The 72,089-nt window shown below is 40.3% G+C and overlaps 1 protein-coding gene across 1 annotated transcript; it reads left to right on the forward strand.

Moving 5' to 3' along the window:
* Nucleotides 1-25,197: 25,197 nt before the first annotated feature.
* Nucleotides 25,198-30,758, forward strand: LOC108644699 (vomeronasal type-2 receptor 26-like). The gene is made up of 3 exons (XM_031902805.1): nucleotides 25,198-25,371; nucleotides 29,102-29,225; nucleotides 29,860-30,758. The coding sequence occupies exons 1-3, from the start codon at nucleotides 25,198-25,200 to the stop codon at nucleotides 30,756-30,758; spliced, it is 1,197 nt and encodes a 398-aa protein (XP_031758665.1).
* The last annotated feature ends 41,331 nt before the right edge of the window (nucleotides 30,759-72,089 follow it).

A 72,089-nucleotide genomic window follows, 5' to 3' on the forward strand; every position in this document is an offset into this window, starting at 1 on the left:
GCAAAGTTATGCACTTTGGTAGAAATAATATAAACGCAAACTATCTACTGAATGGTAGTGTGTTGGGGGTTTCCTTAATGGAGAAGGATCTAGGGGTTTTTGTTGATAACAAGTTGTCTAATTCCAGGCAGTGTCATTCTGTGGCTACTAAAGCAAATAAAGTGCTGTCTTGTATAAAAAAGGGCATTGACTCAAGGGATGAGAACATAATTTTGCCCCTTTATAGGTCCCTGGTAAGGCCTCACCTTGAGTATGGGGGGCAGTTTTGGGCTCCAGTCCTTAAGAAGGATATTAATGAGCTGGAGAGAGTGCAGAGACGTGCAACTAAACTGGTAAAGGGGATGGAAGATTTAAACTATGAGGTGAGACTGTCGAGGTTGGGGTTGTTTTCTCTGGAAAAGAGGCGCTTGCGAGGGGACATGATTACTCTGTACAAGTACATTAGAGGGGATTATAGGCAGTTGGGGGATGTTCTTTTTTCCCATAAAAACAATCAACGCACCAGAGGTCACCCCTTTAGATTAGAGGAAAGGAGCTTCCATTTGAAGCAGCGTAGGTGGTTTTTCACGGTGAGGGCAGTGAGGTTGGGGAATGCCCTTCCTAGTGATGTGGTAATGGCAGATTCTGTTAATGCCTTTAAGAGGGGCCTGGATGAGTTCTTGATCAATCAGAATATCAAAGGCTATTGTGATACTAATATCTACAGTTAGTACTAGTGGTTGTATATATAGTGTATGTATGTGAGTGTATAGATGGGTAGGTGTGGGTTAGGTGTGCTGGGTTTACTTGGATGGGTTGAACTTGATGGACACTGGTCTTTTTTCAACCCTATGTAACTATGTAACTAACTATGTAACTATATATCAGAGAGCAGCACAGCTTCATTGTAATCAGCTTGAAAAAGGAACTAAAATGCCCTGAAAGCTTGCTATGGTTATCTGAGTTAGCCAATAAAGGTATCACCTTTATACCACTTATTTTTTATTTCAAAAGGGTTACCCTGTAAACATTTTTGACTGGCTAACACGGTACATCACCTTTTCCTGCATCTACAAATCTTGTTAAACTCTGTAATTCTATTGGGCTAAAATGCAGCAGCCTAATCCAATTTTGTTTAAGGAAAAACAGCTTTAGTACAAATGCAATAGATATGTGGAAAATAGTCTTTTTAAAAATGATACATAACTCAAATAAATACAAATGGGATGTGGTGCCAGTCTATTAGTGATGAATGTTTGTATATTATTTAGATGCCTCGGTCCCTATGCAGCGAGCCCTGTTCCCCAGGATACAGGAAGTCTAAAATAGAAGGGGAGCCCCCTTGTTGTTACGACTGTGCCCAGTGTGGAGATGGGGAAATGTCTAACACTACAGGTAGGAACAGTGATAAACACAACATGTACAGATCATTTTGCCCTTTGCTCAGGCTGAGATGAGTGAGCTTTGTATGAACTAAGCAGGCAGCCATACTGTATATGCTGCACCAGTCTCGCTCACAGATGGGCTAACTTGTGACATGGCACATAACCCGGTTAGATTTGGTCCATAAAGTGTAACACTGCCACGTAAAATGTGTGATAATTTTGGGCTGAAATAATGGAACATGGGGGGGAGATACAATCCAATAATCTAGATAATGTTGGCTTTGTCTGTAGATTTTTCCACGTGGCCATGCACGTTGCAATCCACATGGTTGGCGATGTCACCAAATGAGCAGATCTTCTCCCAATATGCCCACCTAAGGCCCTAGGACAGCGGTTCTCAACCTGTGGGTCAGGACCCCTTTGGGGATCAAATGTTTCACAGGGGTTGCCTAAGACCATCGGAAAACACATATTTCCAATGGTCTTAGGAATAATTTTATGGTTGGGGGTCACCACAACATGAGAAACTGTAGTAAAGGGTTGCGGCATTAGTGGTTGAGAACCACTGCCCTAGGACCAAAAAATGTTATCAAAATGACAGGCATTGGCACCATCAGACTGAGGAACACATCAATGAGTGGTCCCCGATCCAAGGAGAACCTGCCTATATACGGCAGATAAGCTGCCCAATTGGTGCAAAAGGGTCCAAATTGAAAGCTGAAATCTGCCCGTGTATGGCCACCTTAATATGAAAATACAGAGCAAATGCAAGTAAAAAACAATTTGTATAAAAGTGAATGTTACTACCTATAATGTTTTGCATTTCAGATGCAGTGACCTGTGTAAAATGCCCTGAAGACCAGAAGTCTAATAGACAGAAGACTGACTGTGTCCCTAAAGCTCTAAATTACCTTTCTTATATGGATACCCTGGGGGCCAGTTTAGCTTCCACTGCTATAATTCTCTTCATCACAACTTCTGTAGTTATGGGAATATTTGTAAAATATTGGGACACTCCTATTGTGAGAGCCAGTAACCGATATCTCAGCTGTCTCCTCCTCATCTCTCTCATGTTGTGTTTCCTCTGCACTTTATTGTTCATTGGGCGCCCAACTAAAATATTTTGTCTTGTTCGACAAGCTGCATTTGGAATTATTTTTATTATTTCTGTTTCTACTGTGTTGGCTAAAACTCTCACAGTTATTATTGCCTTCAATGCCACAAAGCCTGGGAGCAAGCTGAAGAAGTATGTAGGAACCCAACTGGCCATCTTAGTAGTCTCTGCATGTTTTTCAGTTGTGACTCTGATCTGTATTGTATGGATGGCCTCCAGTCCCCCATTTCCAGAGACTGATACTTATTCTGAAACTGACACCATTATCCTACTGTGCAATGAAGGATCAGTCGCTTTCTTCTTCTGTATAATTGGATATATGGGAACGTTGGCCCTACTAAGTTTCATTGCTGCATTTCTAGCCAAGGATTTCCCTGACCGATTTAATGAGGCTAAAAACATCACTTTCAGTATGTTGGGGTTCTGTAGCGTGTGGGGGGCATTTGTCCCTGCATACCTGAGCAGTAAGGGCAGTAGAATGGTGGCAGTTGAGATATTTGCCATCTTATCCTCCAGTGCTGGGTTATTGGGCTGTATGTTTGCACCAAAATTGTACATTATTTTTCTTAGACCTGAGCTGAACACAAGAGAGATTGTTGTCAAAAGATCTTAGTTCCCCAAGCAATATTTCATTTTGACCTAAAAGCAGAGGGTCACTTAAGGTTCTTTAGCTTATACAATAAATTATACAATACCTAAAGCCAGATATGAGTAAAGAAATCCTTTATTTTTTAAAAATAAACCTCTGGATACCACTGTTCCTTATACAGGTATAGGACCCATTATCCAGAATGCTCGGGACCAAGGGTATTCCGGATAAGGGGTCTTTCCGTAATTTGGATCTCAATACCTTAAGTCTACTAAAAAATCAATAAAACATTAATTAAACACAATAGGATTGTTTTGCATCCAATAAGGATTAATTATATCTTAGTTGGAATCAGTTACAAGGTTCTGTTTTATTTCTACATAGGAAAAGGAAATCAGTTTCTGAATTATTTGATTAAAATGGAGTCTATGGGAGACGGGCATTCCGTAATTCGGAGCTTTCTGGATAACGGGTTTCCGGATAAGGGGTCCGATACCTGTACTACCCAACCTGCAAAGCTACAAATGCCGGCACAGCAATAGGTCAGCTACACAGACAAGGTCACACAGCACAAAATACTGCCTCTTACCGTTACTCAGGTGGACTGCTATTTGTGCTACAGCTAGCAAATGCCTTAGAGACTGAATGTTTATGTCACTTACATAGTAACACAGTAAGTTGGGTTGAAAAAAGACGTACGTCCATCACGTTCAACCATAATACCTATATATAACCTGCCTAACTGCTAGTTGATCCAGAGGAAGGCAAAAACCCCATCTGAAGCCTCTCTAATTTGCCCCAGAGGGGAAAAAATTCCTTCCTGACTCCAAAATGGCAATCGGACCAGTCCCTGGGGCAAATTGTACTGAGAGCTATCTCCCATAATCCTGTATTCTCTCACTTGTACTGAGAGCTATCTCCTCTACCCCTGTATTCCCTCACTTGTACTGAGAGCTATCCCCCCTACCCCTGTATTCCCTCACTTGTACTGAGAGCTATCTCCCATACCCCTCTATTCCCTCACTTGTACTGAGAGCTATCTCCCCTACCCCTGTATTCCCTCACTTGTACTGAGAGCTATCTCCCATACCCCTCTATTGCCTCACTTGTACTGAGAGCTATCTCCTCTACCCCTGTATTCCCTCACTTGTACTGAGAGCTATCCCCCCTACCCCTGTATTTCCTCACTTGTACTGAGAGCTATCTCCCCTACCCCTGTATTCCCTCACTTGTACTGAGAGCTATCCCCCCTACCCCTGTATTCCCTCACTTGTACTGAGAGCTATCCCCTCTACCCCTGTATTCCCTCACTTGTACTGAGAGCTATCTCCCCTACCCCTGTATTCCCTCACTTGTACCGAGAGCTATCCCCCCTACCCCTGTATTCCCTCACTTGTACTGAGAGCTATCCCCCATACCCCTGTATTCCCTCACTTGTACTGAGAGCTATCTCCCCTACCCCTGTATTCCCTCACTTGTACCGAGAGCTATCTCCCCTACCCCTGTATTCCCTCACTTGTACTGAGAGCTATCCCCCATACCCCTGTATTCCCTCACTTGTACTGAGAGCTATCCCCCTACCCCTGTATTCCCTCACTTGTACTGAGAGCTATCCCCCATACCCCTGTATTCCCTCACTTGTACTGAGAGCTATCCCCCTACCCCTGTATTCCCTCACTTGTACTGAGAGCTATCCCCCATACCCCTGTATTCCCTCACTTGTACTGAGAGCTATCCCCCCTACCCCTGTATTCCCTCACTTGTACTGAGAGCTATCTCCCCCTACCCCTGTATTCCCTCACTTGTACTGAGAGCTATCTCCCCTACCCCTGTATTCCCTCACTTGTACTGAGCGCTATCCCCCTACCCCTGTATTCCCTCACTTGTACTGAGAGCTATCTCCCTAACCCCTGTATTCCCTCACTTGTACTGAGAGCTATCCCTTCCCCTGGGCTCCCTACCCCTGTATTCCCTCACTTGTACTGAGAGCTATCTCCCCTACCCCTGTATTCCCTCACTTGTACTGAGAGCTATCTCCCCTACCCCTGTATTCCCTCACTTGTACTGAGAGCTATCTCCCATACCCCTGTATTCCCTCACTTGTACTGAGAGCTATCCCCTCTACCCCTGTATTCCCTCACTTGTACTGAGAGCTATCCCCCCTACCCCTGTATTCCCTCACTTGTACTGAGAGCTATCCCCCCTACCCCTGTATTCCCTCACTTGTACTGAGAGCTATCTCCCATACCCCTGTATTCCCTCACTTGTACTGAGAGCTATCCCCCCTACCCCTGTATTCCCTCACTTGTACTGAGAGCTATCTCCCCTACCCCTGTATTCCCTCACTTGTACTGAGAGCTATCTCCCCTACCCCTGTATTCCCTCACTTGTACTGAGAGCTATCTCCCCTACCCCTGTATTCCCTCACTTGTACTGAGAGCTATCTCCCATACCCCTGTATTCCCTCACTTGTACTGAGAGCTATCCCCTCTACCCCTGTATTCCCTCACTTGTACTGAGAGCTATCCCCCCTACCCCTGTATTCCCTCACTTGTACTGAGAGCTATCCCCCCTACCCCTGTATTCCCTCACTTGTACTGAGAGCTATCTCCCATACCCCTCTATTCCCTCACTTGTACTGAGAGCTATCTCCCCTACCCCTGTATTCCCTCACTTGTACTGAGAGCTATCTCCCATACCCCTCTATTGCCTCACTTGTACTGAGAGCTATCTCCTCTACCCCTGTATTCCCTCACTTGTACTGAGAGCTATCCCCCCTACCCCTGTATTCCCTCACTTGTACTGAGAGCTATCTCCCCTACCCCTGTATTCCCTCACTTGTACTGAGAGCTATCTCCCCTACCCCTGTATTCCCTCACTTGTACTGAGAGCTATCTCCCCTACCCCTGTATTCCCTCACTTGTACTGAGAGCTATCTCCCCTACCCCTGTATTCCCTCACTTGTACTGAGAGCTATCCCCCCTACCCCTGTATTCCCTCACTTGTACTGAGAGCTATCTCCCATACCCCTGTATTCCCTCACTTGTACTGAGAGCTATCCCCCCTACCCCTGTATTCCCTCACTTGTACTGAGAGCTATCCCCCCTACCCCTGTATTCCCTCACTTGTACTGAGAGATATCTCCCATAACCCTGTATTCCCTCACTTGTACTGAGAGCTATCTCCCCTACCCCTGTATTCCCTCACTTGTACTGAGAGCTATCTCCCCTACCCCTGTATTCCCTCACTTGTACTGAGAGATATCTCCCATAACCCTGTATTCCCTCACTTGTACTGAGAGCTATCTCCCATACCCCTGTATTCCCTCACTTGTACTGAGAGCTATCCCCCCTACCCCTGTATTCCCTCACTTGTACTGAGAGCTATCCCCCCTACCCCTGTATTCCCTCACTTGTACTGAGAGATATCTCCCATAACCCTGTATTCCCTCACTTGTACTGAGAGCTATCTCCCCTACCCCTGTATTCCCTCACTTGTACTGAGAGCTATCTCCCCTACCCCTGTATTCCCTCACTTGTACTGAGAGCTATCTCCCCTACCCCTGTATTCCCTCACTTGTACTGAGAGCTATCCCCCCTACCCCTGTATTCCCTCACTTGTACTGAGAGCTATCTCCCCTACCCCTGTATTCCCTCACTTGTACTGAGAGCTATCCCCCATACCCCTGTATTCCCTCACTTGTACTGAGAGCTATCTCCCCAACCCCTGTATTCCCTCACTTGTACTGAGAGCTATCCCCCATACCCCTGTATTCCCTCACTTGTACTGAGAGCTATCTCCCCTACCCCTGTATTCCCTCACTTGTACTGAGAGCTATCTCCCCTACCCCTGTATTCCCTCACTTGTACTGAGAGCTATCTCCCCCTACCCCTGTATTCCCTCACTTGTACTGAGAGCTATCTCCCATAACCCTGTATTCCCTCACTTGTACTGAGAGCTATCCCCCCTACCCCTGTATTCCCTCACTTGTACTGAGAGCTATCTCCCCTACCCCTGTATTCCCTCACTTGTACTGAGAGCTATCTCCCCTACCCCTGTATTCCCTCACTTGTACTGAGAGCTATCTCCCATACCCCTGTATTCCCTCACTTGCTAAGAATCCATCCAGCCCCTATATAAAGTTATATAATGTATCAGCCAGTACAACTGATTCGGGGAGGGAATCCCACACCCTCACAGCTCTCACTGTAAAAAATCCTTTCCGAATGTTTAAATGGAACCTCCCTTCTTCTAAACGGAGTGGGTGCCCTCGTGTCCGTTGGAAGGACCTACTGGTAAATAAAACATTAGCGAGGTTATTATATGATCCCCTTATATATTTATACATAGTTATGTCACCTTGGCTTGGTCCAGAGTCTGCCAATCATTCAATCCATCATCTCACCTTTATATGCCAGAAAGCTTATACAGCCCCAGGGTTCCACAAGTTACTCAGGCACCAAAGAGTGAGAGATCAGACCTATCTGACTTTGCCAGGTATATGTATGTATGTATAATTTTATTTATAAAGCGCTACTTATGTACGCAGCGCTGTACAGTAGAATACATTAATACAAACAGGAGGTTAATAAGATAAAAGATAAATACAAAGTATAACAATAAATACAAATAAATACAAGATACAGATACAGTTGCAATAAGTTAAGAGTCAAAGACACAAGAGGATGGAGGTCCCTGCCCCGTAGAGCTTACAGTCTATATGGGAGGGTAATTTACAGACACAAATAGGCAAATATAAGTGCTATAGGTCACAGTGGGTGACACTACAATATAAGTGTCAGTTCCCAGATCAGGGGCTGTGCGAGTGCTCCAAAAAGGAGTCTTTCAGTTTGGTTTTAAAAAGACTGGGGGAGGATTCTCTCCGGAGGAAATCAGGGAGGGCATTCCCAATGTAAATGTAATTTATGTATATCATATGTCATAAGCTCATAAACATCAGTCTCTCAAGGTTTGATGATTGTCCAGAGAGTTACAGAGCCTGGAGATCAACCTTTAAAGCTGCAATTGCCGACCTCAACCTCACAGCCAAGGAGGAACTTGATTTACTTATTAAGTGGCTTGGTCCAGAGTCTGAAGATCATGTAAAGAGACTTAAAGCTGTACATGTTGACTACCCAGATACAGGCCTTGCTGCTGCCTGAGGAAGGCTTGAGCAATCCTATGGGAGCTCTGAAGCCATAGAAAATGCCTTGTTTAAGAGACTTCAATCATCCCATTACTGAATCTTTACTGCTCTTACCTTTTGAGCACTGAACTTTTTATTTGCTTTGAATTTGCTTGAAGTAAGAGAGTCCCATTGATAGCCAAGGGAACCTGCTTTGGGACAAATGGTGTCATGTCTCCAGCATAAACTTCCATCATTTTGTTGTTTATTGTTGCTCATTAATAGTGAACTCCCTCTGCTGGCTGTTTACTGTAAATGCAGGTATTCATTTCTGTGTAGCTTATGAGCCTATGGAACCACCATACTTCCTGACATGTGACATTTTACAATGCATTGTGGGAGTCCAGACTCCATTTTGTAGCCCATGCTGTGGAAGAAGCACACTATATCCACCTTCTCCCCGATGGTAGCATCGCTGTGACCCTGTAGCATATAATCGGATCCAGCATTGATGTGTATGTTGCAGTTGTTTTCTGTGTTAGTATATCTGTTATATATTCATTGTGTTTATTTCATTTGTGTTACAGTTTCACCACTCATTTCCCTCAATCACGCAGTAAAGTTCTACAGATTTCCCCCTTGGTCTCTTTATTGGAGTGTGGGAAGGTTTAGCTGTATGTCGAGCTACTCACTACCCCAGGTGAACAAGTGGTGAGGGGAGAACATACGGTTTACAATGCTACATTTAATTTTTTTGTCTTTCAGGTCACAGAAAGGTTCTTCAAGCGAAATTACAGTAATGTTTATTTTGCACTTTCATAACTGCTGTTATGTTTATAATATAGTGATATCTAAAGATACCAGACAGGGAGTGTGCTGCCTCAGCAGTTAATAGTTGTATATTAGGTTTAAATATAATACCTAGGGGCACATTTACGAATCCACGAATGTCCGAATGCGTTTTTTTCATAATGATCGGTACTTTGCGACTTTTTCATGAATTGTCGCGACTTTTTCGAGCTCTCAATACGAAAATTGCGACAATTCGTGAAAGTCGTAATGGCTATGAAAAAGTCGCGACAATTCACGAATGTCGTAACGGTTACGAAAAAGTCGCGACAATTTACGGAAAAGTCGTAACACAGACGAAAAAATCGCAAAAAATACGTAAAATTCGCAAAAATCCGGATTCGGATTCATGGATTAGTAAATCAGCCCCATATTATCAAGGAAAAACAGTTGGACAGGCCAGTTTGATTGTAGCTACATTTTATTCATACAGAGGCAGTATCCAGGCATTCTTAACAGAACTGTCTCTAAGATGATACTACATCGAATGTCACAAAACATGTCATATTTAACTGTGAAACACTCTTATCAGTAGTAGCTCTGTTGTCTCTAAGAACAGAACAGGCAAAGAGACCCAGTTGACCAGCACACCCAACACACCCATGAGGCCTCTTTTCACAAGTTTGCGGACTCATCGAAAAGTATTTTTCAACACCAAGAAGAAACATTCTTATACAATGAATTTCAAAACCCCTCTAATATTAAATGATATGACCAAGATGGAGTAAAGAAACAAGATGGTTTCTTTTTTCTACCACAATATTCATTGTTACACTGCCACCTAGTGACCAAGGTCATATTGCAAGATATTTATTTCCAAGTCTGTAGACCCTCCCATTCCCCTCCCTTATATGTGAGGTCAGTTCCTCCCACCATCTTTTTCCTATTCCTGCTTTCCATGTGTGTGGGTGTAGTAATATGTGTGGTGACTATGCATACATACCTACACGTGTATGATGTTAATCTCATTTAATTGTATGAATGTACATAGTGCACAAGATATCTTTATAGATTTAAACAGTGAGTCAGTCAGATGGTAATTAAGTTGGGAACGTTTGTGGTGGTTACCTTGGTATTTATTATCCCTAACTGATATGGTGATAGATGGGTGATCAACACCAACATATCATAGAAAGCCGTCTGGAGGGTCTTTTGCATCTCAAAGTGGAACTCTCTGGAAAAGAGATGGTTGTTTCCTTTTACCTGGCTGTGGTAAATACTGGAATGTCCAGTATATTTGTAATATTATATGAGAGAAGTGTATACAAAACAGGGGTTAGGAAATCAATATTCTTTGACCTCCAGCATTTGTTTATCCACCTCAACATCTGTATACCCACTCCAGCATTTATACATCTGCTCCAAATAAAGAACCTTTGTGGATTCCAAGTGGCTGGGGAGTTCTGCTATCAGATTGCCCATGGTGGTTGTGCCCAGCTCCATACAGGAGTTTCAGGGGAAACTCAGCCATTATCACAGCAATTGGAGTCAGAATATCCATTATAAGCAAATAATTCTTATTTTTTTTTAAATGAATTACCCTTTATTAACATTATCTCTGTAATGATAAAACAGTACCTGTACTTGATCCCAACTAAGATATAATTACCCCTTATTGGGGGGCAGAACAGCCCTATTGGGTTTATTTAATGGTTAAATGATTCCCTTTTCTCTGTAATAATAAAACAGTACCTGTACTTGATCCCAACTAAGATATAATTACCCCTTATTGGGGGGCAGAACAGCCCTATTGGGTTTATTTAATGGTTAAATGATTCCCTTTTCTCTGTAATAATAAAGCAGTACCTGTACTTGATCCCAACTAAGATATAATTACCCCTTATTGGGGCAGAACAGTCCTATTAGGTTTATTTAGTGGTTAAATGATTCCCTTTTCTCTGTAATATTAAAACAGCACCTGTACTTGATCCCAACTAAGATATAATTACCCCTTATTGGGGGCAGAACAGATCTATTGGGTTTATTTAATGGTTAAATGATTCCCTTTTCTCTAATAATAAAACAGTACCTGTACTTGATCCCAACTAAGATATAATTACCCCTTATTGGGGGCAGAACAGTCCTATTGGGTTTATTTAATGGTTAAATGATTCCCTTTTCTCTAATAATAAAACAGTACCTGTACTTGATCCCAACTAAGATATAATTACCCCTTATTGGGGGCAGAACAGCCCTATTGGGTTTATTTAATGGTTAAATGATTCCCTTTTCTCTGTAATAATAAAACAGTACCTGTACTTGATCCCAACTAAGATATAATTACCCCTTATTGGGGGCAGAACAGCCCTATTGGGTTTATTTAATGGTTAAATTATTCCCTTTTCTCTGTAATAATAAAACAGTACCTGTACATGATCCCAACTAAGATATAATTATCCCTTATTGGGGGCAGAACAGCCCTATTGGGTTTATTTAATGGTTAAATGATTCCCTTTTCTCTGTAATAATAAAACAGTCCCTGTACTTGAACCCAACTAAGGTATAATGAATCCTTATTCGGGGCAGAACAATCCCTTATCTGGAAAACCCGAGGTCCCAAGCTTTTTTTTTCAAAGGAACTTACTAAGGAAAGTAATGGGGATTGTGGCCTTTCTGCTGATATAAAGAAGTCACTGTTTGTTTCTTTTGGATACTTTTAGATGGTCACCCCCTTAGGACTTAATTTGTTAGTCTTAAAATAAAAATAATATATCTGTATAAGAGTAACAGCTAAAGCCTTTTCTCCTGGTATTATAAAAATAAGATTTGCTGGATGGATAAATAGAGCCTGATTGTGATCTCCTCTTCAAAGACAGGTTGTATCTCCCCACGGCATGATCTGTGAGGGACATTTCCCCTTAGGAACCATGCTGGTACTGACTGTTCTACTGCAGATATTCCCAGCAGCCTCCGACATTACTCACTATTCTACACCCGGATGTGTTCTATGGAAAAACAATTACACCAACATTTTCCGAGATGGGGATTTCATTCTTGGTGCTGTTCTTCAGCTGAGCGATTTCTATTGTTATCCTCTTGAAATAACACAAAAAATTATATGTATGAGGTATGTTCTTCATTTGTTTGTACTATATTATGTATTAGAAATATATGTTAGCAATTCAACAGTAAACCATAGACTATGTGGGTCCACTAACCATTCACTTTTCTGTTTACCTCTTCTATTACTTAGTTTATTTTCTTTTCTTCCTTTTAAGATTAGACAGTCCTGCATTGCTTTATGGTTACAGGCATGATTTTTATAACAGAGCATTCTGTCAAAGTGGCACAGATCCTATCTGATCCCTCCCATTGTAAGAAGCAGTCCTGCCCTGCTTTATTTTTTTAAAATCTTTGTACTGTGTGTACTTTGCGACAATTTGTGCTACGATTTGAGTGACAAAATCGTATTTTTCACAACGAGTAGGAAAATTTCAGATTCATTTAAGCTTCAGTATGTTGACTTTCCTTGGGCCGGGTTGGAGCTGCAGAGTGCCATTGAGCCCTATGGGAGACTTTCCTTGGGCTGGGTTGAAGCTGCAGAGTGCCATTGAGCCCTATGGGAGACTTTCCTTGGGCCGGGTTGGAGCTGCAGAGTGCCATTGAGCCCTATGGGAGACTTTCCTTGGGCCGGGTTGGAGCTGCAGAGTGCCATTGAGCCCTATGGGAGACTTTCCTTGGGCCAGGTTGGAGCTGCAGAGTGCCATTGAGCCCTATGGGAGACTTTCCTTGGGCCAGGTTGGAGCTGCAGAGTGCCATTGAGCCCTATGGGAGACTTTCCTTGGGCCGGGTTGGAGCTGCAGAGTGCCATTGAGCCCTATGGGAGACTTTCCTTGGGCCGGGTTGGAGCTGCAGAGTGCCATTGAACCCTATGGGAGACTTTCCTTGGGCCGGGTTGGAGCTGCAGAGTACCATTGAGCCCTATGGGAGGCTTTCCTTGGGCCAGGTTGGAGCTTCAGAGTGCCATTGAGCCCTATGGAAGACTTTCCTTGGGCCGGGTTGGAGCTGCAGAGTGCCATTGAGCCCTATGGGAGACTTTCCTTGGGCCGGGTTGGAGCTGCAGAGTGCCATTGAGCCCTATGGGAGACTTTCCTTGGGCCGGGTTGGAGCTGCAGAGGGCCATTGAGCCCTATGGGAGACTTTCCTTGGGCCGGGTTGGAGCTGCAGAGTGCCATTGAGCCCTATGGGAGACTTTCTTTGGGCCAGGTTGGAGCTGCAGAGTGCCATTGAGCCCTATGGGAGACTTTCCTTGGGCCAGGTTGGAGCTCCCTATGGGAGGCTTCCAAAATCATGTACAGAAGGTTCAAAGTCAGAAAGGTTTCCCCGCCATTTACGATTGTTTGGATACAAACATTTTGTGACTTTCGGATCGCCAATATGATATTATTGTGACTATTACGATTTTTTCGTAAGCTTTTTTGTGACATTTTCGATCATCGGAAATTATTGTATCTAATCCAAATTTTACCCTTTTCAGGATTCGAACTTGTACTTTGATGAACCCCTTAGAGTCTGACCCTGAGGGAAGGTATTTGATTTTGATTTGTAAGCTGAATAATGAACTCTTTACTTTATGCAATCTTATGCCCCCAACTCATTACAAATTAATTTCTTAACCCCTCTTATTAATAAAATTGCCAAACAGAAAAGAGGGTTTACTGTAATAGATATTTTAATTTAATATTAGATCCTAATTTAGACACTACCTCTACGTCGAATAAATCCCAACCTCAAAACTCTACAAAGGGAAGAATAAATGAAAGATGCCCCTTTTTAATAAGCTTATACTACGGCATAATTTATATGATGTTTGGAGGATTTTTAATCCTAAAACTAAAGAAAGCGGCCATAGGTACTATAACATGGTCAGATCACACTCCGGTATCTATAAATATTAATGAACCCACAAAAAATATTCTAACAAATACATGGAGACTAAATGAGGCTTTATTGAGTCATTTAAATGACAGAGAGTTTTATTCTAAATGTCTACAAAAATACTTTGAACTTCTTCTAATGATACTTCTATGAATTCTCAATGGTGTGCCCCCCAAAGCAACAATAAGAGGGATTTTTATTCTAAATGCATTCTATTATAAGAAAAAAAATAAAATGGAAAGATTAGCATTGGAAAACAATCTGGCTCAATTAGAATCCCAAAATAAAATTAAACCTACTAAAACAAGATGCAAAGAAATTTAGTCCTTACGGGATAAACTTTATAAATTGGATTTATCTAATTTTGAATTTAATATGAAAAAAGTAAAACTACATATTACTACAAAGGAAATAAATCAACAGATTTAATGGCTAAATATTTAAAAGCTAGACAAATAAAATCTAAAATAAGAGGGATAAAACTTGATAATGGTAAAACATTTTCTAACCCCATAGATATTGCAGAAGCATTTGCTTAATATTACCTACAGCTCTATAATTTAAAAAGGATAATACAATAATTCAACCCAATCCTCAAAGCCTACTATGAAGAGGCCATTTTCCTGAAGAAATGCTACAGGCTACAATAATGATTATACCGAAAGAGGGGAATGACCCAACAAAGATACCAAATTATAGACCAATTTCTTTACTAAAACTGTGATTTAAAATGTTATTCAAATATTTTTTCAAATAGGTTCCAAGATATTCTAAGTGAGGTCTTGAATACTGACCAAGTAGGTTTAATTAAAGGCAGGCAATCCAGTGATAATACCAGAAGATTTATAGATTTAATACATACAATTCACAAGTCTAAACCTCCAGCATTAATAATCTCTTGGATGCAAAAAAAGCATTTGATAGAATACTCCATGAATCAATAAAAAAGGTTTTATTGAAATTAGGCTGTGATAACTCTAATACACATGCTATTTCTGTACTATATCACAATCCTACAGCTTTCCCATAAATGTTCTCGTTCTAATGGTACATGTCAAGGATGCCCCCTCTCCCCATTGATTTTTAACAAAGAAATCCTAGCTCAGAAAATAAGAGATACTGAGATACTGGCGAATTGTCTGATATTCAAATCAGTTCTAAAGATCATCATATAGGTTTATGCGCTGATGACATTATTATTATTATTAGTACTATGTAATCCTAAAGAGAAATTATCCAAACTTAAACAAATGAGAATTTGGAGACATTTCTTACTATAAAATAAATGAGAATAAATCACAAGCTATGATGTTTAACATACCACTTAAAGATCAATCTCCATTAAAATGTCAGTTTGAGTTTGACTGCCGGAAATATTGTATATCTTGCCTGGCTATAAAATTAACAAAACATCAAGAAAAATTTTCTCCAATTGATGCAAGCTTTTAAAGATGAAATAATTACATGCAAGGCCTTATTTATTACTTGGATCGGAAGAATTGCTGCCATATAAATGCTATTGATACCTAAACTACTATATTTGTTTTGTACTATCCCTTTTTCAATCCCCTCCAGTTTTCTTTGTAAGATTACTAATGTGTTTTACCAATTTATCTGGATTAAAAATGCTCCTAGAGTATCCAAATCTGGATGAGTTCTTGAACAATCAGAATACCCAAGGCTATTGTGATACTAATATCTACAGTTAGTTTTAGTGGTTGTATATATAGTTTATGTATGTGAGTGTATAGATTGGTAAGTGTAAGTTATGAGTGCTGGGTTTACTTGGATGGGTTGAACTTGATGGACTCTGGTCTTTTTTCAACCCTATGTAACTATGTATTCTTCAAAGAAATAAAGATGAAGCAGGTCTTGGAGCTCCAGATCTTCAGAAATACTTCAAAGCCAATATTTTAAATCAAACTATAGACTTATTATACATACAGTCACAAAAGAAATGGGTAGAAATTGAAATTACTCTTCTGAAGCCATTTTCATTGGATAAACTATGGTCAGATGGTGGAGGTGTTATGGATAATTACATAAAGTTGCCTCCTACGTTGAAAGTTGCAGTCAAAATTTGGAGAGAAAGCATAATTGATCCATTATACTCTCCTTCTCCGTTGGCACCAATTTCTATTTTGGAATCCATTCTGTTAACAGATCTAAAAGGTTGGAGTAAAGAAAGTTCTCCCAATTTAAAAGACTTCTGTAATATGGATCAACGTAAAACATTTACTTCTCTAATGGAAGAATACAATCTAGAGAAATCTGAATTTTGCAAATATTTACATGTACGTACTTACTTAACATCTCTTCCCCAAAGCAAGTTAAGATCACTATCAGATTTTGAGAAAATAATTCTTCTGGGAGAGAAAAGGAAAAAAAGGTCTGGCAAGGCTCTATAACCTTAAATAGACCCAAAGAATGGACAAAAATCCCTGCAATGGAGGAATTGGAAAAATGTCTAAATAAAAACTTTCCTATGAAAAATTGGCAATAAGCTATAACCAGAACTCAGAGATATAGGAAATGCATAACACACCAAGAGAACTTCTACAAAATGTTATACAATTGGCACCTAACCCCCTTAAAATTATCACAGATCTATCCAGTTACTGTTAATTCTTGTTGGAGATTTAACAAAGACATAGTAGAACGGTGGTCCTGTTCTACCATCCAATCCTTCTGGACTTCAGCATTTTCTCTGATATAGAGTTACATCTCATGAGATTTTTTTTTTTTTATCTCCAGAAGTGGTGTTATGAAACATTTATGACATAATTCCCAACAAAGCTCTGGAATTAGTAATTTTTTTAATCAAATACAGTCTTATAATTGCTAGAAAATGGAAAAAAAACAGGAGGTTCCAAACATTTCCCAGCTGATGAGAGAAATTAGCAGTAATATAGAATATGTAATGGCAATTCCAAGAAATATTTTGGAAAAAAGATTCATACAGGAAGTTTAAAAAATATGGAGGAACATTTCTAGTCTAAATACTTTTTTTTGTTTGGGAGCTACCGTTTGAAATGTATATTTATTAAGTTACAATGTTTTATTTTTCTCTCTGCAGATATTGATAAAGTAAGCTGTGTAATTATTATGGTTTACATGTATTGTAAAAACAAAAAAAGGGGCTCCTTTAATTTTTAAATTAATAACCAACTTGGATTCACAAGTTCTTTACACGTAGAGCAAGTGTCTCCCACCAGTTTTACAGGAAAGCAGCAGTAACAGGGGTAACATACAGATAATGCTGTGACAGTACATATAATCACCAGGGGTTGGGAACACACATTTTGCACAGTTTGATATCAGGTCCGTGTTACAGTTCAGTTAATAGCAGGAAACTGTAGCTCAAATTATCTTATTCCACAAGGGATTCTCTACAGCTACAACTGGTGAGATGAACAGACAACATTTTCCATAAACACTCCTTATAGACAAAGGGAAAAGTGATGGTGCCGGCTCAGATTCCAACTTATAGATATGGTTTCTGTAGACCTATTTCCTTACCAATGTCCCTAGTTTTGGTATGTAGAGCTGTATATATCCCTAATCATAGTTCTTCAGTTACATAGGACTCATCATCCTGGTCTTTTTTTGTAACTATCTATCCACTCCCATACAGAACCACACTGACCTATCTATCCACTCACATACAGACCCACACTGACCTATCTATCCACTGACATACAGACCCATACTGACCTATCTATCCACTGACATACAGACCCACACTGATCTATCTATCCAATCACATACAGACCCATACTGACCTATCTATACACCCATATACATAAACCCTATATACCAACATCAATACTAATTGTAGATGTTTGTATCACAATAGCCTTGGATATTTTGCTTGTTCAAGAACTCATCCAAGCCCCTCTTACAGGCAATAACAGAATCTGCCATTCCAACATCCCCAGCAGGACTTTCCCCAACCTCACTTCCCTCACTGCGAGAAGCTATCTACCCATCATCCCATGGCAGGGCATTCTCCAACCTCACTGTGCTCACTGTGAGGAACCACACCCTATTTGTTATTATTGTGATAGTTGATTTTATCTTAACTTTGATCCCACTCTACAGCACATCCTTACGGTATTACCGCCATCTTCTGGTCTTCAAGTTTGCTATTGAAGAGATTAATAGAAGTTCATGGATTTTACCTAATGTTACCCTGGGCTACCAGATATTTGATTCTTGTGCAGCCCCACCTAAGGCTCTCTCTGGCACACTGGATATAATCTCAGGAGCAAACTATAAAATTCCAAATTTTGTATGTTTAAACAATATGAAACTAATTGGTGTTTTGGGAGACTTGTCCCCTACTTCGAGCTATCCCATAGCCCAGCTTGCAGGGCTTTTCAGGTTCCCACAGGCAAGTATTTATTTGTATGGCTTAAATTCAGTTTATGGCATTTTATGTGACAGAAAAGTCAGGGTGATCCAACAAATGAGTTACATCTGAGGCTAAGGGGATATGAACTCAGTTTGCACAACCGCACCTCTTAGTTGCCAATCAGAGCATACATCAGCATATTATCAAGGGTTAAAGCATGGTGGGACTGTAATGTAGTAAAACCCAGGATGAATTCTTAAAACAAAATTGTTTGATAAATATAACTAGCAGCTACATAAAAATGCAAAATAATTTTTTACTGAGAATCCCACCCTATTAAGCACAAATCTGACTCCATGTTATTTGTTCCTGCAACCGGAGCCAGAAGTATTAAACACAGCTTTGGTATCACAAGTCTATCCTCCTTCCTAGTTTAATTACAGTGTAATATACTGAAGCCAAAATAACACAATGATGTAAGAAGTTATAATCACTGGAGGGTACATAACATTTTAAAAACACCACAGTGATTATAACTTTCCTTCTCCTTTAATCCTATGTTGCCTTTAATCTAGTTCATACTAAATTCATACAAAATTTTGTGGAAAAAATTGTATTTAAAACAAAGTGTATAAATTACAAATATAAAAAGATACATTTATTTGTCCAAGTAAGGGGCATATTTATCAAAGTACGATTGAGTCCGAATACAAAGAATTAGTATTTTTTTACAATTTATAGAACTGTGTGTATTTTCTGCGATTCTAAATATGAATTAAATGCCATGCATTGCTCTCCTGCCTGGCTCGCCAAATCTGTAAGATTTATTTTTATATATAATAATTTAACAGTATTAATATAATAATCACCCTTATTAATAGGGTTCCGGTTCTTTTGAGAAGCATACAAATAATACACACCAATAAGTGTATATTAAAATGAATATATTGAATAGCAAATCAGTTGATTGTTACAATTAAGGGATTATTTAAAACAAAACAATATATTTACTGTATATACTCGAGTATAAGCCTAGTTTTTCAGCACCCAAAATGTGCTGAAAAAGTCACCCTCGGCTTATACTCGAGTCGGGTGCCATGGGTCCCTCCAGACTAGCACCCTCTCTCCTTTGTTTACAAATTAGGCCCCCCGCAACCAGACCCTCCAGTGCCCTGGCCTAGGCTCCCACTAGTAATACTTATTCCCCCTTATATCTCCTCCGGGACTGGGTCTGCTGCTAGTTTGCCAATGGGCAATGAGCGTGGGGTAGTACTCATATTGTTTTTGTTGAACCTCTTCTCCGCTTACAGAGCTAGTTTACTGTTTTTCTTTGAAATAAATATTGAAAAACATATACCCCACTGATGCCTCAATTAATGTAATTTTATTGGTATTTATTTTGATTATTTAAACTTAACAGTAGCTGCTGCATTTCCCACCCTAGGCTTATACTCGAGTCAATATGTTTTTCCAGTTTTCTTGGGTATCTCGGCTTATATTCGGATTCGACTAATACTAGAGTATATACGGTACATTTACAGATTAATAACAAAGTCTACATCATTATAGCTACCGACAAACACAGAACATGGTGTTCTGGTTCCTTTTTTCTAGCCAGTTGATCATGGCTTCCCTCAGGTCTGTAGCCCTCACATCCTACCCCGGTCACTTCTGATGCAGTTCCCAGATGCTCTTCCCGGGTGCTCTTCCTTAACTACTGTCCAGTCCACATTTTCACCTTTTCAGACACTGCCCCCACATACCAACTGATCAGTTGGGGTTGATAAGAACCACACCTAGCCTTTGTTCAGTAACTGTTGAGAAGGCTTCTTGCATACAGTAATGAGTTTTTATGGCTCCTGTAGCAGACGTACTGTCCCACCACCATCCACACCATCCTGTAACTAGAAATGCACAGGACAAACCAGACTGGTAACTCTATAATGCAGACTAGTAGAGTGAAGTGGTTTTCAAAACACCCCACCTTGAAAACTTTACCCACATCAAACTTAAGATACAAACAACGAAAGACAAACTTTGGACAAAAAAACTATAGACTGAATACTGCTTTTGATACAGAAACACATAACATCTATCGAGGTAATCAAGCAGCCTGCAGTCTGTGTAAAAATGTCGCAAACATGTTGCTGCTAATGCAAAGTATAAAAGAAACAAAAAAAAAACATATAAAAAAAATTCAAATTGTGCTTCAGTGCTTTTTACTCTCCTATTAAACTAAAGCAGCACCCATTGTACTCCATCACAGTGCAGGGCATTCTAACTATTAGAAACCAAATTATTTTTTTTTAATTTGTATAACCTGACTGTACCATACCAATTTAAAGGCTTCTCCTTATGTGTAAAAAGGAGAAAAAAAAACATATAAGTAAGGCCCGCTATAATTGTTTCCCACTGGACAGGGTAAGGCACAGAAATTGTCCATCACATAATCATGAAATCTTGTTTATACTGTAAAACAAACTTGGTGAAGGGAAAAAAGTCAGGGCATATTCATTTTGTTTTCCTCTATTCTAATTGGTCCTTCTTCCTTACATTTGAGAAAGCTCTAATTTGATACTCTCCAACTCATTTTTAAATGCTCCCCATGCATTTTGGAGATTGAGTTCTCTGCACTCCTGCACCCTCACGCCTTTCTTTCTGAGTTGTAAGAAGCTGATATGGGATCCATGTATTCCCATTCCTACTTTTCTTTTGAAATCCCCACCTAGAGGAACTCCCAATCTCTCTCTCATTGTACCAATTATTATTATTCTTGTTTTTTGCCATGGTTTGCTGGTTGCTAATGGAAATAGCAGCAGCATTTTCAACAGGAAATTTCAGAGAATCAATCGCATCATTCAAATAAAGAATCTTTTGCTCCAGATTCTCTTTCTGCACCGCTAGAGTTTTATACTGTTCTGCTGATTTGCTACACAATAATATACACTTATAAATATGAATTAAATGCTATGCATTCCTCTCCTGTCTGGCTCGCCAAATCTGTAAGTTTTTTTTTATATATATAATAATACTAATATATTAATATATTAATCACCCCTCTTACTAGGGTTACGGTTCTTTTGAGAAGCAGACAATCCACACCAATAAGCGTATATTAAAATGAATATATTGAACAGCAAATCAGTCAATTGTTACAATTAAGGTATTATTTAAAACAAAACAACATATTTACATTATTTACATTTACAGATTAATAACAAAGTCTACATCATTATAGCTACCAACAAACACAGAACATGAGGGTCTGGTTCCTTTTCTCTAGCCAGTTGATCATGGCTTCCCTCTGGTCTGTAGCCCTCACATCCTACCCCGGTCACATCTGATGCAGTTCCCAGATGCTCTCCCCAAGTGCTTCTCCTTGACTACTGCCCAGTCCACATTTATACACCTTTACAACCACTGCCCCCACATACCAACTGATCAGATGGGGTTGATAAAAACCACACCTAGCCTTTGTTTAGTAACTGTTGAGAAGGCTTCTCACATACAGTAATGAGTTTTTATGGCTTCTGTAGCAGACGTACTGTCCCACCACCATCCACAGAAATACCCTTTGATATGGAGATTTGGCTTCGGGTGTGACTTGGACAACTGGTTTTTAGTAATCAGTACAGCTCCTCCATACTCAGTGTATAACTCATAAATACGTATAAAGACACAAACACATATATATATAACACAAATAATGGTACCCAAGATGAGTAATTTCTTACAATTCATTAAAGCTTCGGTATCGTGACTTTCCTTGGGCTGGGTTGGAGCTACAGAGTGCCATTGAGTCCTATGGAAGGCTTCCAAAATCATGCACTAAAGGTTCAAAGTCAGAAAAGGTTTTCCCGCGGTTTACAATTGTTCGGATACAAAATTTGGTGACTATCGGATCACACCACGATATTTTCGTACAACCACAATACGAAATTTTCACACTTTAAACGCACATCAGAAAATATTGTATTTAATACAATTTTTGTATTATGTTTTTTAAGGTCTCAAATTTCGTACTTTGATAAATGTGACCCTAACTGTTTCTAATTGCTCACTGGTAAAATAAAAGCCATTTTTTTTATTCCTTCAGGTTAGTTATGGAGCTACAGACCCTGTTTACTATGACAGGATCCAGTTTCCATCATTCTATCGAACTGTTCCAAATGAATTATCAGAAATGGATGGGATTGTGCAGATACTGAAGCACTTTGGTTGGAAGTGGGTGGGTCTCATTGTATCCAGCAATAATAATGGGGGACGAGCTCTTGATAGAATTACGAAAGGTATAGAAAGCTACGGTGGTTGTGTTGCCTTTTCTATTTTCCTCTCAGAGACAAGTTTTTTTGGTTGGTTTTATCTTTGGCTTAAAGTAAAACATATTGTGGATACAATAAATCAAAAGGATGTTGATGTGATTGTTCTGTTTTTAACTCCAATGCACCTTAATGTCTTCAAAGTGGTGTTTTCTTCTAGACAAATCACAAGGAAAATTTGGCTCTCATCCTCCTTCTTCCCCACTGTCGTCCCCCATATACACGGGTACAGTAGAACCACACTAAATGGCACTTTGTCATTATCTGCTCAGGGAGGAGAGATCCCTGGGTTTGAAACTTTCCTTTACAGAATGACTCCCATTAACTACCCCAATGATGATGTAATTACAGTAATATGGGAAAAATTACATAGATGCTCATTTACTAAGACTAACGACTAACGAAAGTGTTCCAGTGCAGAAATGTTCTGGCAATGAATCTCTGGATGATGAGGTTTTATCAAGGTTTGGTAACTTTGACTTCAGAGTTGGTTACCAAGTTTATACTGCAGTCTATGCATTGGCTCATTCCCTTCATAATCTGTTTTCTGCTCGGGCACCGGCCCATCCCCAGGCACCAGCAGGGAGTCTAAAGCACAGATTCAAGCCATGGCAGGTAAGTTACGTATTCCTGGCACCTTCCAACTATTCCACTGACACTGACATTATCAAAGAAAGATGGACATAACTTTATTAAATGGGTGGTTCACCTTCAGGTTTCCTTTTAGTATGTTACAGAATAGCCTATTCCCAGCAACTTTTTAATTGTTCTTCATTTTTTATTTTTAAGGTTTTTGAATTATTTGCCTTCTTCTTCTGACTCTTTCCAAGTTTCAAATGGGGGTCACTGACCCTGGCAGCCAACAATTGCTCTGTAATGTTCTTAACTTTTGATACTTATATTACTCCAGATAGTGTCTGAAATTCCAAGCTGGAGAGTTGCTGAACAAAAAGCTCAATGATGTAAAAACCACAAATAATGAAAAATGAAGACCAGTTGCACATTGTCTCTGAATAGCACTCTCTACATCATACTAAATATTCATTTTAAAGGTGGACTAGCCCTTTCATTTATAGACTGAAAGTGTCTTTATTGAATTTTTATTGTCTAGTAAATTCATTTTCATGGAATTCTTATAAATTACCTTTAAGTATGATGTAGACATTGATATTCAACTTTTTTGTTCAGCGGCTCTCCAGTTTGGAATTTCAGCAGCTATCTGGTTGCTACGGTCTTGTATACCTTAGCAACCAGGCAGTGGTGTGAATGAGAGACTGGAATATGAATAGGAGAGGGACTAAATAGAGAAATAAAGAATTAAAAGAAACAATAAAAATAACATTGTAGCCTTAAAAAGCAGGGGGTCAATGACCCCCATGTGAAAGCTGGAAAAGAGTAGACAAATAAGGCAAATAATTCATAACCTATAAAAAAGAAATAATGGAGACCATTTGGAAAGATGTTTGGGATAGTATATTTTATAAAATATTAAAAGTTATCTTAAAGGTGAACCACCCCTTTAAAATATTATTCTTGTTTTTATTGCCACCATTTTTGTAATTTTTATTCATACTTTATTAATCAAAAGAAAGAATAAGTTGAGTGACATATATTTAAGTATTTGTACCAATGTGTTATTATTCTTCTGTTTAAAAGAATTTAGCCAATACCATGTGAATTCTTTAATATCACTAAGCGGCCCATTTGCTAAACAATTTTGAGATAAATTTGTATTTTTTTCTAAATTATTGAACATTTTGCAATATATGAGAAGATTTTAGTAAAATTCCACTACTTTTTTGTGGTTTTCTGTAAATTTCCACAAAAAAATCATTTTTGCACAAAGAACAAGAACATTTCGGAATTAGTTAACGCTTTGGCTACACTTTCATCGGGACTATATTTTCTCCAGATTTTATCAGTCGAGTGCCATTGAGACCTTTGGAAGGCTTCGAAGCCAGAACTGCTTTTGTGGTGTTTACGAACTTTACAGTCCAAAAATTTTGTGACTTTCAAAATGCAATTACGATATTTTGTTATGAACGATAAAAGCATTGTTGAGACATTCTAGAATTACAAAAATGGTTGTGGTAACTTTGCATTTATACCATTGAGTAAATGTGCCCCTAAGTCACTGTGAAGTTGCCTGCAGGAGGTGACGTTGGAAAAATGAAGCAACGTTTATGCCTTCCTACTTGGCAGTTCACTTAGTTGTCACCCACTTTCTATTCCTTCCTGTGGAATTTATAGAAGCATATTTATCAAATGGTGAACTCTAACTTTCACCCATTGATAAACAAGATTCTATGAATCCCATAAGAGTAAATTTAAAATTGGTGAGTTTTTCTGTTGTAAGCGCTAATCTGACTTTTTTATGAATCTGCCCCTCCACAATGGTGCTGGAATTCAGGGTAAAAACACTGCATTGTGGGGAAAAAAACATGGCGATTGTACTCGAACTTGCACTTTGCTCACTGTATTTGCATACATATACATGGCCTAGAATTTGCAAGTATCTGAGGAAAACTGATTATTATTTTTCTATTTGTTTTAGTTAAATGCTTTTATTCACAATGTGACTTATAAAACTCCTTCTGGTGACATCATGTCCTTCAAAGCCAATGGAGACCCTCCGGCTCAATTTGACATTGTTAAGTGGCTCTTCTTGAATGATGGTTCTACTGTGAGCAGGAAGGTTGGGAGTTTTGATGAGTCAAATGAAGAGAATCAGCTTTACATTAATTCCAGTGCTGATTTGTGGAGTCCAAACTTCCCAGAGGTAAGGGTTAAACAGCTGTATGGGTGTATGTATGAATGTGTAACTTTATTTATATAGCACTACTAGTAGTGATGAGTGATTTTTTTTAAACAGGCACGGATTCATAGTGAAAATATACATTTAACCGTTGGCAAATTTTTTCACAAAACTGCCACAAAAATTTGTCACGACAAAAACTCGCCAAGAGAGGAAAAAGTTGCAGTCCTGTAAAATAATTCACGTTGACATCTGAAAAATTCACACATGTCAAGAACGTTGTGGGGTAGCTGCATTTTGTGAATTTTTCAGAAGTTTTGCAAATTTTTCAGCAAAGTGAATCGGGACAGATCCGCTCATCACTAACTACTAGGATATGCAGAGCTGCTCAATATAAGAAAGTACACACAGGGATGACAAGCATTGTAATAAATGATTTGGGTTGAAAAAAAAGAGAGTCCATCAAATTCAATCCCTCCAAAATAATTATATTCCCAGTGTGTTTATATATATATACATTGGCTTGCAAAAGTATTCGGCCCCCTTGAACTTTTCCACATTTTGTCACATTACAGCCACAAGCATGAATCAATTTTATTGGAATTCCACGTGAAAGACCAATACAAAGTGGGGTACACGTGAGAAGTGGAACGAAAATCATACATGATTCCAAACATTTTTTACAAATAAATAACTGCAAAGTGGGGCGTGCGTAATTATTCAGCCCACTTTGGTCTGAGTGCAGTCAGTTGCCCATGGACATTGCCTGATGAGTGCTAATGACTAAATAGAGTGCCCCTGTGTGTAATCTAATGTCAGTACAAATACAGCTGCTCTGTGACGGCCTCAGAGGGTGTCTAAGAGAATATTGGGAGCAACAACACCATGAAGTCCAAAGAACACACCAGACAGGTCAGGGATAAAGTTATTGAGAAATTTAAAGCAGGCATAGGCTATGTCCCCCTAAAACTCACAGGCCAAACAAGGAGAGCGCTGATCAGAAATGCAGCCAAGAGGCCCATGGTGACTCTGGATGAACTGCAGAGATCTACAGCTCAGGTGGGGGAATCTGTCCATAGGACAACTATTAGTCCTATGGACAGATAGTGGTAAGAAGAAAGCCATTGTTAACAGAAAACCATAAGAAGTCCCGTTTGCAGTTTGCCACAAGCCATGTGGGGGACACAGCAAACATGTGGAAGAAGTTGTTCTGGTCAGATGAGACCAAAATGGAACGTTTTGGGCAAAATGCAAAACGCTATGTGTGGCGGAAAACTAACACTGCACATCACTCTGAACCCACCATCCCCACTGTTACATATGGTGGTGGCAGCATCATGCTCTGGGGGGGCTTCTCTTCAGCAGGGACAGGGAAGCTGGTCAGAGTTGATGGGAAGATGGATGGAGCCAAATACAGGGCAATCTTGGAATAAAACCTCTTGGAGTCTGCAAAAGACTTGAGACTGGGGCGGAGGTTCACCTTCCAGCAGGACAACGACCTTAAACATAAAGCCAGGGCAACAATGGAATGGTTTAAAACAAAATATATCCATGTGTTAGACTGGCCCAGTCACAGTCCAGATCTAAATCCAATGGAGAATCTGTGGCAAGATCTGAAAACTGCTGTTCCCAAAGGCTGGCCATCTAATCTGACTGAGCTGGAGCTGTTTTGCAAAGAAGAATGGGCAAGGATTTCAGTCTGTAGATGGGCAAAGCTGGTAGAGACATACCCTAAAAGACTGGCAGCTGTAATTGCAGCAAAAGGTGGTTCTACAAAGTATTGACTCAAGGGGCTGAATAATTACGCACACCCCACTTTGCAGTTATTTATTGTAAAAAATGTTTGGAATCATGTATGATTTTCCTTCCACTTCTCACGTGTACCCCACTTTGTATTGGTCTTTCACGTGGAATTCCAATAAAATTGATTCATGTTTGTGGCTGTAATGTGACAAAATGTGGAAAAGTTCAAGGGGGCCGAATACTTTTGCAAGTCACTGTATATATATATTTATATTGACAGATTGTTCTTTATACTGTGGGTCATCTACCCTAGCTGAGCATGTTGTCTATGCTACATGGTCACAGGGCTCTCTGTCTAGGGCACTCCTGTTGGATTTCACATTATGTTGCTGATAAGTGGAGGTAGGGTTTCCTCATCAAGCTCAGTCACTCCTGGACTGGGGTTAAGGGTTCACCTTTGGGTTTAAGTACACTTTCGTCATCTGACCCAATAAACTCTAGTCTGATAAATTATCAGCCCTTCTGGCATTTATCATATCCATATGACCAGTCCAGTCCTAGGCTCAGCTTGGACAATGGGGTTCATATGGTGTAGGATGGCTTATTTTCATTACATGAAAATATATATAATATGGATAAAGATAGACTGGCTTGTGGAAAATTCTGAACATCTGCTCAAAGTTACAGCCTGTCTCCATGGCTCATGTGATTACCTTTCATGCTTTACTTGGGTTGTCTTATGTTTGGGGCTTGGAAACCTTTATTGGTAACCAGGTGTACATTTCTCACAAGGTTGCTATGTCCTACCATTCAACAATGATTCTGTTTCCATCAGTAGTTGCCAGGTAGGTTTATGAGGCAATTGCCCCTATTCTTTGGGGATCAGTTTTCAGTTAGAACAGGTCTGTTTTGGGGTTCTCACTCCTACTAAGTGTTTCTAACAGGCGCCTTGTGAATGACACTGAAACTAGGCATACATATTATGGATGATTCCTGGTGAGTAGAGGAGTAAGTATTTCACACTTATATCACCATTTGCAGGGGCTTCTTCATCTGTCATTTCTGGGAGTGTCACGCTGTTGGGTTAGTCTTATATTAGGGCTTCCACCTGGAGTCTTACTCACCCGGTGGGACTATCCCAGTGAGTACTAACATGGAGTTTGTCTAGGAATGAAAAAACAGTTTTCCTTTTTTTTCTGCTTTCTTCTTTGGGAGGTTGTCGTGTTTTTTTGTAAGAGCATAAAAACTCTTATGAAATTGATATTTTTAGTGCAATTTGTGGTTTTCGTAGCTTTTTTGTTTGTGCTTTTTAGAAAGAGAAGTTTTAATAAATATTTGGCATTCATGGTTTTAGAGAAAATACATTCATTTGTGGCTCTAAAACCTTGAAAATGAGAATGTTGATAAATCTGTCTCTAACTTTCACCCATTGATAAATACACGGCTAAAAATCCCATAGGAATGAATAGAATGTGGGTGACTTTTTCTGTGCTGAGCTCTAACCTCACATTAATAAATCTGCACCTCACTGTTAGACAATGTTTGATCATTACCTGCTGTGGCTTTACTGAATGAGATTTCGGTATGATCTGCATAAAATATGATGATACCACACAGAAATGATTCTATAATTTGTGTTAGACCAAATGCCCTGTTAAACTGTTAAACAAGACATCATATCAGTTTTTGCCAAAATACCTGTATATTAATAACAAATCTATATTTTTAATTTAAATTGAAAGAAATGCCATTATCTTCAAAATAAGTTCAATTTGTATTTTGGTTAAACTCTGTAATTCTATTGGGCTAAACTGCAGCCGTCTAAACAACTTCCCTACTGGCAGTTCTTTCCAATTTTGTTCAAGCAAAACAGCCTCAGTAGAAATGGAAAATAGTCTTTTAAAATGATACATAACTATTCCTGAAAAGGGTAGAATTGTGTCAGTATCGTATCAATGCAAATGGGATGTGGTGCCAGTCTATTAGTGATGAATGTCTGTATATTATTTAGATGCCTCGGTCCCTATGCAGCGAGCCCTGTTCCCCAGGATACAGGAAGTCTAAAATAGAAGGGGAGCCCCCTTGTTGTTACGACTGTGTCCAGTGTGGAGATGGGGAAATGTCTAACACTACAGGTAGGAACAGTGACAAACACAACATGTACAGATCATTTTGCCCTTTGCTCAGGCTGAGATGAGTGAGCTTTGTATGAACTAAGCAGACAGTCATACTGTATATGCTGCACCAGTCTCGCTCACAGATGGACTAACTTGTGACATGGCACATAACCCGGTTAGATTTGGTCCATAAAGTGTAACACTGTCAGGTAAAATGTGTGATAATAATTTACCTAAATGGGTTGAAATATTGGAACATGGGGGGAGATACAATCCAAGAATCTAGATAATGTTGGCTTTGTCTGTAGATTTATCCACGTGGCCATGCACATTGAGATCCACATGTTTGGCAATGTCACCAAATGAGCAGATCTTCTCCCAATAAGCCCACCTAAGGCTCTAGGACCAAAAAATCTAAACAGCCATTGGCGCCATCAGACCAAGGAAGACATCAATGAGCATTCCCTGATCCAAGTGGAAAATCGAACCTGCCTATACACAGCAGATAAGCTGCCCAATTGGTGCAAAAAGGTCCAAAGTGGAAGCTGAAATCTGCCCATGTATGGTCACCTTAATATGAAAATACAGAGAGCAAATGCAAGTAAAAACCATTTTGCATAAATGTTACTACCGATAATATTTTGCATTTCAGATGCAGTGACCTGTGTAAAATGCCCTGAAGACCAGAAGTCTAATAGACAGAAGACTGACTGTGTCCCTAAAGCTCTAAATTACCTTTCTTATATGGATACCCTGGGGGCCAGTTTAGCTTCCGCTGCTATAATTCTCTTCATCACAGCTTCTGTAGTTTTGGGAATCTTTGTAAAATATTGGGACACTCCTATTGTGAGAGCCAGTAACCGAAATCTCAGCTGTCTCCTCCTCATCTCTCTCATGTTGTGTTTCCTCTGCACTTTATTATTCATTGGGCGCCCAACTAAAATATTTTGTCTTGTTCGACAAGCTGCATTTGGAATTATTTTTATTATTTCTGTTTCTACCGTGTTGGCTAAAACTCTCACAGTTATTATTGCCTTCAATGCCACAAAGCCTGGGAGCAAGCTGAAGAAGTATGTAGGAACCCAACTGGCCATCTTCATAGTCTCTGCATGTTCTTTGTGTGTGACTCTGATCTGTGTTGTATGGATGGCCTCCAGTCCTCCATTTCCAGAGGCTGATACTTATTCTGAAACTGACACCATTATACTGCTGTGCAATGAAGGATCAGTCACTTTCTTCTTCTGTATAATTGGATATATAGGAACCTTGGCCCTACTAAGTTTCATTGCTGCATTTCTAGCCAAGGATTTCCCTGACCGATTTAATGAGGCTAAAAACATCACTTTCAGTATGTTGGGGTTCTGTAGCGTGTGGGGGGCATTTGTCCCTGCATACCTGAGCAGTAAGGGCAGTAGAATGGTGGCAGTTGAGATATTTGCCATCTTATCCTCCAGTGCTGGCCTACTGATCTGTATATTTGCCCCCAAATGCTTTATTATTTTTCTTAGACCTGAGCTGAACACAAGAGAGATTGTTGTCAAAAGATCTTAGTTCCCCATGCAATATTTCTTTAGCTTATACAATAAATTATACAATACCTAAACCAGATATGAGTAAAGAAATCTTTTATTTTTTAAAACTAAACCTCTGGATATCTTTCTGTAATTGCATCTAGAAAGTTATGATAGTAAATATCTATACAAATTTGGAACCTATCCGAGAGGTCACTTTGGGCTATATTGTTACCATATCCTTTCCACCTGTGGAATGTTTTTTTTTTACTCAAGTGATTTTATTGAAAAAGAAGATGACAAAGAAAAATCAAAAATTTTAATTTAATACTGAACAGTGATGATACAGAGCTTAATGACTGTGGGTACATTGCAAGAATACCGGATCATTGCTTTCCAGAATATCTAACGCTTTAGGCATAGATATTGTATAGTGATTACATTAGCTTGGTCCTCTGAATATTATTAGGGACATTTTTCACTTATAGTTTTATTCCATTTGCTCCATATTTCTACATATTTGTTGTATTTTCCATTTTTCGTGTATGTGGCTATTTTACACAAGTCCCCAACTGATATGTACCACTGGTCATATGCTGGAGAGTCAGGGCATTGCCAGAACCTAGTGATCCATTTTCTGGCTAGGAATAGAACCTTTTGAAGGTACTGTATGTCTGCGCTAGGTAGCTTTAATGATGTGGTAATACCTAGTATACAGAGTTCAGGTTCTCTAGGGACTGGGTTAATTAGGAGCTTACACAGTGTATCCAGAATTTTTACCCAATACTGAATTAACCTGGCACAGGACCACAAGTGTACCTTGCTCATGCTCGCATTTATTACATAGAGGTGAGATATTAGCATCGATTTTGTGCAGCCTTACCTTGGGTAGGCCCCGGGGACTACATAGAGCTGTAACAATCTGTATTTATAGTTTAGGGAAACCTGGGAGGGGGTCTCGAGCACTTGTTGCCATTTAGGTACACTTTTGTGTGCTTTATGTTTTAAAAAAAACTTTATACAGACCAGATATTAGTCCCTTATTCTTTCCCACTATAATGAGTTTGGCTATATCAGAGGTACCGAGGGTAATTTGTGGGAGCTATTACATTTCCGGAATGCAGTGGCGATGCTGTCGTACATTAGCCGCTGGGCATTTGGAAGCTTATATTCTGAATGCAGAACAACAAACGGAACAGTATCATTTCTCCTCCACACCTTTCCCATAGTACATATGTCTTGTTCAATCGAGATGGAATTTATTTGACTGGATTTTAAGGATGGGAACTCTGCATTGTTAATTATTGGGGTTTGAGGGTGGAAATTTTTAAGGGGCTTGAGATACATATCCCAAGGTAAGTAAATTCTTGAACCACTTGCAGGGGACAGTTCTCAAGGTTTTCCCCCCATGTGGGAGGGTCTAGCAGAAATAGAACTGATTTGAATGGGCTTACACATAGTCATAGTCCAGATACTGATGCAAATTGGGCAGTGAGCGAGTGTGCTAACTTTAGGAAAGCTTTGCGGCTTGGGTGAGTGTACTTTTTACTATCTTTATCCCACATATAATGATGTAAATGTGTTGATTTTGCAGAAGCTGGAATGAAGGAAATGATAGATCATATGGGGGTATGTTCCCATTGGGGCCCCTACATGCCACATACTTAGGTAAACCTATACATATTGGACATCAAACTGTTCAGTGGACCCCTGGCATTCATATTTAGGGTGTTTTATTTGGTTACTTTATGACCTGTAGGAGATAAGATACTATAGACTGGAAGCTTTGAAGCAATTTTTAAGAAATTTCTCAAATAACTTTAGGAAAGCATTGCAACTTGGTAGTTTGGAGTAGACAGATAGTTCTATCTATTCTGGATTCCCTAGAATCTGTTCTTTCTAAAACTGTATAATTATCTGGGATAAACCTTCTGTTAGTAGAATTTTTTGCCTTGAAATCTAAAGTATGCAGCTTTCTGGAGCAGTGCTTTGGGAATTTGGTAGGGTACTGCTGGGAGTTTTTGACCTACACAAGTGAGAAATCCCCATAAAACTATATATATTTGGTATTGGCACGTTCAGGAGACATGGGACTTTCCATATCAGTTGTATTTTCATGCATAAAATAATTTTTGTTTCTGGTGTATGTGTTTATATTATGGGGAAAAAAATTCCATTTTTTAGACATTTAAAAGCCTATATCTTGTTACAGAATTGGAATTAATTCCACCATATTTTGAAAGCTTAGGTTGACCTGAAAAAAACAATATGTAGTTTTCCTGGATAAACTAAAAGTCCCCCCGAGGAAAAGCCCCTAAAGTGAAACAGAGCAAAATGTTCAGTAGAAGTTCCACTTTGATCAAAACAACTGGCAGTAAAAGGGTTAAAGATGTCACAGACTTTTTGTTTGTTTGGGTTACTTACTCTTACTTGCTTAATTTTTGCCAATCTTTCCCAAGGTAGGTGAAGTAACATTAACCACTGTTTCTCTCCATTAAGGTTTGGGGTCCTGGTACTCATCCACTTTGTGCTTTCTTGCATAGAATGAGAGAGTCTGGAACATAGTTCTCTAATTATTTTGAGATATAATATTATTGATTATTCCCATTAATTACACTTCTGGGGGAGACACCCTGGGAGAAATTGAAGTTTGTGTGTAGTTCACATACAACATATTTCCAGATAACCTGGTTGTTAGGACATGATCAGATCATGTGAAGAATTAGGGCTCTGGGTTCCTGACGCCTCTGGCAATTCTCCCTGTTGCAATGCCTGAAGTTGGTTAGCTGTTTAGGTGAGTAATAAAGCATTTAAGCATTTAAGCACGCTATAGCTGTGGCCTAATCCCAGTTCTACTAATCGTGGCTTTACAGGTGTCCCAGATAATGTGGGGACTTGCAGAGGTTTTGTTAGTGAATGGAAATCGCTGCCCAGTGCCTGATACTGTCAAGAGAAGTTCAAAAATGCACTGTTTTAACCCTTTCACTGCCAGCCGTTTTGGATAAAGCGGAACTTCTACTGCCAGACATGTCTATGAAGATTTTCATTCATCCAGGTCATGGTATATCTAGTATAAATAAATTTGAAGCAACTGGACTTGTTTAGTAATTACTGCCAGACAGTTTTTGAACATTTTGCACTGTTTCACTTTAGGGGCCTTTCCTCGGGGGGACTTTTAGTTTACCCAGGAAAACAATATATCGTTTTTTTCAGGACAACCTAAGCTTTTAAAATATGGTAGAATTTTTGTGTAATTCCAATTTTGTAACAAGATATAGGCTTCTAGATGTCTAAAAAATGAAAAAAAATAATATTTTCCATAATATAAACACATATACCAGAAACAAAAAATATTTTATGCATGAAAATACACCTGATTTGGAATGTCCCATGTCTCCTGAACGTGCCAATACCAAATATATATAGTTTTATGGAGATTTCTCACTTGTATAGGTCAAAACCCTCCAGCAGTACCCTACCAAATTTCCAAAGCACTGCTCCAGAAAGCTGCATACTTTAGATTTTAAGGCCAAAAATTCCGCTAACAGAGAGTTTATCCCAGAAAATTTTACATTTTTAGAAAGAACAGATTCTGGGGAATCCAGAATAGGTAGAACTGTCTGTCTGCTCCAAACTACCAAGTCGCAATGCTTTCCTAAAGTTATTCGTTTTTATCAAAATTTGTAAAAAATTTTAAAAATCGCTTCAAAGCTTCCAGTCAATAGTATCTAAACTCCTAAAGGTCATAAAGTAACCAAATAAAACACCTTAAATATGAATGCCAGGGGTCCACTGAACAGTTTGATGCCCAATATGTATAGGTTTACCTAAGTATGTGGCATGTAGGGGCCCCAATGGGAACATACCCCCATATGTACTGTCATTTCTGTCATTTCTGCGTCTGCAAAATCAACATTTACATCATTATACATGGGATAACGCTAGTAAAAAGTAAATTCACCCCAGAAAGCCATATATTTTTGGAAAGTACACATTCCCCCGAATCTAAAATGGGTACCCATGTCTTTCTACTCCAAAGTACCAAGCCGCAAAGCTTTCCTAAAGTTGGCAATTTTGATAACATTTCCAAAAATCCACTCAAAGCTTCCAGTTTCCAGCATCTTATCTCCCACATAGCATTAGGTACCAAGATAAAACACCCTAAATATGAACGCCAGGGGTCCACTGAACAGTTTGATGCCCAATATGTATAGGTTTACCTAAGAATGTGGCATGTAGGGGCCCCAATGTGAACATACCCCCAATGATCTATCATTTCTGTCATTTCAGCTTCTGCAAAATCAACACATTTACATCATTATATGTGGGATAATGCTAGTAAAAAGTACATTCACCCAGAAAGTCATATATTTTTGGAAAGTACACATTCCCCCGAATCTAAAATGGGTACCCATGTCTTTCTAATCCAAAGTACCAAGCCATAAAGCTTTCCTAAGTTTGACGATTTTTATGGCATTTCCAAAAATCACCTCAAAACTTCCACTATGCAGCAACTTATTTTCTACAGGTCATTAGGTACCAAGACAAACCTCCCTAAATATGAACCCCAGAGGTCTACTGAACAGTTTGATGCCCACTGTACATAGGTTTATCAAAGCACATGGCACTTAGAGACCCCCAAATATACCTTGTGCGCACTAATTTCATGGCTTATCTTTACCCAATTCATAAACACACATCAGTTTTATGAGGGGAAGAAGCTGCAGAGATGTAGGGTGACCCCTAAAACCCCCCCCAACTATACGCAGACCCCCAGAAAACCATATATTTTTGGAAAGTACACATTCTGATGAATTCAAAATAGGTAAAGTTATTTTTGTACACCAAAGTTACACATGGCAAAGCTACGCTAAAAACAGGTCAGGAATACTAATATGGGGATAAAAATGTAATAAAACCACAAAAATTTTAGGTACTACGGCGTTGGCAGGAAACTGCTTTTTTTAAAACGACGTAGTACCTACGGTCTTGGCAGGGAAAGGGATAAAGCACAATGCAGAACTGAAAAAGCAATGAAACACAAAAGCAATGAACAAATGAAATAATCAATAATATAACACTGATCAAACAGTGATGTGTGTAAAGGCTAAAAAGTAAAAAATATGTATGTGTGCACACTTGCAAAGAAGTGATAGGGTGTATAGGTGTGTATATGTGTGTGTAAGTGTATGTAAGTGTAAAAAAAGTAAAAAAAAATTGAAAACTGCAAAAAAATTAAAATCAGCAAAAAAATGACAGTTAGTGTAAATGGTGTAATGTGTGTGTAATAGTGCAAAAAATGTACCTGGAGCAGATTTCAAAGGCAGGCAGATCTCTGTGCTGGAGGGTCGCAGGGGGCTGCAGGCAGGTGAAGGGGCGGCGCCAGAGAGGGGATTTTTATACCCCACGCAGCAGGAACGTCTTGATGATGTCGCTGCGACTTGGGGTCAGTCTGGGGGCGAACGGAGGAGGGAGAGGACCATCAGCGCTGGTAAGCTCGTTGCCTAGGGGGTTGTGGGGCTGGCAGCGCGTCTCTGCACTCGCATTGATCGGCGAGTGCAGAGAACGCGCTGGCTGAATGAAAAACGTAGCTCCTACGTACTGGGCACTTAGCGACTTTTTTTGTCAGCACGTAGGAGCTACGGTCTTGGCAGCCAAAGGGTTAAAGTGATATGAGGCTTTTTCTAATTCACCCTATAGGAGGGCAATTTTAAGAACTTCCCCCACAGTGCTATCCAGGTATGGATCTATTATCCAGCAAGTTACAAATTATAGGAAGGCCATCTCTCATAGACTCCATTGTCTATGTCTAATAATGGTTTGTATGCATATACATTGTTACCCTGCCACCTAGTGACCAAAGACATATTGCAAGGTGTTTATTTCTAAGTCAGTAGACCCTCCCATTCCTCTCCCTTATATGTGAGGTCAGTTCCTTCCATCATCCCTTTCCTGTTCCTGCTTTCTATGTGTGAGGAGCTACTGCAGGGATTAGGAAAGCAATATTCTCCTCCGGCATTTGTTTATCCAACCCAACAGCTGTATACCCACTCCAGCATTTACATCTGCTCCAAATAAAGAACCTTTGTGGATTCCAAGTGTCTGGTGAGTTCTGCTGTCTGGCACAGATTGCCCACAGTGGTTGTGCCCAGCTCCATACAGGCCCAGGGAGAGGGGGCTCAGGGGAAACTCATAATCACAGCAATTGGAGTCAGAATATCCATTATAAGCAAATAATTCTTATTTTAAAAAATGAATGACCTTTTTCTCTGTAATAATAAAATAGTACCTGTACTTGATCCCAACTAAGATATAATTACCCCTTATTGGGGGCAGAACAGCCCTATTGGGTTTATTTAATGGTTAAATGATTCCCTTTTCTCTGTAATAATAAAACAGTACCTGTACTTGATCCCAACTAAGATATAATTACCCCTTATTGGGGGCAGAACAGCCCTATTGGGTTTATTTAATGGTTAAATGATTCCCTTTTCTCTGTAATAATAAAACAGTACCTGTACTTGATCCCAACTAAGATATAATTACCCCTTATTGGGGACAGAACAGCCCTATTGGGTTTATTTAATGGTTAAATGATTCCCTTTTCTCTGTAATAATAAAACAGAACCTGTACTTGATCCCAACTAAGATATAATTACCCCTTATTGGGGCAGAACAGCCCTATTGGGTTTATTTAACCCTTTCACTGCCAGCCGTTTTGAACAAAGCGGAACTTCTACTGCCAGACAGTTTTTGAACATTTTGCACTGTTTCACTTTAGGGGCCTTTCCTTGGGGGGACTTTTAGTTTACCCAGGAAAACAATATATTGTTTTTTTCAGGACAACCTAAGCTTTTAAAATATGGTAGAATTTTTGTGTAATTCCAATTTTGTAACAAGATATAGGCTTCTAAATGTCTAAAAAATGAAAAAAAAATTTCCATAATATAAACACACATACCAGAAACAAAAATTATTTTATGCATGAAAATACACCTGATTTGGAAAGTCCCATGTCTCCTGAACGTGCCAATACCAAATATATATATAGTTTTATGGAGATTTCTCACTTGTATAGGTCACAAACTCCCAGCAGTAACCTACCAAATTTCCAAAGCACTGCTCCAGAAAGCTGCATACTTTAGATTTTAAGGCCAAAAATTCCGCTAACAGAAAGTTTATCCCAGAAAATTTTACATTTTTAGAAAGAAGAGATTCTGGGGAATCCAGAATAGGCACAACTGTCTGTCTACTCCAAACTATCAAGTCGCAATGCTTTCCTAAAGTTATTGGTTTTTATCAAAATTTGTGAAATTTTTTTAAAATCGCTTCAAAGCTTCCAGTCTATAGTATCTTAACTCCTAAAGGTCATAAAGTAACCAAATAAAACACCCTAAATATGAATGCCAGGGGTCCACTGAACAGTTTGATGCCCAATATGTATAGGTTTAGCTAAGTATGTGGCATGTAGGGGCCCCAATGTGAACATACACCCATATGCACTGTCATTTCTGTCATTTCAGCTTCTGCAAAATCAACATTTACATCATTACATGTGGGATAATGCTAGTAAAAAGTACATTCACCCCAGAAAGCCATATATTTTTGGAAAGTACACATTCCCCCGAATCTAAAATGGGTACCCATGTCTTTCTACTCCACAGTACCAAGCCGCAAAGCTTTCCTAAAGTTGGCAATTTTGATAACATTTCCAAAAATCCACTCAAAGCTTCCAGTTTCCAGCATCTTATCTCCCACATAGCATTAGGTACCAAGATAAAACACCCTAAATATGAACGCCAGGGGCCCACTTAACAGTTTGATGCCCAATATGTATAGGTTTACCTAAGTATGTGGCATGTAGGGGCCCCAATGAGAACATACCCCCATATGATCTATCATTTCAGCTTCTGCAAAATCAATAAATTTACATCATTTATGTGGGATAATGCTAGTAAAAAGTACATTCACCCCAGAAAGTCATATATTTTTGGAAAGTACATATTCCCCCGAATCTAAAATGGGTACCCATGTCTTTCTACTCCACAGTACCAAGCCATAAAGCTTTCCTAAGTTTGACGATTTTTATGGCATTTCCAAAAATCACCTCAAAACTTCCACTATGCAGCATCTTATTTTCTACAGGTCATTAGGTACCAAGACAAAACACCCTAAATATGGACCCCAGAGGTCTACTGAACAGTTTGATGCCCAATATGTATAGGTTTACCTAAGTATGTGGCATGTAGGGGCCCCAATGTGAACATATACCCATATGTACTGTCATTTCTGTCATTTCAGCTTCTGCAAAATCAACATTTACATCATTACATGTGGGATAAAGCTAGTAAAAAGTACATTCACCCCAGAAAGCCATATAATTTTGGAAAGTACACATTCCCCCGAATCTAAAATGGGTACCCATGTCTTTCTACTCCAAAGTACCAAGCCATAAAGCTTTCCTAAGTTTGACGATTTTTATGGCATTTCCAAAAATCACCTCAAAACTTCCACTATGCAGCATCTTATTTTCTACAGGTCATTAGGTACCAAGACAAAACACCCTAAATATGAACCCCAGAGGTCTACTGAACAGTTTGATGCCCAATATGTATAGGTTTACCTAAGTATGTGGCATGTAGGGGCCCCAATGTGAACATATACCCATATGTACTGTCATTTCTGTCATTTCAGCTTCTGCAAAATCAACATTTACATCATTACATGTGGGATAAAGCTAGTAAAAAGTACATTCACCCCAGAAAGTCATATATTTTTGGAAAGTACACATTCCCCCGAATCTAAAATGGGTACCCATGTCTTTCTACTCCACAGTACCAAGCCATAAAGCTTTCCTAAGTTTGATGATTTTTATGGCATTTCCAAAAATCACCTCAAAACTTCAACTATGCAGCATCTTATTTTCTACAGGTCATTAGGTACCAAGACAAAACACCCTAAATATGAACCCCAGAGGTCTACTGAACAGTTTGATTCCCAATATGTATAGGTTTACCTAAGTATGTGGCATGTAGGGGCCCCAATGTGAACATATACCCATATGTACTGTCATTTCTGTCATTTCAGCTTCTGCAAAATCAACATTTACATCATTACATGTGGGATAAAGCTAGTAAAAAGTACATTCACCCCAGAAAGTCATATATTTTTGGAAAGTACACATTCCCCCGAATCTAAAATGGGTACCCATGTCTTTCTACTCCAAAGTACCAAGCCATAAAGCTTTCCTAAGTTTGACGATTTTTATGGCATTTCCAAAAATCACCTCAAAACTTCCACTATGCAGCATCTTATTTTCTACAGGTCATTAGGTACCAAGACAAAACACCCTAAATATGAACCCCAGAGGTCTACTGAACAGTTTGATGCCCAATATGTATAGGTTTACCTAAGTATGTGGCATGTAGGGGCCCCAATGTGAACATATACCCATATGTACTGTCATTTCTGTCATTTCAGCTTCTGCAAAATCAACATTTACATCATTACATGTGGGATAAAGCTAGTAAAAAGTACACTCACCCCAGAAAGCCATATATTTTTGGAAAGTACATATTCCCCCGAATCTAAAATGGGTACCCATGTCTTTCTACTCCAAAGTACCAAGCCGCAAAGCTTTCCTAAAGTTGGAAATTTTGATAACATTTCCAGAAATCCACTCAAAGCTTCCACTATGCAGCATCTTATTTTCTACAGGTCATTAGATACCAATACAAAACACCCTAAATATGAACCCCAGAGGTCTACTGAACAGTTTGATGCCCAATATGTATAGGTTTACCTAAGTATGTGGCATGTAGGGGCCCCAATGTGAACATATACCCATATGTACTGTCATTTCTGTCATTTCAGCTTCTGCAAAATCAACATTTACATCATTACATGTGGGATAAAGCTAGTAAAATGTACATTCACCCCAGAAAGCCATATATTTTTGGAAAGTACACATTCCCCCGAATCTAAAATGGGTACCCATGTCTTTCTACTCCAAAGTACCAAGCCGCAAAGCTTTCCTAAAGTTGGCAATTTTGATAACATTTCCAAAAATCCACACAAAGCTTCCAGTTTCCAGAATCTTATCTCCCACATAGCATTAGGTACCAAGATAAAACACCCTAAATATGAACGCCAGGGGCCCACTGAACAGTTTGATGCCCAATATGTATAGGTTTACCTAAGTATGTGGCATGTAGGTGCCCCAATGAGAACATACCCCCCTATGATCTATCATTTCTGTCATTTCAGCTCCTGCAAAATCAACACATTAACATCATTATATGTGGGATAATGCTAGTAAAAAGTACATTCACCCCAGAAAGTCATATATTTCTGGAAAGTACACATCCCTCCGAATCTAAAATGGGTACCCATGTCTTTCTACTCCAAAGTACCAAGCCATAAAGCTTTCCTAAGTTTGATGATTTTTATGGAATTTCCAAAAATCACCTCAAAACTTCCACTATACAGCATCTTATTTTCTACAGGTCATTAGGTACCAAGATAAAACACCCTAAATATGAACCCCAGAGGTCTACTGAACAGTTTGATGCCCACTGTACATAGGTTTATCAAAGCACATGGCACTTAGAGACCCCCAAATATACCTTGTGCACACTAATTTCATGGCTTATCTTTACCTAATTCATAAACACATGGCAGTTTTATGAGGGGTAGAAGCTGCAGAAATGTAGGGTGACCCCTAAAATCCCTATATTTTTGGAAAGTACACATTCTGACAATTCCAACAAGGGTAAAGAGTCCTTTCTACACCAAAGTACCAATCTGCAAAGCTTTTCTAAAGCTAGCGGTTTTTATGACATTTCAGAAAATCACATAAAAATATTGCAGTTTGCCGCATTTATCTCACACAATTTCTTGCATACAATGGCAACTCACCCCAAATAGGAACACCAGAGGCCTACTGAACAGTTTGATGCCCAATATGCATAGATATACCAAAGTCTGCGGTATGTACTGACCCCAAAATGAAAATAGCGCCTAAGGATTTCTCGCCTGCCAGCTCAGCTTTTGCACACAGAGCCCCTTGACAGCCTATTATATGCAGTAAGACCCTCAAACTACACAGGGACCCCCAGAAAACCATATATTTTTGGAAAGTACACATTCTGACAAATCCAACAAGGGTAAAGAGTCCTTTCTACAGCAAAGTACCAATCTGCAAAGCTTTCCTAAATCTAGCGGTTTTTATGACATTTCAGAAAATCACATAAAAATATTGCAGTTTGCCGCATTTATCTCACACAATTTCTTGCATACAATGGCAAATCACCCCAAATAGGAACACCAGAGGCCTACTGAACAGTTTGATGCCCAATATGCATAGATATACCAAAGTCTGCAGTATGTACTGACCCCAAAATGAAAATAGCGCATAAGGATTTCTCGCCTGCCAGCTCATCTTTTGCACACAGAGCCCCCTGACAGCCTATTATATGCAGTAAGACCCCCAAACTACACAGGGACCCCCAGAAAACCATATATTTTTGGAAAGTACACATTCTGACAAATCCAACAAGGGTAAAGAGTCCTTTCTACAGCAAAGTACCAATCTGCAAAGCTTTCCTAAAGTTAGTAGTTTTTATGACATTTGAGAAAATCGCATAAAAATGTTGCAGTTTGCCGCATTTATCTCACACAATTTCTTGCGTACAAAGGCAGCTCACCCCAAATAGGAACACCAGAGGCCTACTGAACAGATTGATGCCCAATATGCATAGATATACCAAAGTCTGCGGTATGTACTGACCCCAAAATGAAAATAGCGCATAAGGATTTCTCGCCTGCCAGCTCAGCTTTTGCACACAGAGCCCCCTGACAGCCTATTATATGCAGTAAGACCCCCAAACTACACAGGGACCCCCAGAAAACCATATATTTTTGGAAAGTACACATTCTGACAAATCCAACAAGGGTAAAGAGTCCTTTCTACAGCAAAGTACCAATCTGCAAAGCTTTCCTAAAGCTAGCAGTTTTTATGAAATTTCAGAAAATCACATAAAAATATTGCAGTTTGCCGCATTTATCTCACACAATTTCTTGCATACAATGGCAAATCACCCCAAATAGGAACACCAGAGGCCTACTGAACAGTTTGATGCCCAATATGCATAGATATACCAAAGTCTGCAGTATGTACTGACCCCAAAATGAAAATAGCGCATAAGGATTTCTCGCCTGCCAGCTCATCTTTTGCACACAGAGCCCCCTGACAGCCTATTATATGCAGTAAGACCCCCAAACTACACAGGGACCCCCAGAAAACCATATATTTTTGGAAAGTACACATTCTGACAAATCCAACAAGGGTAAAGAGTCCTTTCTACAGCAAAGTACCAATCTGCAAAGCTTTCCTAAAGTTAGTAGTTTTTATGACATTTGAGAAAATCGCATAAAAATGTTGCAGTTTGCCGCATTTATCTCACACAATTTCTTGCGTACAAAGGCAGCTCACCCCAAATAGGAACACCAGAGGCCTACTGAACAGATTGATGCCCAATATGCATAGATATACCAAAGTCTGCGGTATGTACTGACCCCAAAATGAAAATAGCGCATAAGGATTTCTCGCCTGCCAGCTCAGCTTTTGCACACAGAGCCCCCTGACAGCCTATTATATGCAGTAAGACCCCCAAACTACACAGGGACCCCCAGAAAACCATATATTTTTGGAAAGTACACATTCTGACAAATCCAACAAGGGTAAAGAGTCCTTTCTACAGCAAAGTACCAATCTGCAAAGCTTTCCTAAAGCTAGCAGTTTTTATGAAATTTCAGAAAATCACATAAAAATATTGCAGTTTGCCGCATTTATCTCACACAATTTCTTGCATACAATAACAAATCACCCCAAATAGGAACACCAGAGGTCTACTGAACAGTTTGATGCCCAATATGCATAGATATACCAAAGTCTGCGGTATGTACTGACCCCAAAATGAAAATAGCGCATAAGGATTTCTCGCCTGCCAGCTCAGCTTTTGCACACAGAGCCCCCTGACAGCCTATTATATGCAGTAAGACCCCCAAACTACACAGGGACCCCCAGAAAACCATATATTTTTGGAAAGTACACATTCTGACAAATCCAACAAGGGTAAAGAGTCCTTTCTACAGCAAAGTACCAATCTGCAAAGCTTTCCTAAAGCTAGCAGTTTTTATGACATTTCAGAAAATCACATAAAAATATTGCAGTTTGCCGCATTTATCTCACACAATTTCTTGCATACAATGGCAAATCACCCCAAATAGGAACACCAGAGGTCTACTGAACAGTTTGATGCCCAATATGCATAGATATACCAAAGTCTGCGGTATGTACTGACCCCAAAATGAAAATAGCGCATAAGGATTTCTCGCCTGCCAGCTCAGCTTTTGCACACAGAGCCCCCTGACAGCCTATTATATGCAGTAAGACCCCCAAACTACACAGGGACCCCCAGAAAACCATATATTTTTGGAAAGTACACATTCTGACAAATCCAACAAGGGTAAAGAGTCCTTTCTACAGCAAAGTACCAATCTGCAAAGCTTTCCTAAAGTTAGTAGTTTTTATGACATTTGAGAAAATCGCATAAAAATGTTGCAGTTTGCCGCATTTATCTCACACAATTTCTTGCGTACAAAGGCAGCTCACCCCAAATAGGAACACCAGAGGCCTACTGAACAGATTGATGCCCAATATGCATAGATATACCAAAGTCTGCGGTATGTACTGACCCCAAAATGAAAATAGCGCATAAGGATTTCTCGCCTGCCAGCTCAGCTTTTGCACACAGAGCCCCCTGATGGCCTATTATATGCAGTAAGACCCCCAAACTACACAGGGACCCCCAGAAAACCATATATTTTTGGAAAGTACACATTCTGACAAATCCAACAAGGGTAAAGAGTTCTTTCTACACCAAAGTACCCATCTGCAAAGCTTTCCTAAAGTTAGTGGTTTTTATGACATTTGGGAAAATCGCATAAAAATGTTGCAGTTTGCCGCATTTATCTCACACAATTTCTTGCGTACAAAGGCAGCTCACCCCAAATAGGAACACCAGAGGCCTACTGAACAGATTGATGCCCAATATGCATAGATATACCAAAGTCTGCGGTATGTACTGACCCTAAAATGAAAATAGCGCATAAGGATTTCTCGCCTGCCACCTCAGCTTTTGCACACAGAGCCCCCTGACAGCCTATTACATGCAGTAAGACCCCCAAACTACACAGGGACCCCCAGAAAACCATATATTTTTGGAAAGTACACATTCTGACAAATCCAACAAGGGTAAAGAGTTCTTTCTACACCAAAGTACCCATCTGCAAAGCTTTCCTAAAGTTAGTGGTTTTTATGACTATTGAGAAAATCGCATGAAAATGTTGCAGTTTGCCGCATTTATCTCACACAATTTCTTGCGTACAAAGGCAGCTCACCCCAAATAGGAACACCAGAGGCCTACTGAACAGATTGATGCCCAATATGCATAGATATACCAAAGTCTGCGGTATGTACTGACCCTAAAATGAAAATAGCGCATAAGGATTTCTCGCCTGCCAGCTCAGCTTTTGCACACAGAGCCCCCTGACAGCCTATTACATGCAGTAAGACCCCCAAACTACACAGGGACCCCCAGAAAACCATATATTTTTGGAAAGTACACATTCTGACAAATCCAACAAGGGTAAAGAGTTCTTTCTACACCAAAGTACCCATCTGCAAAGCTTTCCTAAAGTTAGTGGTTTTTATGACTATTGAGAAAATCGCATGAAAATGTTGCAGTTTGCCGCATTTATCTCACACAATTTCTTGCGTACAAAGGCAACTCACCCCAAATAGGAACACCTAAGGCCTACTGAACAGATTGATGCCCAATATGCATAGATATACCAAAGTCTGCGGTATGTACTGACCCCAAAATGAAAATAGCGCATAAGGATTTCTCGCCTGCCAGCTCAGCTTTTGCACACAGAGCCCCCTGATGGCCTATTATATGCAGTAAGACCCCCAAACTACACAGGGACCCCCAGAAAACCATATATTTTTGGAAAGTACACATTCTCATGAATTCAAAATAGGTAAAGTTATTTTTGTACACCAAAGTTACACATGGCAAAGCTACGCTAAAAACAGATCAGGAATACTAATATAGGGATAAAAATGTGCAAATCAATGAAACAACAAAATAAGTCACACAACAGCATAATTAGTGGTCAGAATATCTGATCCAATAGTCACGCTGTCAAAATAAACAGTTTTTGGGGGAAATAAAAAAAAAAAAAAAAGAAGTAAAATGAAAAAATAATAAAAAAATTTTAAAAAGTTTTTGGGAGTTTGTGTATACATGTGCACATGTAAAAGTTGTGTGACAGTGTGTATATGAGTGTATATGAGTGTATATGAGTGTATATAAGTGTGCAAAGTGGGAAAAAAAATTAAAAAAAAAAAAAAACCTGTGCTAAATTGTGTTGTATGTGTGTATAAATGTGTATAAATGTATGTAAGTGTGTGTAAAAGTGTGTATAAACAAAAATAAAGTCACACTTACCTGTCCTGAAGATCAGATCGTTTCCCAGCTCCTCCATGCTGCAGCCGTCTGAAGGAAGTAGGTAGGAGGCGGCTCAGGGGGGAAGCAGGAAGCAGTACAAGCAGCAGATGCGATGCGATTGCATCTGCTGCTTGTAGGATGGTCCTGCGTCAATCGCATCGCAGGACCATCCCCCCCAACTTTTGCCGCCGATGCAGAGAGAATGGCACAGGGAGGGAAAACGTAGGTACTACGGTGTTGGCAGGAAACTGCCTTTTTTAAAACAATGTAGTACCTACGTGGGTGGCAGGGAAAGGGTTAATGGTTAAATGATTCCCTTTTCTCTGTAATAATAAAACAGAACCTGTACTTGATCCCAACTAAGATATAATTACCCCTTATTGGGGCAGAACAGCCCTATTGGGTTTATTTAATGGTTAAATGATTCCCTTTTCTCTGTAATAATAAAACAGAACCTGTACTTGATCCCAACTAAGATATAATGAATCCTTATTGGGGGCAGAACTCAAGCATTCTGGATAACAGGTCCCATATCTGTACTCCCTAATTCTTTCTTTCCAAAGGAACTTACTAAGGAAAGTAATGGGAATGCCGCCTTTCTGCTGATATATAAGTCACTGAACCACTGTTTGTTTCATTTGGATATTCTCAGATGGTCACCCCCTTAGGACTTACTGTGTTAGTCTTAAAATAAAAATAATATATCTGCATAAATAAGTTGTTTTGCTGTCCAGTGTAGAAAAGAGTAACAGCTGAAGCCTTTTCTCCTGGTATTATAAAAATAAGATTTGCTGGATGGATAAATAGAGCCTGCCGGTGATCTCCTCTTCATAGACAGGCTGTATCTCCCCACGGCGTGATCTGTGAGGGACACTTGCCCTTAGGAACCATGCTGGTACTGACTGTTCTACTGCAGATATTCCCAGCAGCCTCCGACATTACTCACTATTCTACACCCGGATGTGTTCTATGGAAAAACAATTACACCAACACTTTCAGAGATGGGGATTTCATTCTTGGTGCTGTTCTCCAGCTGAGCGATTTCTATTTTTATCCTCTTGAATTTACATCGGAAGGTATTATATGTATGAAGTATGTCCTTCATATCTACTATATTATGTATTAGAAATATATGTAAGTAATTCAACAAAAGACCATAGACTATGTGGGTCCACTAACCATTTACTTTTCTCCATTCAACTGTTTAACCTCTTCTGTTACTAATTAATTTTCTCCTGCTTTTCCTTCCTTTTAAGATTAGGCAGTCCTGCATTGCTTTATGGTTACAAGTCTGATTCTGTCACAGTGGTACATGCCATGTATGAGCTATTTGTTCATCAAAAAGTGTCTCCTTTAATTTCTAAATTAATAAGCGAATTGGAATCACAAATTCATTAGAAGTAGAGCAAGTGTCTCCCACCAGTTTTACAGGAAAGCGGCAGTAACAGGGGTAACATACAGAATAATCACCAGGGGTTGGGAACACACATTTTGCACAGTTTGATATCAGGTCCGTGTTACAGTTCAGTTAATAGCAGGAAACTGTAGCTCAAATTATCTTCCTATTCCACAAGATCTTATCTACATGAGCAACACTGATGTACTGTATGTTGGAGATGTTTGTTGTCACATTCTCACAGCTGCAACTGGGGAGATGAACAGACAACATTTTCCATAAACACTCCTTATAGACAAAGGGGAAAGTCATGCTGCCGGGTCAGATTCCAACTTATAGCTATGGTTTCTGTAGATCTATTTCCTTACCACTGTCCCCAGCTTTGGTATGTAGCTCTCTCCATATAACTAAGCATATTTCTTCATGTATAGGGTTGAAAAAAGACCAGAGTCCATCAAGTTCAACCCTTCCAAGTAAACCCAGCACCCACACACCCATACTGACCTTCCTATACACTCACATCTAATTTTAAGTGGGGGCCTTCAATGCGCTGATCATTTTTATGGGAAAAAGAACCCCCCTATCTGCCTATAATCCCCTCTAATGTACTTGTACAGAGTAATCATGTCCCCTCGCAAGCGCCTCTTTTCCAAAACCCCCAGATCCGTCTCCATTAAGGATCCCCCTAACAAACTACCATTCAGTGTATAACTCGCATTTATATTATTTCTCCCAAAGGGCATGGCAATGTAGTTCAATGTAATATATGTAAGTAATTCAACAAAAAACCATAGACTATGTGGGTCCATTAACCATTACTTTTCTCCATTCAACTGTTTAACCTCTTCTGTTAATTAACTGTTCTGCCCCAAAGGGCATTGAACCTCATTTTCCATTTTGCTGCCCAGTTTTCCTATTTTTATGGAATGGATTCAGTAATTTATTAAGAACATAAGATATATGATACAGGTATAGGACCCCTTATCCAGAATGCTCGGGACCAAGGGTATTCCGGATAAGGGGTCTTTCCTTAATTTGGATCTCCATACCTTAAGTCTACTATAAAATCAATAAAACATTAATTAAACCTGATAGGATTGTTTTGCACCCAGTAAGGATCAATTACAAGGTACTGTTTATTATTACAGAGAAAAGGGAATCAGTTTCAAAATTCTAAATTATTTGATTAAAATGGAGTCTATTGGAGATGGCCTTTCCGTAATTCGGAGCTTTATGGATAATGGGTTTCTGGATAAGGGATCCCATAAAAATATTTAATTGTTTTTATTATGATCGTTTATTTGATCCTTCCCTACAGGACATCCTTCCAATATTACCGTCATCTTCTGGTCTTCAGGTTTGCCATTGAAGAGATTAATAGAAGTTCATGGATTTTACCTAATGTTACCCTGGGCTACCAGATATTTGATTCTTGTGCAGCCCCACCTAAGGCTCTCTCTGGCGCACTGGATATAATCTCAGGAGCAAACTATAAAATCCCAAATTATGCATGTTTAAACGATATGAAACTAATTGGTGTTTTGGGAGACTTGTCATCAAGATCGAGCTACCCCATAGCCCAGCTTGCAGGGCTTTTCAGGTACCCACAGGCAAGTATTTATTTGTATGGCCTAAAACCAGTTTATGGCATTTTACGTGACAGAAAGGTCAGGGTTATCCACTTCTGATCTGAACAAATGAGTTACATCTGAGGCTAAGGGGATATAAACTCAGTTTGCATAACCGCACCTCTCAGTTGCCAATCCGAGCATACATCAGTATAATATCAAGGGTTAAAGCATGGTGGGAGCTGTAGAGCAGTAAAACCCAGGATGAATTCTTAAAACAAAATTGTTTGATAAATATAGCCAGCAGCTACATAAACATTCAAAATAATTGTTTACTGAGAATCCCACCCTATTAAGCACAAATCTGACTCCATGTTATTTGTTCCTGCAACCGGAGCCAGAAGCATTAAACACAGCTTTGGTATCACAAGTCTATCCTCCTTCCTCACTTGATTACAGTGTAGTGAATCCAAAATAACACAATGATTTCCATATGCAATGCAGCAGCAAGGTATCTGAGCAAAGGGAACAGTGAAAGTTACAGTCACAAAAACACTGCTTCATAAATATAAAACTTGACTTTTATTACTTCGGTTAAACACGTCTATAACACGGAGACTTGAGACCCATCATACACTCAATGTGTTTCATGGCTCCTGAAAAGTTTTAAGACAAAAGAAAGATCATCTAGGAAAGTGAAGGGACATCTGCCATTGGCTTCTACATGAACTCGGCAACTTTTAGATGGCAAATGTATGTATGTATGTATGTCTTTATTTATAAAGTGCTACTTATGTATGCAGCGCTGTACGGTTAGATTCAGATTTTTAGCTGTTTAGACTCATAGCAAATTACAACTTTTTTTTGTATTGACTTTTAGCACTAAAAAAATAGTATGGTTAGTAAACTGGCTCCTGATGATCAGTCCTTCCCAAATAGCTAGAGGAATGCACTTATATATATTGTTAAAATAGGCATAAAACCTATACTGGAAGTTCTCAGTGACCCAGTTAACAGTAACAGGACACCTACCTTCTCTATTCAAACCCCCATAAAGCTCTATTGTTTTTAATTGATAAAGGCAATAAACTCCTTTCTCAGAATGTTTCCCATCGATGTTATCTTTCCTTATACAGAGTTGGAGGTCTATCTATAATTTGAAATGTCAAAGAGCCAAGGCCCCCTCGTGTCTCCACCATATGGTTAGCAATCGCCAGCGTATAGTCTTTCCAATCTATGTCCAAACAGTGTTCTAAAAACGTAGTGCCAGCCCTACGTGGGTTTTGCCGACATATTGAGACCCACTTTGTGGATCTTCACTCTGTCCCTGAGCTGGGTAGAGTTAAAAAATGGCTTTTTGGCTCTCAGTTTGATTTTTTACTCTACTGTGCATGCACAGCTGGACTGGGCCACTGGGAGGATTTAGGAAGAAAAAGAAAATGGTAGCGTTGTGCTGCCCCAGCAGTTAATATTTCTATATTATGTTTAAAGTTAATAGTTTACATGTATATCCATTGTTAACAACAACAACAACAACAAACATTTGTAAAGCACTTTTCTCCCGTGGAACCCAAAGCGCATAAGCTTGTCTCAGATAAGTTATGTGGACATAAATGCCAGGCTAAACAGGTGGCTTTTCAGTTTTGATTTAAACGTGTCCAAGGTTGGAGCTGTCTTGATCCCGTTTGGCAAGGTGTTCCACAGGGTAGGGGCAGCATGACAGAAAGCTCTGGATCCAAAGGTTTTCAGTTGAACTCTGGGGATGGATCCACTTGATCTAAGATTGTGGGAGGTGTGACGTAGTTGCAGCAAGTCCTCCAGGTAGCCGGGGCCCAGGCCATGTAGGGATTTGAATGTCAGCATGCCAATTTTGAAAAGGATTCTCCATTTTATGGGTAGCCAGTGCAGTGAGCGAAGGATTGTGTTATGGGGCAATGGCGGGGTTGGCTTGTAAGAAATCTTGCGTCAGCATTCTGTACTAGCTGCAGGCGGTGTAGGTCTTTATTTGGAAGGCCTGCATAGAGGGCATTGCAATAGTCCAGTCGTGATGAGATGAAGGTGTGAACTAGGGTTGGAAGAGCCTCAGAAGGAATGAGGTGTTTAATTTTTGCAATATTCCTTAGGTGATAGAAGGAATGTTTCACCACAGCTGAAATTTGTCTCCTGAAGTTTAATTCCCCATCAATTAGTAAACCCAAGCCGCGCACAGTGTTGGAGCTAGCAAGGTCTGAGTTCCCTAACCTCAGTGGCGCTGACTGTGTCTGGAGCTGTTTTGCTGTTAGGCGCTGGCCACCGATGACAAGAACCTCAGTCTTGTCAGCATTTAGTTTGAGCCAGTTTTCGTTCATCCACTCCTGAAGTTCAGCTAGGCATGTGTTTATTTTTGGGATAGGATCTGTCGTGTGGTTTAAATGACATACATAGCTGGGTGTCATCAGCATAGCAGTGGTATGTCAGACCGTGTTTTTGAATGATTTTCCCAAGTGGCAGCATGTATAAGGTAAACAGCAAAGGGGATAGTATTGAGCCCTGGGGCACACCATATTTTAGTGGTACAGGGTTGGACTGGAAAGGTCCCAAGGCTACCCGTTGTGTTCTGCCAGCTAGGAAGGAAGAGAACCATTGGAGGACTAAGCCATCCATGCCACAATACTCTTGCAGTCTGTTAAGCAAGATTTCATGGTCGACTGTATCAAAAGCCGCCGAGAGGTCAAGCAATATCAGGATGGAGCACTCGCCCCTGTCTCTATGGCCATGAGCAAGTCATTACAAATCTGGACAAGGGCTGTTTCACAGTTGTGGTGCTTCTTGAAGCCAGATTGTAGGGGGTCAAAGATGTTGTTCATTGAGAGCCTGGCTTCAAGTTGGAGATATGCAGCCTTCTCGATAACTTTTCCCAGAAAGGGGAGGTTGGAGACAGGTCTGTAGTTGCTTAGATTATCTGGGTCTAGGGATGGTTTCTTGAGTAAAGTCCTAATGATTGCATCTTTCAGACAGGTAGGAAACTTCCCTGCCACCTAGTGACCAAGATCATATTGCAACTTGTTTACTTCTCAGTCTGTAGCCCCTCCCATTCCTTATATGTGACATCAGTTCATCCCATCATGCCATTCATGTTCCTGCTTTCCATGTGTGAGGAGCTACTCCAAGGGTTGGGAAAGCAATATTACTTTTGACCTCCAGCATTTGTCCATCCACCCCAACATTTGTTCACCCACAACAAATAAAGAACCTTTGTGGATTCCAAGTGCCTGGTGAGTTCTGCTATCTGGCACAGATTGCCCAAAGTGGTTGTGCCCAGCTCCATAAAGGCCCAGGGAGAGGGGTCTCAGGGGAAACTCAGCCATTATCACAGCAATTGGAGTCAGAATAAGCGTGGTGTTCCTACAGTAGTACCCTGAGTCGGTGCAGTTTGCAGTAAACAGGAACACTGGGCATGATCTCTGGTAAGAAGTTATAATCACTGGAGGGTACATAACCTTTTAAAAACACCACAGTGATTATAACTTTTCTTCTCCTTTAATCCTATGTTGCCTTTAATCTAGTTCATAATAAATTCATACAAAACAAAAAAAAATGAATGAAAAAGACTTTTTTTATTTTTTTATCCCTTCAGGTTAGCTACGGAGCTACAGACCCTGTTTACAATGACAGGATCCAGTTTCCATCATTCTATCGAACTGTTCCAAATGAATTATCAGAAATGGATGGGATTGTGCAGATACTGAAGCACTTTGGTTGGAAGTGGGTGGGCCTCATTGTATCTGACACTAATAATGGGCAACAAGCTCTTCATAGAATAAGGAAAGGTATAGAAAGCTACGGTGGTTGTGTTGCCTTTTCTGTTTTCCTCTCAGAGACAATTTTTTTAAGTTGGTTATTACTTATGTTTAGTCTTGGAAGAATTGTGGATACAATAAATCAAAAGAATGTCAATGTGATTGTTCTGTTTTTAACTCCAATGCACCTTAATGTCTTTATAGCGGTGTTTTCTTCTAGACAAATCACAAGGAAAATTTGGCTCTCATCCTCCTTCTTCCCCACTGTCGCCCCCCATATATACGGGTACAGTAGAACCACACTAAATGGCACTTTGTCATTATCTGCTCAGGGAGGAGAGATCCCTGGGTTTGAAACTTTCCTTTACAGAATGACTCCCAGTAACTACCCCAATGATGATACAGTAACAGAGATATGGGAAGCATTACACAAATGCTCATTTACTGGTTCCCTAAAGACTAATACAAGTGTTCCAGGGCAGAAATGTTCCGGCAATGAATCTCTGGATGATGAGGCTTTATCAAGGTTTGGTAACTTTGACTTCAGAGTTGGTTACCAAGTTTATACTGCAGTCTATGCATTGGCTCATTCCCATCATAATCTGTTCTCTGCTCGGGCACCGGCCCATCCCCAGGCACCAGCAGGGAGTCTAAAGCACAGATTCAAGCCATGGCAGGTAAGTTACGTATTCCTGGCACCTTCCAACTATTCCACTGACACTGACATTATAGAAGAAATTTGGACATAACTTTATTAAATGGGTGGTTCACCTTCAGGTTACTTTTTAGTATGTTACAGAATAGCCTATTCCTAGCAACTTTTTAATTGTTCTTCATTTTTTATTTTGAAAGTTTTTGAATTATTTGACTTCTTCTTCTGACTCTTTCCAACTTTCAAATGGGGTCACTGACCCCAGGAGCCAAAAATTGCTCTGTAAGGCTACAATGTTCATTACTTGTCTCTCTATCAAACCACTGCCTGGATGTAGGTTAATTCTGACTCTAGCAGTCAGATAGTGGCTAAAAATCCAAACTGGAGAGTTGCTGAACAAAAAGCTAAATGATGTAAAAACCAGAAATAATGAAAAATGAAGACCAGTTGCACATTGTCTCTGAATAGCACTCTCTACATCATACTAAATGTTAATTCTAAAGGTGAACTACCCTACTGATGCTTCGGTTACACTTTCATCGGGACTATGTTTTCGCCGGGTTTGATCTGTCGAGTGCCATTGAGTCCTATGGAAGGCTCCAAAGCCAGAACTGCTTTCGTGGTGTTTATGAACTTTACAGACTGAAAATTTTCTGACTTTCGTAATGTAATTACGACATTTTCTTATGAATGATAAAAGCATTGTCGAGACATTTTAGAACTACAGAAATTATTGTGGTTACTTTGAATTTATACCATTGAGTAAATGTGCCCCTAAGTCAGTGTGAAGTTGCCCGCAGGAGGTGACTTTGGAAAAACGAAGCAATGCGTATGCCTTCTGAACTCTGACTTTCACCCACCAATAAATAAGAGTAAATTTAAAATTAGTGAGTGTTTCTGTTGTAAGCTCTAATCTCACATTTTGATAAATCTGCCCCTCCCACAATGGTGCTGGAATTCTGGGTAAAAACACTGCATTGTGGGGAAGAACACATGGCCATTGTACATGCAGAATTTGCAAGTATTTGCGGAAAACTGATCGTTATTTATTTTTTTTTCTATTTGTTTTAGTTAAATGCTTTTATTCACAATGTGACTTATAAAACTCCTTCTGGTGACATCATGTCCTTCAAAGCCAATGGAGACCCTCCGGCTCGTTTTGACATTGTTAAGTGGCTCTTCTTAAACATGGTTCTACTGTGAGCAGGAAGGTTGGGAGTTTTGATGAGTCAAATGAAGAGAATCAGCTTTACATTAATTCCAGTGCTGATTGGTGGAGTCCATACTTCTCAGAGGTAAGGGTTAAACAGCTATATGGGTGTATGTATGAATGTGTAACTTTATTTATATAGCGCTACTAGTGGTGATGAGTGAATTTTATCAACAGGCACGGATTTGCTGCGGAATGACACATTTAACCATTGGCAAATTTTTTCACAAAACTGCCACAAAAATTTGTCACAACAAAATCTCACCAAGAGAGGAAAAAGTTGCAGTCCTGTACTAGAGCTTATTGGGTCAGCAACATCCAACGGCAGGGCATTCCCCAACCCCCTCACTGCCCTCACTGTGAGGAACCCCCTACCCAACTTCCAATGGCATGGCATTCCCCAACCCCCTCACTGCCCTCACCGTGAAGGAACCCCCTACCCAAACATTCCCCGGCAGGGCATTCCCCAACCCCCCTCACTGCCCCTCACCGTGAGGAACCCCCTACCCAACATTCCCCGGCAGGGCATTCCCCCAACCTCCTCACTGCCACTCACCGTGAGGAACCCCCCTACCCAACATCCCCCAGCAGGGCATTCCCCAACCCCCTCACTGCCCTCACCTGAGGAACCCCCTACCCCAACATCCCCCAGCAGGGCATTCCCCCAACCTCCTCACTGCCCTCACCGTGAGGGAACCCCCTACCCAACATCCCCCAGCAGGCATTCACCCAACCTCCCTCACTGCCCTCACCGTGAGGAACCCCCCTACCCAAAATCCCCCAGCAGGGCATTCCCCAACCTCCTCACTGCCCTCACCATGAGGAACCCCCCTACCCAAACATTTCCCCCGGGCAGGGCATTCCCCACCCCCTCACTGCCCTCAACCATGAGGAACCCCCTATGCTGCATGCCTCTAATCGAAAGGGGTTGACCTCTGGTTGCGTTGATAGTTTTTATGGGAAAAAGAACCCCCCCATCTGCCTATAATCCCCCTCTAATGTACTTGTACAGAGCGATCATGTCCCCTCGCAAGCACCTCTTTTCCAGAGAAAACAACCCCAACCTGAAAGTCTAACGTCATAGTTTAACCCTTCCATTCTCTTTACCAGGGACCTATAAAGAGGCAAAATTATGTTTTCATCCCTTGAGTCAATGCCCTTTTTTATACAAGACAGCACTTTATTTGCTTTAGTAGCCACAGAGTGACACTGCCTGGAATTAGACAACTTGTTATCTACAAAACCCCAGATCCTTCTCCATTAAGGATCCCCCCAACACACTACCATTTAGTAGATAGTTTTCTTTTATTTTATTTTTACCAAAGGGCATAACTTTGGCACCTTGTCCACATTAAACTTCATTTTCCCAGTTTGCTGCCCAGTTTTCCCATTTAGCCAAATCGCTCTCCAAAGGGGCAGCATCCTGCATGGAACTTATAGTTTTGCACAATTTTGTGTCATCAGCAAAAATAGAAAGAGCAAAGGACCAAGGACTGACCCCTGCGGTACCCACTAACACACTGGTCCAATTAGAAAATGTTCCATTTACCCCACTCTGTGTAATCTATCCTTCAGCCAGTTCTCTATCCAATTACAAATATTATGTTCTAGGCCAATATTCCTTAATTTGATCATTAACCTTCTGTGAGGTACTGTATCAAACGCTTTAGCAAGTAGATGACATCAACTGCCATTCCAGCATCAAGGTTCCTGCTCACCTCCTCATAAAAGGCGACTAATTAGTCTGGCAAGATCTGTTATGCATAAAACCATGTGGCACAAACTAATAGTATTGTGAACTGCAATGTATTCATCTATCCTATCCTTATTACCCCTTCCAGAAGCTTTCCTACTACTGATGTCAGACTAACAGGCCTATAGTTTCAGGCTGAGAACGGGATCCCTTTTTAAATAACGGCACCACATTAGCAATCCGCCAGTCTCTCGGCACCATGCCAGATCTCAAACAAATCCTGAAAAATTAAGTGAAGAGGTTTGGGCAATCAATGCGCTCAGCTCATTTAATACCCTGGATGAATCCCATCCATCCCTGGACCTTTGTTTCCCTTTACATATTCAAGTCTCTTTTGAATTCCTCTCCCGAGTGACCCATGGGATCAGGTGATTCTCTGGCTGTGCCGGAGGTGTTCTGCCCACTCTGTAACTCAGCAGCCCAGAAGGCTGTTTCAGGAGCCCAGGTGAGTCTCAGCTAAGTGCTGCTAGATGGTGCCATGATATACTGTAGAACATGCTGTTTAGCACTCTAGCACCATGGCTCCATTCCCTGAATGTGGGTTCCAAAGGATCCTTTTCTTTGTTTCTCTAAGATGGCCAGAATGTCTTCAGTCATTCTGAAGCAGGGGTCCCAACCGCCGGGCTGCGGACCAGTCTGGGCCACGGACGGTTAGGCACTGGGCCACAGTGGTTCCAGCATCGCACACATAAAGGCCACGAAATAGCGTGCCACACACAAAAAAAAAGTGACAAAGTGCATGCGTAAGGCACGGAGAATGTGACATGCGCACAAAGGTACAAATAAAGTGCACGGCCACACATGAAATTTGCGGCAGACCTCCCCCCACCCGCCGGTCCGTGGAAAAATTTCCGGCTCTGTACCGGTCCCTGGTGCTAAAAAGGTTGGGACCCCTGATATGTAGAATATACAGTATGCCTAGGCTTACCCTAAGAAGGTCTATTTCAGCCCAAATGCTTATCCATGGTAACAACTGTAAACTATGTGTAATTTCATATCAAAGAAACATTATGCTGGCATATAGGTGTGTGATATATATATGTATATGCACGGATAACTGCAATGCAAGCCAGCACTTCACAGGACTTCAAAAGCTACATTATTAGATGAATAAAAACGTTTACAGGAAATATTGAAGCATGGTTCTTTATTTGTCCGACGTTTCAGTTCCAACCAGGAACTTTCATCAGGGAGAACAGCACTGTGCTTGTACAAACAAATATGCGCGGATATGTATTTATGTATACTCTACCTCTTATATCACTATAAAGTCTTTTTGAAGCTTAGTTATTGGGAGAATCATAGTTTTCACTTTAGGTGTGTGGCCATTGCAGGGTAGTGATTTCACCTGCTTCTACCTGCCTTGTAGGTTCATCTTTGTGCATAAATGGAGATCATTTTGGGGTCATTGGTACTGCAATTATGGATGTTCAAGGGTTTTTTCTTGGTTCCACCAAGGCTGACAGATTGTTCCCTATACTGTGGGTCATCTACCCTGGCTGAGCATGTTGTTTATGCTACATGGTCACAGGGCTCTCTGTCTAGGGCACTCCTGTTGGATTTCACATTATGTTGCTGATATGTGGAGGTAGGGTTTTCCTCATCAAGCTCAGCCACTCCTGGACTGGGGTTAAGGGTGCACGTTTGGGTTTAAGTACACTTTAGACATCTGACCCAATAAGCTCTAGTCTGATGAATTATCAGACCTTCTGGCATTTATCCAGAATCCTATCCATATCATCAGTCCAGCCCTAGGCTCAGCTTGGACAATGGGGTTCATATGGTGTAGGATGGCTTATTTTAATTATATGAAAATATATTCTTATATGGATAAAGGTAGACCCGGCTTGTGGATAATTCTGAGCATCTGCTCAAGGTTACAGCCTGTCTCCATGGCTCATGTGATTACCTTTCATGCTTTACTTGGGTTGTCTTATGTTTAGGGCTTGGAAACCTTTATTGGTAACCAGGTGTACATTTCTCACAAGGTTGCTATGTCCTACCATTCAACAATGATTCTGTTTCCATCAGAAGATTCCAGGTAGGTTTATTGTCCCTATTCTTTTCCGTTAGCAGGCGTGAGAACCTCAAAACAGACCTGTTTCTAATGTTTCTTACAGGCGCCTGTGATCGGCACTGAAATACATACTGTATTATGGATGATTCCTGGTGAGTAGAGGAGTAAGTATTTCGCACTTATATCACCATGTGCAGGGGTTTCTTCATCTGTCACTTCTGGGAGTGTCAATCTGTTGACTCATTTTCCAGGTGTCACCTTTGACAATATTTTACCCTATGTTTTCCTCATTCTGGTGGTTACATAGTTACATAGGGTTGAAAAATCCAACAAGTTCAACCCATCCAAGTAAACCAAGCACCCACAACCCATACTTACCAATCTATACACTCACGTACATAAACTATATATACAACCACTAGTACTAACTGTAGATATTAGTATCACAATAGCCTTGGATATTCTGCTTGTTCAAGAACTTATCCAGGCCCCTCTTATAGGCACTAACAGAATCTGCCATTACCCCATCTCTAGGAAGGGCATTCCCCAACCTCACTGCCCTCATCGTGAGGAACTCCCTACCCAACATCCCCCGGCAGGGCATTCCCCAACCTCACTGCCCTCAACGTGAGGAACCCCCTACCCAACATCCAACAGCAGGGCATTCCCCAACCCCCTCACTGCCCTCACCGTGAGGAACCCCCTACCCAACATTCCCCGGCAGGGCATTCCCCAACCCCCTCACTGCCCTCACCATGAGGAACCCCCTATGCTGCTTCAAATGGAAGCTCCATTCCTCTAAAGGGGTGACCTCTGGTGCGTTGATAGTTTTTATGGGAAAAAAGAACCCCCCCATCTGCCTATAATCCCCTCTAATGTACTTTTACAGAGCGATCATGTCCCCACGCAAGCGCCTTTTTTCCAGAGAAAACAACCCCAACCCTGACAGTCTAACCTTATAGTTTAATCCTTCCATTCCCTTTACCAGGGACCTATAAAGAGGTAAAATTATATTTTCATCCCTTGAGTCAATGCTTTTTTTATACAAGACAGCACTTTATTTGCTTTAGTAGCCACAGAATGACACTGCCTGGAATTAGACAACTTGTTATCTACAAAACCCCCAGATCCTTCTCCATTAAGGATCCCCCCAACAAACTACCATTTAGTAGATAGTTTGCTTTATTTTATTTTTACCAAAGGGCATAACTTTGCACTTGTCCACATTGAACTTCATTTCCCACTTTGCTGCCCAGTTTTCCCATTTAGCCAAATCGCTCTCCAAAAGCGGCAACATCCTGCATTGTGCAGTTTTGCACAATTTTGTGTCATCAGCAAAAATAGAAAGAGCAAAGGCCCAAGGACTGACCCCTGCGGTACTCCCCTAACCACACTGGTCCAATTAGAAAATGTTCCATTTACCCCCACTCTGTGTAATCTATCCTTCAGCCAGTTCTCTATCCAATTACAAATATTATGTTCTAGGCCAATATTCCTCAATTTGATCATTAACCTTCTGTGAGGTACTGTATCAAACGCTTTAGCAAAGTCCAAGTAAATAACATCAACTGCCATTCCAGCATCGAGGTTCCTACTCACCTCCTCATAAAAGGCAACTAAATTAGTCTGGCAAGATCTGTTACGCATAAAACCATGCTGGCACAAACTAATAGTATTGTGAACTGCAATGTATTCAAGTACCTTATCCCTTATTACCCCTTCCAAAAGTTTTCCTACTACTGATGTCAGACTAACAGGACTATAGTTTTCAGGCTGAGAACGGGATCCCTGTTTAAATAACGGCACCACATTAGCAATCCGCCAGTCTCTCGGCACCATGGCAGACCTCAACGAATCCTGGGAAATTAAGTGAAGAGGTTTGGCAATCACAGCGCTCAGCTCATTTAATACCCTGGGATGAATCCCATCCGGCCCTGGACCTTTGTTTACCTTTACATGTTCAAGTCTCTTTTGAATTCCCCCCCGAGGGACCCATGCGTCAGTAGCTAAATTACTAGAACTGGGCATATTAAAAGGGAAGCCTTCATTATCTGGCTCCTCAGATGTATAGACAGATGAAAAATAAGAGTTCAATATTCTGCTTTTTCACTGTTCTCATCAACCAACTTACCCCCCGTGATAATAAGGTTCCCACCCCTTCCTCCTTCATTATTTTACTATTCACATATTAAAAAAATAATTTTGGATTCTTTTTACTCCTAGCTGCAATATCCATTTCCATCTCTATTTTAGCTGCCTAAGTACTTTGCTAAAGTATCTCAATTACAAATCTATCTTTTTAACTCAAATTGAAAGAAATGTCATTATCTTCAAAGTAAGTTCGATTTGTATTTTTGTGAAACTCTGTAATTCTATTGGGCTAAACTGCAGCCATCTAAATAACAGCCTCAGTACCAGTGGAAAATAGTCTTTTAAAATGATACATTACTATTCCTGAAAAGTGTGGAATTGTGTCAGTATCATATCAATGCAAATGGGATGTGGTGCCAGTCTATTAGTGATGAATGTTTGTATATTATTTAGATGCCTCGGTCCCTATGCAGCGAGCCCTGTTCCCCAGGATACAGGAAGTCTAAAATAGAAGGGGAGCCCCCTTGTTGTTACGACTGTGTCCAGTGTGGAGATGGGGAAATGTCTAACACTACAGGTAGGAACAGTGACAAACACAACATGTACAGATCATTTTGCCCTTTGCTCAGGCTGAGATGAGTGAGCTTTGTATGAACTAAGCAGACAGCCATACTGTATATGCTCCACCAGTCTCGCTCACAGATGGGCTAACTTGTGACATGGCACATAACCCGGTTAGATTTGGTCCATAAAGTGTAACACTGCCAGGTAAAATGTGTGATAATAATTTACCTAAATGGGCTGAAATAATGGAACATGGGGGGAGATACAATCCAAGAATCTAGATAATATTGGCTTTGTCTGCCAAACATGTGGATCACAATATACATAGCCATCTTGATAAATCTACAAAGTCGCCAAATAATCAGATCTTCTCCCAATAAACCCACCTAAGGCCCTAGGACCAAAAAATAGAATTAAAATGACAGCCATTGGCGCCATCAGACTGAGGAACACATCAACGACTGGTCCCTGATCCAAGGAAAAGAATCAAACCTGCTCATGCACGGGCAGATAAGCTGCCCAATTGGTACAAAGGGGTTCAAATTCGAAGCTGAAATCTGGCTGTCTATGGCCACCATAATTTGAAAATACAGAGAGCAAATGCAAGTAAAAACCATTTTGCATAAAAGTGAATGTTACTACCTATAATATTTTGTATTTCAGATGCAGTGACCTGTGTAAAATGCCCTGAAGACCAGAAGTCTAATAGACAGAAGACTGACTGTGTCCCTAAAGCTCTAAATTACCTTTCTTATATGGATACCCTGGGGGCCAGTTTAGCTTCCGCTGCTATAATTCTCTTCATCACAGCTTCTGTAGTTATGGGAATCTTTGTGAAATATTGGGAGACTCCTATTGTGAGAGCCAATAACCAAAATCTCAGCTGTCTCCTCCTCATCTCTCTCATGTTGTGTTTCCTCTGCACTTTATTATTCATTGGGCGCCCAACTCAGATATGTTGTCTCCTCCGACAAGTAACATTTGGGATTGTATTTACTTCTTCTGTTTCTTCTGTGTTGGCTAAAACTCTCACAGTTATTATTGCCTTCAATGCCACAAAGCCTGGGAGCAAAGCAACACGGTATGTCGGAACCCAACTGTCCATCTTCATAGTCTCTGCATGTTCTTTGGGTGTGACTCTGATCTGTGTTGTATGGATGGCCTCCAGTCCCCCATTTCCAGATGCTGATACCTTTTCTGAAACTGACACCATTATTCTCCTGTGCAATGAAGGATCTATTATTTTTTTCTTCTGTATAATTGGATATATAGGAACCATGGCCCTACTAAGTTTCATTGCTGCATTTCTAGCCAAGGATTTCCCTGACCGATTTAATGAGGCTAAAAACATCACTTTCAGTATGTTGGGGTTCTGTAGCGTGTGGGGGCATTTGTCCCTGCATACCTGAGCAGTAAGGGCAGTAGAATGGTGGCAGTTGAGATATTTGCCATCTTATCCTCCAGTGCTGGGTTATTTGGCTGTATATTTGCCCCAAAATTGTACATTATTTTTCTGAGACCTGAGCTGAACATAAGAGAGACTGTTGTCAAAAGATCTTAGATCCTCATGCGATATTTCATTTTGACCTAAAAGCAGAGGATCACTTAAGGTTCTTTACTGTATACAATAAATTATACAATACCTAAAGCCAGATATGAGTAAAGAAATCTTTTATTTTTTAAAAATAAAACTCTCTATATCTTTCTGTAATTGCATCTAGAAAGTTATGATAGTAAATACCTATACAAATTTGGAATCTATCTGAGAGTTCACTTTGGGCTATATTGTTACCATATTCTTTCCACCCATGGAATGGTTTATGTTTTGTTTTTTTTTACTTGGGTGAGTTTATTGAAAAAGAAGATGACGATGAAAAATCAAAAATTTGACATTAATACTTTTGCAGGTACTGTATGTCTGCGCTAGGTAGCTTTAATGATGTGGTAATACCTAATATACAAAGTTCAGGTTTTCTAGGGACTGGGTTAATTAGGAGCTTACACAGTGTATCCAGAATTTTTACCCAATACTGAATTAACCTGGCACAGGACCACAAGTGTACCTTGCTCTTGCCCGCATTTATTACATAGAGGTGAGATATTAGCATCGATTTTGTGCAGCCTTACCTTGGGTAGGCCCCGGGGACTACATAGAGCTGTAACAATCTGTATTTATAGTTTAGGGAAACCTGGGAGGGGGTCTCGAGCACTTGTTGCCATTGGGAGGGTTGCTAAGTCCTTTTCCCAGTTGAGTTGTGATTTAGGTACACTTTTGTGTGCTTTATGTTTTAAGAAAAACTTTATACAGACCAGATATTAGCCCCTTATTCTTTCCCACTATAATGAGTTTGGCTATATCAGAGGTACCAAGGGTAATTTGTGGGAGCTATTACATTTCCGGATTGCAGTGGCGATGCTGTCGTACATTAGCCACTGGCCATTTGGAAGCTCATATTCTGAATGCAGAACAACAAACAGAACAGTATCATTTCTTCTCCACACCTTTCCCATAGTACATATGTCTTGTTCAATCCAGATGGGATGTATTTGACTGGATTTTAAGGATGGGAACTCTGCATTGTTAACTATTGGGGTTTGAGGGTGGCAAACCTTTGAGTCAATTGTTAAGGGGCTTGAGATACAGTGCATATCCCAAGGTAAGTAAATTCTTGAACCACTTACAGGGGACAATTTTCAAGGTTTTTCCCCCATGTGGGAGGGTCTAGCAGAAATAGAACTAATTTGGATGGGCTTACACATAGTCCAGATGCAAATTGGGCAGTGAGCGAGTGTGCTAACTTTAGGAAAGCTTTGCGGCTTGGTACTTTGGAGTAGAAAGACATGGGTACCCATTTTAGATTCGGGGGAATGTGTACTTTGCAAAACTATATGACTTTCTGGGGTGAGCGTACTTTTTACTAGCTTTATTCCACATAAAATGATGTAAATGTGTTGATTTTGCAGGAGCTGAAATGACAGATCATATGGGGGTATGTTCCCATTGGGGCCCCTACATGCCACATACTTAGCTAAACCTATACATATTGGGCATCAAACTGTTCAGTGGGCCCCTGGCATTCATATTTAGGGTGTTTTATCTGGTTATTTTATGACCTGTAGGAGATAAGATACTATAGACTGGAAGCTTTGAAGCAATTTTTAAGAAATTTCACAAATTTTTATAAAAACTAATAACTTTAGGAAAGCATTGCAGCTTGGTAGTTTGGAGTAGACAGACAGTTCTATCTATTTTGGATTCCCCAGAATCCGTTCTTTCTAAAAATGTATAATTTTTTGGGATAAACCTTGTGTTAGTAGAATGTTTGACCTTGAAATCTAAAGTATGCAGCTTTCTGGAGCAGTGCTTTGGGAATTTGGTAGGGTACTGCTGGGAGTTTGTGACCTATACAAGTGAGAAATCTCCATAAAACTATATATATTTGGTATTGGCACGTTCAGGAGACATGGGACTTTCCAAATCAGTTGTATTTTCATGCATAAAATAATTTTTGTTTCTGGTGTATGTGTTGTATATTATGGGGAAAAAAATCCATTTTTTTTTAGACATTTAGAAGCCTATATCTTGTTACAGAATTGGAATTACACAACATATTTTGACAGCTTAGGTTGTCCTGAAAAAAAATAAATATAGTTTTCCTGGATAAACTAAAAGTCCCCCCGAGGAAAGGCCCCTAAAGTGAAACAGAGCAAAATGTTCAAAAACTGTCTGGCAGTAGAAGTTCCACTTTGTTCAAAATGGCTGGCAGTAAAAGGGTTAAAGATGTCCCAGACTTTTTATTTGTTTGGGTTACTTACTCTTACTTGCTTAATTTTTGCCAATCTTTCCCAAGGTAGGTGAAGTAACATTAACGACTGTTTCTCTCCATTAAGGGTTGGAATCATGGTACTCATCCACTTTGTGCTTTCTTGCATAGAATGAGAGAGTCTGGAACATAGTTTGCTAATTATTTTGGGATATAATATTATTGATTATTCCCATTAACTACACTTCTGGGGGAGACAACCTGGGAGAAATTGAAGTTTGTGTGTAGTTCACATACAACATATTTCCAGATAACCTGGTTGTTAGGACCTGACCAGATCGTGTGAAGAATTAGGGCTCTGGGTTCCCGACGCCTCTGGCAATTCTCCCTGTTGCAATGCCTGAAGTTGGTTAGCTGTTTAGGTGAGTAATAAAGCATTTAAGTTCTTTGCACAATATAAGATACTCGTACACTATAGCTGTGGCCTAATCCCAGTTCTACTAATTGTGGCTTTACAGGTGTCCCAGATAATGTCGGGACTTGCAGAGGTTTTGTTAGTGAATGGAAATTGCTGCCCAGTGCCTGATACTGTCAAGAGAAGTTCAAAAATGCACTGTTTTAAAGTGATATGAGTCTGTTTCTAATTCACCCTATAGGAGGGCAATTTAAAGAACTTCGCCCCACACCCACAGTGCTATCCAGGTATGGATCTATTATCCAGCAAGTTACAAATTATAGGAAGGCCATCTCTCATAGACTCCATTGTCTATGTCTAATAATGGCTTGTATGCATATACATTGTTACACTGCCACCTAGTGACCAAAGTCATATCGCAAGGTATTTATTTCTAAGTCTGTAGACCCTCCCATTCCCCTCCCTTACATGTGAGGTCAGTTCCTTCCATCATCCCTTTCCTGTTCCTGCTTTCCACTTGTGAGGAGCTACTCCAGGGGTTAGGAAAGCAATATTCTCCTCCGGCATTTGTTTATCCAACCCAACATCTGTATACCCACTCCAGCATTTATACATCTACTCCAAATAAAGAACCTTTCTGGATTCCAAGTGCCTGGTGGGTTCTGCTATCTGGCATAGATTGCCCACAGTGGTTGTGCCCAGCTCCATACAGGCCCAGGGAGAGGGGTCTCAGGGGAAACTCAGCCATTATCACAGCAATTGGAGTCAGAATATCCATTATAAGCAAATAATTCTTATTTTAAAAAATGAATGACCTTTTTCTCTGTAATAATAAAACAGTACCTGTACTTGATCCCAACTAAGATATAATTACCCCTTATTGGGGGCAGAACAGCCCTATTGGGTTTATTTCATGGTTAAATGATTCCCTTTTCTCTGTAATAATAAAACAGTACCTGTACTTGATCCCAACTAAGATATAATTACCCCTTATTGGGGGCAGAACAGCCCTATTGGGTTTATTTCATGGTTAAATGATTCCCTTTTCTCTGTAATAATAAAACAGTACCTGTACTTGATCCCAACTAAGATATAATTACCCCTTATTGGGGGCAGAACAGCCCTATTGGGTTTATTTAATGGTTAAATGATTCCCTTTTCTCTGTAATAATAAAACAGTACCTGTACTTGATCCCAACTGTAAGGGTACCTGGGCGGCGGGGATGCCCGCCTCTCCATGCTCTTCTGACGAGCAGTGATGCTCGCGCTCCCTCTTGAGCCGGCGCGACGTGTGACGTCATCGCGCAAGGCGCAAATTTCAAATATTTAAAGGCGCCTGCGCATATTTTCGTCGCCCAACTTCGGTTTTGCCTCCTGATTACTGTTCTCTGCTATTCTGATTTGTGTTTTGACCCTTTGCCTGACCTTGACCTTGCCTGTTAGCCGCCTGTACTGACCCTTTGCCTGTTTCTGACTACGTTTCCGGAATTCAATTTTGTACCTCGCTGCCTGTTCGGTTGCGACCTCGGCCTCTTCCACTTCGTTAAACGCAAGGTTCCTTGCCTGCCCAGAACATTGGCCTTGACCCTCTCACAACAAGTCCTGGCAGCACCCAAGTAGCGGAGGGCTCCACCCGAAGCAAAAGGTGGCTGTTATAGGCAGAAGAGTGAGCTCGGACTGGGATCTTGGCTTTTTTTGGTGTTTTGGGATACCGTGCGTGACAGTAAGTTGGGTCAGAAAAGAAAATGGATGCTGAAGGGGTCTCTGCTTCGTCCGCTTCTCCAGAAGTCATGCTTAAAAACCTCCTCCAGCATCTCAGGGAGCAAGAGACCAAACAAGACCAAATTGTCCAATGCCTCCAGGGCTTGGCAGTTAGGTTAGATACTCTCCAACAGCAACCTGCAGCTGATGATCCAGCTCCTACTCTGCTCTCTGTGGGAATTCCCCTTGTAGAGCCTAAGATACCTTTCCATGAGAAGTTCTCTGGAGATTGGAGTAAATTTGCTTTCAAGGAAGCATGCAAACTTTATCTTAGTTTTTTGCCTCGCTCATTTCCTACTGAAACAGCGAAGGTTAATTTTGTGATCACTTTACTGTTGGGTGATCCTCAGGTTTGGGCTTTCACTCTGTCCTCATCTGACCCTGCCCGGTACTCTCTAGAAGCCTTTTTCAAAGCCATGGCTATTATCTATGATGACCCTGATCGGGCGGCCTCTGCTGACTCAGCCATCCGTACCCTCAAGCAAGGCAGGAGGCTTGTTGAGGAGTATTGTACGGAGTTTCACCGCTGGGCGGTGGAGACAGGGTGGAATGATTCAGCCCTTCGTAGTCAGTTCCGAACTGGTCTGTCTGAACCTATTAAAGACAGTCTCATTAATTACCCTGCTCCTTCATTCCTTGATGCATTAATGTCCCTCTCCATTCAAATTGATAGGAGACTTAGGGAGAGGCGTCAAGAAAGAATGGCCTCTTCCTTAACCCCCTCTCTTTCTCTGGTACCTGAACCTATACATAACATTGCTACTCCTATGTCAGTAGAGGAGCCTATGCAATTGGGTTCTACTCGTCTATCTTCAGAGGAAAGAATCCATAGACGCACTAATGGGTTATGCATGTACTGTGGTGAGGGTGGTCATTTCCGCAAAGATTGTCCAGGGAAACTGCAACGCCTAAACAAGTCTGGGGAGTCTTGTTTGGGTAATGCAGTTTCTACTCCCCAATATGTCTCCTCTAAAATCTTCATTCCCATGCTCCTCGATTGGGAGTACGGTAATGCTAAGATTCCGGCCTTTTTGGATTCTGGAGCGGCTGGGAACTTTTTAGATATTAATATTGCCCATAAGCTGGGTATTCCATGTACCACTGTAGTCCCCCCATTCAGGTTACTGACTATTGATGGGAATCCGCTAGGGTGTGGGTTTGTGTCTTCCAGGTCTCAGAGTCTAGTCATGTCCATCGAAGGTTCTCATAAGGAACAGTTATTTTTCTACCTAATCAGTTGTCCTGACACTTCTGTGATTCTATTTCTCCCATGGTTACAAAAACACAACCCGCAGTTTGACTGGGTCTCCAGTAGAATTCAAGGTTGGGGATTACACTGTAAAGTATCTTGTTTTAAGGGGTCTGTTCTCATTGCTACAACCTCTTTGAAGGGTCTTCCTTCCCATATACAGCCTTCGCTGATGTCTTCTCTAAGAAAGCGGCTGAATCACTCCCTGCACATAGACCCTATGACTGTGCAATTGAATTAGTTCCTGGGGCTGTTCCTCCCAAAGGTAGAACCTATCCACTTTCTCTTCCTGAGACTCAAGCAATGGAAGAGTACATTAAGGAGAATTTTGAACGAGGGTTCATTAGACTGTCCTCTTCCCCTGCGGGGCAGGTTTCTTCTTTGTAAGCAAGAAGGATGGTGGGCTTAGGCCCCAGTATCGATTATAGAAATCTAAATAAGATTACTGTAAAAATCGCTACCCCTTCCCTTGATTATCAGAGCTTTTTGACAGGGTTAAGGGTGCTTTGATTTTCACTAAACTTGATCTGAGGGTGCATTATATTTTAATCCGGATTAAGGAAGGGATGAGTGGGAAAACAGCCTTTAATACTTGTGATGGGCATTATGAATATTTGGGTAACGCTCCTGCAGTCTTCCAAGAATTTGTTAATGATATCTTTCGTGACCTGCGTGGACGCTATGTGGTAGTATACCTAGATGGATATTCTGATTTATTCTTCTAATTTAGAAGTTCATCGTTGTCAGGTTCAGGAAGTACTACTGAGACTTAGACAGCATCGATTATATGCCAAGTTGAAAAATGTATTTTTGAGGTGGGGCCGGGGCGGTATTGTCACAACGTCACCCTGTTACCTGTAAGGTTCATTCCTTGTGCCTTCTTTTCAAGGAAATTCTCCCCTACGGAGGCTAACTATGACATCGGTAATAGGGAACTGTTGGCAGTTAAATGGGCCTTTGAGGAATGGAGACATCTGCTAGAAGGTGCCAAACATCCTGTTACCGTCTTCACTGATCATAAGAATTTACTGTATTTTGAATCTGCTAAACTTTTGAACCCTAGGCAGGCAAGATGGGCTTTGTTTTTTACCCATTTCAATTTTATCCTAACATATGGACCTGGGTCCAAGAATTTAAAAGTCGATGCCATTTCCAGGAGTTTTGTCTCTTGTCATAAAAAACACCTTGAACCTGGACACTATTCTCCCTAAGGAAGTGATTGTGGCTGCCCTGAGTCCTGACCTTTTGGCCTCTCTCTCTGAAGCTCAAATTAACTTGCCTAGAAACGTACCATCTAGTAGGTTTTTTATTCCAGAACATTTACGCGAGGCTGTTTTATCTGAAACTCATGACTCTAGGGTAGCAGGGCATCCTGGCCAGAGTAAGACTTGTTCACTGTTATCTCGTTCCCTTTTGGTGGCCTACTATGAGACAAGATGTTGGCAAGCATATTAACTCTTGTGCAGTTTGCCAACACTCCAAATCATCTATGTCTCTGCCTCAGGGCTTATTACAACCAATTCCTGTTCCTGAGAGGGCCGTGGACTCATATTTCCATGGACTTTATTGTTGATCTGCTGTCCTCTAATGGTAATACTGTTATTTGGTGGTAGTGGATCGCTTTAGTAAGATGTGTCATTTCATTCCCCCTTCCCGCCCTCCCCTCTGCCAAAAACTGTGGCTGGTCTTTCATTGCTAATATATTTAAATACCATGGAGCCCCATGTGAATATTGTTTCTGATAGGGGGGTTCAGTTTGTCTCTAGGTTCTGGAGGGCATTTTGCTCTCTTTTGGGGTACTGATTTGTTCCTTTTCTTCAGCCTATCATCCTCCAACTAATGGTCAAACTGAAAGAACTAACCAGTCTCTGGAAACAGTATTTGAGGTGTTATGTGTCCAATAATCAGTCTCAGTGGACAGAGTTTCTTCCATGGGCTGAGTTTGCCTTTAATAATGCCACTCAATGCTTCCACCGGGGAGTCTACTTTTTATATTGTTTATGGTTTCCATCCAAGAAGTTTTTCTTTTTCGGAACATTTTTCTGCTATTCCTGCGGCTAATTCTATGGTGGAGCATTTTTCAAAAAGTTGGCAGAGAATTCAAAATTCTCCGGTCCTCGGCCGTGAGCACCCAAAAAAGAGCTGCTGATAGGCATCAGAAGGAGACACCAGAAAATCAGGGTTGTGATAAGGTGTAGTTATCTTCAAAAAATATTTCACCTAAGGTTCCCTCTGCCAAATTGGGTCCCAAATGTATTGGTCCTTTTATCATTTCTGAGATCATTAACCCTTCCTCTGTTGGCCTAGTACATCCCCCCAAACTTAAAATTTCGAATACTTTTCATGTCTCTCTTTTAAAGCCTGCCAGGGTGGTTCGCCAGCATTCTCCTCCTCCTCCAGTTTTGGTAGATGGTCAATCTGAATATGAAATACAAAGGATTATCGATTCATGCTTATCCAGGGGAGGGTTACAGTTTCTTATCACTGGAAGGGATATGGTCCTGAAGAAAGATCATGGGGTTTCTGCCACTGATGTTAAGGCTGACCGCCTTATCAGACAATTTTTATGCTAAATTTCCTGAGAAACCAAGGGGTCCCTTTTCTCTGTAATAATAAAACAGAGGCTGTACTTGATCCCAACTAAGATATAATTACCCCTTATTGGGGCAGAACAGCCCTATTGGGTTTATTTAATGGTTAAATGATTCCTTTTCTCTGTAATAATAAAACAGTACCTGTACTTGATCCCAACTAAGATATAATTACCCCTTAATTGGGGCAGAACAGCCCTATTGGGTTTATTAATGGTTAAATGATTTCCCTTTTTCTCTGTAATAATAAAACAGTACCTGTACTTGATCCCAACTAAGATATAATTACCCCTTATTGGGGGCAGAAACAGCCCTATTGGGTTTAATTTAATGGTTAAATGATTCCCTTTTCTCTGTACATAATAAAAACAGTACCTGTACCTAATCCCAACTAAGATTATAATTACCCTTATTGGGGGCAGAACAGCCCTATTGGGTTATATTTAATGGTTAAATGATTCCCTTTTCTCTGTAATAATAAAACAGTACCTGTACTTGATCCAACTAAGGTATAATTACCCTTATTGGGGGCAGAACAGCTCTATTGGGTTTATTTAATGGTAAATGATTCCCTTTTCTCTGTAATAATAAAACAGTACCTGTACTTGATCCCAACTAAGATATAATTACCCCTTATTGGGGCAGAACAGCCCTATTGGGTTTATTTAATGGTTAAATGATTCCCTTTTCTCTGTAATAATAAAACAGTACCTGTACTTGATCCCAACTAAGGTATAATTACCCCTTATTGGGGGCAGAACAGCTCTATTGGGTTTATTTAATGGTTAAATGATTCCCTTTTCTCTGTAATAATAAAACAGTACCTGTACTTGATCCCAACTAAGATATAATTACCCCTTATTGGGGGCAGAACAGCCCTATTGGGTTTATTTAATGGTTAAACGATTCCCTTTTCTCTGTAATAATAAAACAGAACCTGTACTTGATCCCAATTAAGGTATAATGAATCCTTATTGGGGGCAGAA

The sequence above is a fragment of the Xenopus tropicalis genome, chromosome 5 (assembly GCF_000004195.4).
Source record: "Xenopus tropicalis strain Nigerian chromosome 5, UCB_Xtro_10.0, whole genome shotgun sequence".
Classification (NCBI taxonomy): Eukaryota; Metazoa; Chordata; class Amphibia; order Anura; family Pipidae; genus Xenopus; species Xenopus tropicalis.

Bases quoted from the DNA above. Each gene is read 5' to 3' on its own strand.
- LOC108644699 (XM_031902805.1), top strand. From the start codon at position 25,198: ATGTCCTTCAAAGCCAATGGAGACCCTCCGGCTCAATTTGACATTGTT. The intron at 25,372-29,101 runs GTAAGGGTTAAA...TATATTATTTAG, and splicing joins GGAGTCCAAACTTCCCAGAG to ATGCCTCGGTCCCTATGCAG. The intron at 29,226-29,859 runs GTAGGAACAGTG...TTTGCATTTCAG, and splicing joins GGAAATGTCTAACACTACAG to ATGCAGTGACCTGTGTAAAA.